The sequence below is a fragment of the Hemitrygon akajei genome, chromosome 8 (assembly GCF_048418815.1).
Source record: "Hemitrygon akajei chromosome 8, sHemAka1.3, whole genome shotgun sequence".
NCBI classification, from domain to species: Eukaryota; Metazoa; Chordata; class Chondrichthyes; order Myliobatiformes; family Dasyatidae; genus Hemitrygon; species Hemitrygon akajei.
The window spans coordinates 156697423-156758370 of NC_133131.1; the positions used below are offsets into that span (position 1 = coordinate 156697423).

At 46.1% G+C, this 60948-nt stretch overlaps 1 protein-coding gene and 1 long non-coding RNA gene across 2 annotated transcripts in view; one reads left to right on the forward strand and one right to left on the reverse strand.

Annotated features, from left to right (window-relative positions):
• shha (sonic hedgehog signaling molecule a) overlaps positions 1-14174 on the forward strand; it is a 17761-nt gene extending 3587 nt beyond the window's left edge. Inside the window, exons 2-3 of the mRNA XM_073054885.1 lie at positions 1019-1280; positions 12164-14174. Coding sequence (XP_072910986.1) covers positions 1019-1280; positions 12164-12858 — 957 coding nt within the window. The 3' untranslated portion in view covers positions 12859-14174. The remainder of the gene's footprint in view (positions 1-1018; positions 1281-12163) is intronic.
• Positions 14175-24319: 10145 nt separating this feature from the next.
• On the reverse strand, positions 24320-37605 carry LOC140731482 (uncharacterized). Its single transcript, XR_012099853.1, has 3 exons — positions 36765-37605; positions 29326-29499; positions 24320-24636 (listed from the first exon to the last, which is right to left on the reverse strand). It is a non-coding gene; the product is annotated as an uncharacterized lncRNA (long non-coding RNA).
• Between the last annotated feature and the right edge of the window lie 23343 nt (positions 37606-60948).

A 60948-nucleotide genomic window follows, 5' to 3' on the forward strand; every position in this document is an offset into this window, starting at 1 on the left:
GGCCTCAATAACCGAGGAAGGTGCAGGAATGTGCTCGGATTTTGCCCTATCTGCGCGCATAGAGCGTGGGTCTGACTAGCCCTGTTCATATGCATAATGCCTTAATCCAGAGTGCGGCTGAAAACGAGGAAATCACTCCCTCTCCTGCCCGCTGACAGAGTCGATAGTACGCTTTATTTATTGACTAATTGAGCGTTAAGGCAAAATCGGCTCCCCATACCTTCGCTAGACTCGCTGATAACAACAGCCGGAGGCTGCCTTTTGCAGGACGGCGCTGTTTCATTGCGGAACAACTGGTCGCAGCACGCGCGAGGCTGTCACGTCCCACGGAAGTACAAATGACAACAAGAGGGAGTAATGTCAGTTTCTCTACCTCGAACACCCCACCCCACATCCCCTTCTGAAGGAGCCTTTGTGGCTCGCTGCAGTGTTGTGATCTGGAGAGTTGTCCGGGGCAGAAAGACGGATCAGTTAGAGACCAGTCGGGTGGCTGAGACGCCCCGCCACTTCCCATTCCCCTGTGAGCCGGGAGTGCCGCCCGTGGGAAGATTCGGCCAGCACAAACTGGCGAAACCCGCGCTATCTGTCAGTGAAACGCCTCATCATCCCGTGTCACCTCACAATGTTAAAGAGTCTTCCAAACATTTCAGGCCTCACTCCCCTCTGCTCCCACAAGACACGAGCAGGCTACCGAATAATCCTGGACAGACAATACGCGAGATCTATCTCCCCAAAGCAGTTTATATTTTGTTCTTTACCATTTGTTTTCACTAAGATACATGGGAGAATTGGAAAGGCAGGAGGGCCCTGGCCGAGTGGCTCATTTGTGATGCTTGGATTTAGACATCAAGCTTGTCTCAATGATATTGCCCTGTGTATGCTCATCATTGGCCAACCTATAAATAAATGGGAGGCACCAGCTACCGTCATAATGAAATGCCTAATTGTCTCTCAGCGAGCCAATTCACGTTGGCGGGATCCTTAATTGAGTTCTTGTTTCTTTCTCCCTGTTTGGCAGAGGTGTAAAGATAAACTGAATTCCCTCGCGATCTCGGTGATGAACCAATGGCCCGGGGTGAAGCTAAGGGTGACGGAGGGCTGGGACGAAGACGGCCATCACTCCGAAGAGTCATTGCACTACGAGGGCAGAGCCGTAGACATTACCACCTCGGACCGAGACAGGAGCAAGTACGGTATGCTGGCCAGGCTCGCCGTCGAAGCCGGTTTCGATTGGGTCAACTACGAATCCAAAGCTCACATTCACTGCTCGGTCAAAGCAGGTGAGACAGCACTTTTAAGGGAATGTATTGTCCTTTTTTCATCTGCTATGATTAACGTGATCACATTTCATATCAGTATTACACACTTCTAATCTGAAAACACCCCAGGCGCCAGTCAAAGCTTCCTGCCACTCCTGTAGGGTGGGGACGCCGAAGAATTACAGTGCTTTTTACTGATCTTGTCATAAATAATATGGTCATCAGTTCACAGTAAGTGAGGGGGAGTGTACACGCGAGATGCAATGAAGCGGGACACTTTCCCGAAGGTGTCAGCTGGGCCTCAGTTGGGAGCAGTCCCGTCTTCTGCGTCATTTGGCTGTGAGTTCAAGGCGCACTCCAGAGACAGAGTGCGAACTAATCGCGACCGGTGATCAGTGTAGCCGCCCTATCCGAGGAGTGGTCTTTCGGATGCATCTCCCTGTTCTGTTGGGCGGTGTACCTATATTTGAAGAACGTTTGAATAGCCTATATAGAGTGGACGTTCCTATAGCGGAGGAGTCTAAGACCAGAGGGCACGGCCTCCGTATACAAGGACGTCCCTTTAGAACAGAGGTTAGGAGGAATTTCTTTAACCAGAGGGCGAATTAATTCATTTGCATCGATGGCTGTGAAAGCCAAGACATTGGGCATATTGGTTCTTGATTAGTAAGGTTGACGAAGGTTACGGAGAGAAGGTATGGGATGAGAGGGATAATAAATCAGTCATGATGGAATGGTGGGACAGACTCGATGGGTCAAATGGCCTGAATGTTCTCCTCCCCATCCCCCACTGTAGGAAACATCCTCTCCACGTCCATTCTATCGAGGCCTGAACCAGAGCATCTGGTCAGCGGGCAATCTCGGGTTCCAGTGGGTTATCGCACTGAAGGAGCACACCCCAGAAGCTCAAAGACTGCAGTAGCTTAAGCAAAACGTAGAAAGCACAAATGCTCGGGCGCTCTCTGTGCATAAGAAATGTCACCGTTTACAGACATGACCCACTGATAAACCTCCCGCCTAATTGTTATACTCAGACTATTCCCTCTGTGCAAGATACCAGGTAGCAACCTGGGTCCTAGGGAAGGAAGGGGCCACTCTGCACTAGCAGATATATTCCTGCAATACTGATTGGTCAAGGACCAGCATCATCCCGAAGTAACGGGGTTTTTGATTGGCTTTGGGTAAAAGAAAATGACAGCTTAGAGTTGGCGAATGTTGTTGATGGGACAACCCCTTTAGAGTTTCGCCTAAGAATGTTTGCTGACTAGTCTGTGGGCGGTTAATTGGGGCTCTTGCGTTACCGCGTATGGAGAAAGAGCAAAAGTACGGACTATCTATATCTCAAAACGTCTCGGCTTCTAGGCTACACTGTGCCTCAGTTATTTCAAGATATAATTCGTTAATTTACCCCTTGCCATGATATAAATCGTTGCAGGGAGTGGATATAGTATTCCACGTGCCACTGGGAGGTGTGGAGACTGCTTGATAAGTTTTCTCATTTAATCTCGAAATTCAAAGTCTGCAGCTGCAACGAAATGAAGAATCGGTCACATATGCCTTTATTCATCACTCAGTCTCCAAGGACACATAAAGAAACCGCAGCGCAGGCGGCGTACACTTAACCTGTCCCAGACCACAGATATATTTCTAATGAAAAGACTTTATAGACCTTAAGTAGAAAAGCGTGCAGTGGGTGCTGACTAAATATAGACCTGGGACTCTATAACAAAGCTTGGATGTTTTTGCTGTTCAATATTGTGCGGATAACTTGCTCTTTGTACTGCTCGGTGATCTAATTATAATTAGCGGTCCTGGATATAAATCGCTCTTCTCCCTACGAAACCCATACTTTCACAGAAACGAGTACTTCTGACTTCTTGGTAAACATTAAATTTCAGCGTGTTAAATGTGTGTTTGAGATTACACGTGGCCGGACGTATAATTTGTACATTTCTATTTTGCTCCGCAGACTTTACCTGAGTAATAATATTTTGAATAGCAATTTTCCCACTCTCCCCCACCCCCCCACCCCCCCCCCCCCCCCCCCACGCCGCCCTGTTTTTCCCGTCCCCTTTTCCAGTGCATTTCACTGTGGCCTGGATTTGGGTCAGACTTGTCATTAGCTTTTGTTGAATCATTCACCACTTTTCTGCAACATTGCCACATGTTTTTTTAATCTCCAATAGGATAACGGATCGTATTATAATCAAATAAACCCATTAATTTTTTTCCACAGTCCATTTGTCGATCTCTGTCTCCCAATCTCCATCTCTCACTCTCTGTCTCTGTCCCTGTCTCACACAGACGCACACACTGTCTCCCTCTCCCAATGCCCATAAATTTGCTCCCTTCTACGCGCAGCTGTGAAATGACAAACTCCAAGAATTCGTAAGAATAGTCATTAAAGTGATTCCGCAAACGAACTGTGAGATCTTCGCAGGAAACCGCCAAGATCCCAATCACTGGGATGCTGTTTTCAAGCTTCAGCGCCAGAACGCGGACCCCAGTTGTTTAATAACGAGGCGCAGGTCCACAATCATCGTTCTTGCAACGTCACTCACTGTCTTAATGAAGAATGAACCACGCTGTGCGGGCCAGATAAAGAATTATAGGTAAAAACTCTTAGAAGACTCGTCTAATGTCGAATATAATCTCGCCCTCCTGTTATATAGCTCTAAATAGGAGAAGGGCAAATCTAAAATTTAAAATTCTAAACACACTGGGCTATCCAGACTCATCTGAGTCCATGTCATATGGGTCGTGTGATTGTACCACAGAGATCTGCCGAACTATTAGAGGGGACTGTTAGTCCAGTCTCCGATCCGTTTGTTCCGCACTATTTCATGCCTGTGAATCATATGAGAAGATTAAATGCTGTCTGCAGAGGAGAAAAAATTCCAGCGAGGAAGATTCGTTTTCTACGTCTCTATTTGTAGAAAGAATGATCCCGGGGAGAGGAATGCAAAGCCGGGGTTGTCTCAAGCCTCGAGTCATTGTCAGCCTAACAGAGGAGAAGGGGCCATTGATGGCGGGCTATAGTCAGCCTCTAAAGCTGGGTTCGGTCATTTAAAATTCAAATACACTTCTCGAGTGTCCAGCAAAACGAACAGTGTTTCTGCTGTGTAAATACTGTTTGCAAGAGCCTTGCATTCTGGTGTGTAGTGTATGTGTGAACTGACACATAGGGGTTCCCGCACCTGAGCAAACAGTCAGAGGAGCTGGGAAAAGAAAGTGGAAGTGTCCTCTAGTTCGAGTGTCTCATCCATTAGCGGGATCAGAATGACAATGCAGCGCCTTTATTCGTTTTTAATTAGACGACACGGAGCGAGTCCTCTGAGGCAGTGTACCGCACTCGTCGGCCTCAGAGGCGACTTTACAGCAGAAGCCACCGCCAGCAGCTCGGCAGAGCCCTCTGTCCCGGGCCATGCTTTCAAGTTATCCCCAGGTGTAGCTCATCGAAGTTTCCTCCTCTCTCAGGGATGAGGTCTTTGGAGCTTCTGCGGCGTTTTTGCGGCACCGTAGCCGGGCATGTCCCTGGCGGAATTAACTTTAGACCAGCGCCCGCACAAACTTTAAGTTAGAGGTGAAGCTTTTCCAGTATAAAGCAGAGGGCATCGGCACTCCTCTACTCCGAGTGTTTGTTTGCTGTGACCAGCTCATTAAACTGAATCCCGTTCGGTTCCATTAAACAAAGGCGAGAAAGTCGTTAACAAACCAATAAAACGTAATTTGCGGCTCTTTTTCGCCAATTAAAAAGCAATTTCCAAGAAATAGACACGACTTGTTTAAGGGAAGAGAAGGTGTACTTTAAAGAAACTCCTGACCTTTAAGGTTGTAATCCTTATTTTTGACCACTTTAATCAAGGCATACATTCCCCGCTGGTGCTAACAGGCTGCTCCGCACCTGGGCGGTGTGAGCACTCAAAATAAATCCCGGCGACCATCCGACTCCGTCCCTGCTGAAATAATTCATTTCCTGCCTGGAACCAGAGGAATTCTGCATTTCAAATGGAAAGCAGAAAACAAGTTAAATGTGTTAAGTCCAGAAATAAACTGCAGTTGGTGAAGTGGAACAAGTTAAGAAGAATTGTTTTGAACTGGGAAGCTCTATAAACCAACTTTCTTCATTGCTGGTCTCATACGAATTTCTTTGACTGTTTCTGTATCTACCCCATTACCTTGTCTATCGCTCTGCCGAATCCTATAGCTGTCAATCCTATATTTTTTTAACATATCTATGTGTCCATATGATCTCTTCCTGGTGATCTCTGATGCTCCTTGCTTCTGCCTCTGTAGCCCATCCACCTCAAAGTATGACATGTTGTGCATTCAGAGATGCTCTTCTGCACACCACTGTTGTAACACGTGGTTATTTGAGTTACTGTCGCCTTCCTGTCAGCTTGAACACTTCTACTTGCATTAACAAGCTTTTTCTCTCTTCCTCCCCCCCCCCCCAGAAAACTATCACCAATTGGATGTTTTCTGTTCTTTTCAACATTCCCTGAAAACTCTAGAGACTGTTGTGCGTGAAAATCCGAGGAAATCAGCAGTTTCAGAGATACTCAAACCACCCCATCTGGCACCAACAATCATTCCACGGTCAAAGTAACATAGATCACATTTGTTCCCCATTCTGAAGTTTGGTCTGAACAGCAACAGGACCTTTTGACCACGTCTGCATGCTTTTATGCATTATGTTGCTGCCATGTGATTGGCTGATTAGATATTTGCATTAACAGGAAATATCATTAACAGAAGGTGCACAGTGTACCTGATAAAGCGGTCACTGAGTGTATGTCTCTGCAATTAGAATTGCTTTAGCAAGAGGGTGGGGAATTTGTGGAATTCAATGCCACAGATGGCTAAGAAGGCTACATCATTTGGCATATTTAAAGCAGTGGTTTATAGGTTTTTGACTCGTAAGGGCGTCAATAGTTATGAGGACAAGGCACAAGAATGGGATTGAGAAGGATAATAAATCAGCCATAATGGAATGGTGGAGAAGACCCAATGGGCTGATTGGCCTAATTCTGTTCCTATGTCTATAATCCAACCATCTTCTCTCAAATACATATATATTTTATGTATTTATCTTTCTATATTATTTGGACATGTAGTATTAGTGATGTATGACGAATAGACCAAAAATGCACATAAAATTGTCATTAGCCTTTGCTAACATTTTATTTTATGGCCTAATTCCTATTAGAGGTAATGGTTAGTGCGACACTTTGCAGTGCAGGCAGCTCAGGTTCAATTCCCACCATTACCTGCAAGGGGTTTGTACGTTTCCTCCAGGTGCTCTGGTTTCCTCCCACATTCCGGAGATGTGCCAGCTGGTAGGTTAATTGGTCAATATAAATTATCCAGTGATTGGGCCAGTATTAAATCAGCTGATTTCTAGGCAGCATGTCCAAAAGAGCCAGGAGGGCCTATTCTGTGCCGTATCTCAATGAATAAATAAATTCAGAAGGAAAATCTTTGAGGATGTAGATCCTACAACCACAGGGAGTGGGTCAAATTGATATTTGAAATTTATTTTAGTGGAACTGGATGAGAGGGGCAAGGGAATAGAGGATTATTCTGATAGGTTTAGATGAGAAAAGATGGAGGGAAATGCAGATTGTGTATTAATGTTATGGTCTGGTTGGGTTAAATGGCCTTTGACCTTCCATATGTCCATGGAATAGTACATCTGATGTCAATTCAATTGCTCCTGCACTTTGCATCCCTGGCTGACCTTGCACTGTGAATCATAGCAGTCTACAGAACAAAGTATGGACAAAATAAAAATGTTGTACTTGAATTAGCTACTATCATTAAATTCAGTGTATAATTTGTCCCTGTACTTTGACTGTGTCTGCAGTTACTTTAAAATATCTTGCCCTTTGCCTGACTCTGCTCAGTCTTGCCCAATATCTTATAATCAGAATCACATGCTCCTTTTTACATCTTGCTCTTTAGAGTTAAAATAAACTCAGTTATACCACTCCTTAACGAAGGACAACCCTTACAATGCTATGCAATGGGTGAGACTGTTAAGCCCAAGTACTGGAATTAATAAGAAGGACTAAAGTAAATAATAAAAGGCAAATGGGATGTTAGTTTTCATGCCAAACAGTCTGGGATACAAGGAAATGGAATGGTTGCTCTGTTAATTCAGAACCAATGTGAAGTATTGCATTCAACTCTTGGGCAGCCTACTCAGGAAAGATATGGTGGTGCACTTTACAGCTATCAATATTTCTACCTTCCTTTTTTTTTTTATGTTTTTGAGATAATGTTGTATCACACTAAATCCTGATTTAATGTTAGCCTAATCATGGGACAATTTAAAATGAGCAATTAACCTAAGAAACGGTGCACCTTTGGGCTGTGGGAGGAAACTGGAGCACCTGGAGGAAACCCATGTGATCACGGGGAGAATGTACAAACTCCTTACAGGCAGTGGCGGGAAGTGAACCCGGGTCGCTGGGACTGTAAAGCGTTGTGCTAACCACTACACTACCATGCCACCCAGTGTGTGGGTTTTCCTGGGTGCTCCAGTATCATCCCACAGTCCAAAGAAGAACTGGGTAGGTCATTGTACATAATCCTGTGGTTAGGTTAGGGTTAGTTGGGTTGTGGGGTTGCTGGGATGGCATGGCTCAAAGAGCTGGAAAAGCATATTCTACGCTGTATCACTAAATAAATTAAATTGATACGGTAACCAATAAGAAGCCACTACCTCTGGTGGGGAAGTTCAGGAATGGGAGTTGTGGGTACAAAACCTTAAAATTAGAGTTGCACATTTAGGGTTGATAAAGCACATCACATAAAAACAGTACAGCACGGGAAAAAGCCTTGCAGTCCAATATATCTGTGCCAATCATGAGGCTAGAGTAAACTAATCACAACTGCCTGCATATGGTCTATGTCCCTACATCCTTGCCTGTTCATGTTCCTGTCTAAATTCCTCTCAAACGTTGCTGCTGCACCACCAACTCTCATCAGTAAGCTCCAGGCACCTTCAACAATGTATTTAAAAAAAAAAACTTGACATGTACATCTTCTTTAAACTTTCCCCCTCTTGTATTAAACCTATGTCCTCTTCTATTTGACATTTACACCCTATAAAAAGAATTTGATTACATACCCTATTATACAATACTATGCACTTCTATTAGGTCACCCCTCAGCCTCTGGTGCTCCAGAGAAAATAATAAATAGGTCTATCCAACCTCCCTTTATAACTCATACACTGCAGTCCAGATGCCAGACAGAACTTCATCACATGAAAAGTCTATAGATTCACTGGTATTTCTATTGTTGAAACAAGAATGTCAAAACTAACAGACACGGTTTTTAAAGCTGATATAATAGAGATTTTAGAATAAAGACTGGTGATTCGTGTTTAGGTACAAATGAAAACTGCCTTCGGGGACTGAGCAGCCTATCCAAGCTCTCTTCTCCCTGCTGCCACCAAGGAGGTGGTACAGGAGCCTAAGGTTCCACTCCACCAAGTTCACCAACAGTTATTACCCTTCAACCATCAGGCCCCTGAACAAGCATGGATAACTTCACTCACCTCAATACTGAACTGATCACTGAGCACAACTTGAGGACTCTACACTTCTTCTTCTCAGTGTTACTTATTTCATTATTTACCTATCATTATTGTTTGTGTATTAGCACAGTTTGTCTTTTGCACATTGTCTGCTTGTCAGTCTACACTTAAGTGTAGATTTTCATTGATTCTATTGTATTTTGTCATTCTACTGCAGATGACTGCAAGAAAAATGAATTTTATGTCAGTATCTAATTAGTACTTTGATAATGAATTTTATTTGAGCTTTGAATCTCTCGGATAGCCAACGCAGATGGTGAGACAGAAACCAATGTTTTGGGACAAGGAGGGGTTTCTGACGGTGAGAGGGGTGCATAGATAAGGAAAACGGATGTGCATGCGAGGACAATATCTATGATGGCAATTGTCTTCGAAATAGAGTCTGATTTTTGGGTCTGTGGAAGAAATATCAACAGTTCCAAGGGTACTGTTTACGGATGGAAACAGGACCTTCATCTCAGCTGGTCCATGCTGACCAAGATTCCCATCTAAGTTACACTCATTGGCCCATATTCCTCTAAACATAAATCCATGTACCTGTTCAGGTACTTTTAACTGTTTTTTAATGTACATGTTTCAACCATTTTTTCTGATATCTCATTCCATATCCTGACCATGCTCTGGGTGGAAAAAGTTGCCTCTCAATTCTGAGTATATCTTTCCCCCTCACCCTAAATCTATGCCTTCTAGTTCGTGACTCTCCATCCCTGAGAAACAGAATGAATGCATTCACCCTTTCTATGACCCTGTAATTCTATACACCTGTACAAGATCACTCCTCATTCTCCTGTACTCTAATGAAAATTACCTACCTGCCCAACCTCTCACCATAACTTAGTCTCTCAACTGTAGCTGATATTCTTGCAAATATCCTCTGCACGCTTTATAACCTAATGGCATCTTTCCCATAGCAGGATGACCAAAACTGAACATATTATTCCAAACGTGGTCTCAGCAATGTCTTGCACGAATGCAGCATAACGTCCGAACTTCTATACTCAATACCCTATTGAGGGTCAACAAGCCAAAGCCATTCTTCACTACCCTGTCTACTTGCTACACCACTTTCAGGGAACCATGTGTTTGTACTCTGAGGTCCCTCTAGTCCTCAACAGTGAGTATTTCAGAATGTAAACAGCCCTGAAAATTGAAACATACAAATAACATTATCCCTGGATGCAAAGACTGAAAGGGCAATTATAGCATTTCCCATGGTCAACCATTTTAATTTCAATCCCCTCTCCCATTCTGAAATGTTGGTCCATGGCCTCCTCTGCTGCTGTGATGAGGCCAGTGTCAAGTTGGAGGAGCAACAACTCATATTCTGTCTGGGTAGCCTCAACCATATTGGCGTGAATATCGATTTCTCTAACTTTCAGTATTTTCTTCCCCTCTCCTTCCATTCCCTCCTCCGACTCACCTCTTCTCCTCATCAGCCCATTACCTCCCCTGGTGTTCCTCTTACTTCCCTTTCTCCCGTGGTATGTTCTCCTCTCCTATCAGATTCCTTCTTCAGCCCTTTATTTTTTCCAACTATCATTTCCCAGCTTCCCACTTCATCCCTCTTCCCATACCCACCTGGCTTCATCTATCACCTTCTAGCTTGTACTCCTTTCCCACCCTCACCACCTTATTCTGGCTTTTGCTCCTTTCCAGTCATTCTTACAGGTCTCTGCCCAAAGCATCAACTGCCTATTCCTCTCTATATATGCTGCCTGGCCTGAGTTCCTCCAGTATTTTGTGTGCATTATTCTGGATTTCCAGTATCTGCAGAATCTGTTGGGTTTATGCAGCAGAATGGATCCAGTTAAGAACAAAGCAAGATAATATTGGCATGGGCCATGCTCCATGCCTGAAACTTTTGTCTGGATATGAAAACTTCATGTTGTCTTTATCTACACATCCAAGAAGTCTACTTTGTTTCTGCCATCTGAAACAATGCTGAAGGTACTTGGTAGACTTCAATTAACTTCTAAATAGCCTCGTACCAGATACATTGGTGGAAGATCTGTGTTATCCTCTCACCTACATATGGTAAAGTCCAGCCACTGACAAAATTTACAGATATGTGCAAGGGTTCCTTTGAAACTTTGAATCCTACTTCTTTCTAAGAGCAGGTGTTTGAATCTTCAAAGTTCAAAGTAAATTTATTATCAAAATATGTATATGTCACCATGTGCTACCCTGAGGTTTGTTTTCCTGCAGGCATTCACAGTAAAATAAAGAAATGTACTATAATTTAGGAAAACTATAAATAACAAAGATTAACAAACAATGTACAAAATGAAACTAATTCTGCAAATAATAAAAAAAAAGTGAATAGATAATAGAGTTGCTGAGCACTTGAAAGGGAGTCTATTGGTCATAGGGTCCGTTGAGCTGAGTGAAGTTATCCATGTTGGTTCAGGAGCCCTATGGGAGTATGGATAACTTCACTCACCTCAACACTTAACAGCACTCTATAAAGAGTAGCTCCCTTTTGAGTAAATAAGAAAATGTGTTGCAATTATTCCTTCCAGAAAGGAGGAATCTTTATACATGTGCTCCAAAATCTGATTAGTTCCCATATGGTGTGATGGCAAGTGGCTAATGGCACTACTGCCAAAGCTGGATAGATGGTATATTCTTTGACCTCAAGGGAATCGAGCAACACTGAGTTAGTGCAAGAGAATTGGCACAGTGGTAAGAGGTGTCAGCCATGATCTTATTGAATGGGGCAGTAAAAGCGAGTGGCCGAATAGCCTCCTCCCATGCTACTTCTAATATTCTCCTGTAACATTACTTTAAACTGGGCACCCACTACCACTGCCTGCAAACTGACAAAAAGTGGTAATATAACAGTGCTCACTGTTTTAGAACTTTGGATAAGATATGAGCCACGAAGGAAGGTTGTTTTCTCTGAAGTGGTAGAGGCTGATAGAAATTTATAAAATTGAGGCATAGGCAGGGTAGACAGTCTGAATCTATTAAAAGTAGATCAAAGTAGGAGAGGACCTACATTTAAATTGATTGAGGGAAAGTTTAAATGTGTGCAGGCAAGGCTCTTTATACAAGGAGGGCTCGGTGCCAGGGATAGTGGGGGAAGTAAATTAATATCTTAAAGAGGCTTTCGGATAAACACCTAGATATGCAGAGAATGGAAAGACGCGGACCTGCAGATTTAATGGATCAGTTTAATTTGACATTGTGTTTGCCGAAGTGTCTGTTCTGATGCTATACCGTTTAGTATTCTGTGCTACAATTCATACTGTGTCTGTTCATTCCATCACCAATGAGGTCCTGTTGCTCTTTCCAACAGAAAACTCGGTGGCTGCGAAGTCAGGAGGTTGTTTCCCCGCCTCAGCTCGAGTCAGCCTGGAGAACGGTGATAGCAAGCAACTCAAGGACCTGAAGCCGGGAGACCGGGTGCTGGCTGCAGACGAGCTGGGCAACCTGCTCTACAGCGATTTCATCATGTTCCTGGACAGGGCCGAGGAAGTCGAGAAGGTTTTCTACGTGATCGAGACTCGAGAGCCTCGCCGGAAGCTCGCCCTCACCGCGGCGCATTTGCTTTTTGTCGGGCGCAGTTCGAGCGAGGGGCGGATCGAATTCAAGGCCACGTTCGCCAGCGACGTGAGGTCGGGCCAGCTGGTGTACGTCACCGATGGGGGCAGTCAGCAGCTCCAGCCTGCCATGGTCGACAAGGTTTACCTGGAGGAGATGACAGGTGCTTACGCCCCACTGACTGTCCAGGGCACCCTCGTGATCAACCAGGTCCTGGCCTCTTGCTATGCCGTTATAGAGGAACACACTTTGGCGCACTGGGCTTTCGCCCCTGTGCGGATGAGGCATGCAGTCACATCTTTGCTTCTGCCCAGCGACCCACTAACGGTCAACAGTACTGTCCAAGAAGCTGGTGTCCACTGGTACTGCAGTGCCTTGTATCAGATGGGCAGATGGGTTTTGGATGACGCATCTATTCATCCTTCGGGAATGACGTTGGACTCTAGCTGAAACCATTTACAGCGATTACAGACAGGCTTTTACAGCAGAACTTACTCATACACAAAGCAGAGTTTCGACAAGAAGACCCCAGGAAGTTTTCTTCTCGTGGGGATATTTATTTTGTTTTGCATTGTTTTTAATTGCCCGTTTCTCCTGTCCTTTGTTTATAACGTCGTCTTGTTTAACGGAAAAGAAACTGGAACTTTGAGAGCCTTAAAACTCCTTTGATAATTTATTCCCAGGTGACCCCACCAGAACAGAAACTATTTTGTGTGGTCAGCCAAGGAGAACAAAATATATTTTTCTATCTGTTTTTGTCCCGTGAATCATTCTACAAACGTTTGCGACGAATCCTATTGTCGATGTATTTGTAATCTCTTGTTCCCGCTCTCGCCCTGTGTTGTTTTTTTTTTAATTTCTCTAGACTTTTGAACAAAGCTACACTACATTTGGGGGGTCCATAAATTATATTTTTATACACAGAATTGTAAATTAGATTTTTGGATTACTTAACTGAATCACATTTCGTTATTTGAAATAGTGTAAAATACGAGAATATATTATTTTAATTTAAAGTCTAGGTGCGAAAAAAATATAACGTTTTGACCATCCCATTGACGATGTTTTGACGTTGAACCTGCCATTTTGTAAACCAGGTGAGCTACAGGGAAAGTGCGCATGCTCGACAAACATCCGTCCCTTCATCAATAGAGACACCCTTGACATCTCCATCTGGGACTGAATTTTATTGGAAGAAATTATTTTTTAAAAGTGACGAACCTTGATGATTAATAATCATATTCTAATGAAAGTAGTAGTTTGTACAAAGTTTTTTTGCATACGAATTAAAATTCGACAAAAAAGCTGTAAATTTACTAAACCGTATTATTTGCATATTTTGTAATAGTTTAATACAGTAGTTTTATAATATAGAAATGTGCCAAATACTCTGTCTGAATATTATTAAAATATACAGCATTTTAATTACACGCGACTTTTGATAATCGAGAGGTCAAGAAAGGCGTTGTGTATAGATACTTTAAAATATTTTGCAAACTGAAAAGAGATGTTTATGTTTTAGGGTCAATCGTTTACGCCACAACATACTGGAGTCGGAATGGATGTATTTTCAACGGCAGGGTCCAAACGACCAGTCGTGTTTTACATTCTATTTGAATCATTCATTCTGCAAACTTATAAAACAAAGTGTAAGAAACGGACGTATTGTTTGTAGCTATTATTTGGTCGCTTACGATCAACAGCAATTTCCCACTTCAATGCTGCTTTTCATAATTTTTTTTAAATAAAATTTCTCTGAAGTCTAACCACAGCTGTACTATGTCGGAGAGAAGCTTGTGTACGGGAAGTGTCTGCGTTGCGAAAATAAAAATGCCCGATATATGTATGACCGATGCTGGAGAGCTTGGGCAAGATTCACACACTCACACAATGTTGGAAGAACTCGGCACGTCAGGCAGAATCTATGGAGTGGTATACACAGACGGTGTTTCGGGCCGAGATCCTTCATCAGACCTTGAACACGAGTCCTTTTGAAGGGTCTCGGCCCCATACGCCGACCTGCCATTCCCCTCCAAGATGCTGCCTTTCTTAATGAGTTCCTCCAGCATTTTGTACGTGCACGTTTCCTTCCAAACACAAAGCATGCCGTGAGTTTAAGCCCCCTCTCCCAATGGAAACCTAAACTGAAGAGTATCGGGCCAACTGCATTCATTGCAACAGATGGCTGTGGAGGCCAAGTCATTTGGTAGATTTAAAACGGAGGTTGACAGGTCCTGGGTTAGCCGGGGCGTCAAATGTTACAGGGCAGAAAGCAAGAGAATGGGTTTGCGAGGGATTATAAATGAACCGTTGAGGAATGTCGGAGCAGACTCGATGGTTATCACTAGATCACCCAGGAGGCCATTTGGCCCACTGTGCAGACTAGCAAAACACCCCCCCCCCCCCCCCCTTGCCTTACAAATGCCTTCAATTTCGTTTCAAAGATGGTTTCTGCATCTACCGCTGGAGGTGCAAATCAACGAGTAACCCACACGCCCTTTGAGCACCAACCCCCGCTGTCCCTTTAATTGCCCCTGCGCTTGATGGATGGTTCTCGGGTACACGATACATTCTCGGATGAGAGCAGTAACTGTTTGCATTTTCGCGATAGGATGCGCTGATTGAAGCGGTATCAATATCTCGCAAAGTCAGATTAAAACTAGTGGTCTTTTCCAAACCTCGCATGCAGGCGAAGAGTTGGCTTCCTAAGAAAGCTGTCTCTTAGTTTCCTTCTGAAGTAGTTGCTATAATTAACTAGACACTGATGATTGAAGGGATTTCATACGTATTTTAAATATTCAAGTTGCCCTGACAAGTTGGCGCTAACTATATGGAGCATAATGACAGCTTTAGTTTGCATTGCGCACCACTTAACTGCTCTGGATTCTGTAATATTTACATGTGGAAAGTTGAACCAAGCTACCAAATGCAACGGTCCCTACAGGCAACCGCAGACAAATAAGATTGCCAGTATTAATAATGGAGACAGTGGTCTTGTAGGCTCGCCCTCAAATTAAATATAACACTGCTTTAGTGCGAGGCATGAAAATTAACCTGTGTAAACAGAGGTCAGGACGCTTCCCAAAAGGCTGTACAGCGATGACTTAACACTCATTTCCAGGTTCGCAACCCTACTCAAAGAGTCATCGCCTAACCTCAATTCTAATTTGTTGGTTTAAAAACAACTGAGGTTGCTGGAGCAGTTTTGCTGAAAAAAAAAAGCACTAAACAAAATTCATAGAAAGCCCTTGTATAAAATAAAATTTCCAGGCAATTATTAATTGGTGACTTTTTAACTACAGATGCAGAAATTCTGGAATAAAAGCAGAAAATAGGACTGTAAGATATAAGAGCAGTATAAGGTCATTTGGTCCATCAAGTCTGCTCTGCTATCCCATCATGATTGATAATCCAATTCTCCCATCTTCTCCCTTTGACACCCTGACCAATCAAGAACCTATCAACCTCCATTTTAAATATACCCAATGACTTGGCCTCCACAGCCATCTGTAACAATGAATTCCACAGATTCCCCACCCTCTGGCTAAAGACATTCCTCCTCATCTCTGTTCTAAAGATGGAAATATTCTGCTGGATTGGCAAAATCAGTGTAGAGGAAAATAGAGAAGCATTCTGTGTCCAGATGAAGGGTCTCCACCCAAAGCATCATTGTCCATTTCCCTCCATTGATGCTGCCTGACCCACATAGTTCCTCCCAATTAAACTAGTTCCTCAGGTATTGTGTTCAAGCATAGGGTGGCATGGTAGCGTGGTGGTCTGCACAACACTATTACAGTGCCAGCACGGGTTCAATTCCCACCACTGTCTTTAAGGGGCTTGTATATTCTCCCTGTAATCATGTAGGTGTCCTCTGGGTGTTCTCATTTCCTCCCACAATCCAAAAATGTACAGGTCAGTAGATTAGTTCCTCACATGGGTGTAATTAGGTAGTATGGGCTTGTTGGACCAAAGAGGCCTGTTACCATTACGTAACTGCACTGAATTGTTCCTCTTCCTTCTTCTGTTTTTCCCTACATTGGTGCTGCCTGCCCTGTTGATTATTTTCAGTATTTTCTTTTAACCTGTCCTTCCTCTAGAAGCCAAATTAGAGAATCACGGGAATCTGGTATCATCTCATTGCCCGATGGGATACAACATCTGAGACATGGTGGCTCAGCTAGTAGACATGCCACCTCACAGCACTAAAGACCCAGGTTCAATACTGACCTTGGGTGCTGACTGTCTAGAGTTTGCATGTTCTACCTGTGACCACATTGGCTTCCTCCTACACTCCAAAGACATCCTGCTGGGAATTTACCTTCCATTGGTCCAAGGTTGCCAACAGATGGGAATCATCTGTCCATCTTTCACGTTGCCTCCAGGTGTAGCCCATCTTCAAATAACTTTCTCCGGATGAGATCTTTGACGCTTCTGTTGGCATTTCTGTAGCTCTGGGTTTTTACAGAATGGGGTTGCTAGCCCCATGCGCAACCCTCCTCCTTTCACAGTCAGCTTGGGACTGTCCACGGCAGGGTTAATTTAACTGGCTGATGCAGAGTGTTGAGTTTATGGAAGGGGATGATAGAAATGTGGGGAGAATACAATATATGGTTGGTGTAGAATTAATAGTCAGCATAGAGAGCTGGATGGCCTACTTCCATTATCTCTTCTTTAAGGTGAATAGAGGAAAGTATAGGTGGATGATTGAGAGGAGCGGGTGCCTGCAGCACATTGCCAGGGTGGTGGTAGATGCAGCTACATTAGAGATACTTGGGAGATCACACGGCTGAAAGAAAAATTGAGGGTTATGAGCTGTGTAGGAGGGAAGGGTTAGATTAATCATGGAGTCGTTTGACCGGTTGGCACAACATCATGAGCCAAAGCGCCCATGCTGTTCAGTTCTATGTTCAATATTCCAGAACGCCCGGACTCTAACTGACCACCACATTACAAGAAGGATGTGGAGGCTTTGGAGAGGGTGCAGATGAGTTTCATCAAGATGCTGCCTGGGTTAGAGAGAATCAGCTAGGCAGAGAGGTTGGACGAACTTAGATCTTTTTTCTCAGGAACAGTAGAGGGTGAAAAGTTAAATTTTATTGAGATTACAAGAGCACAAATAGGGTAAGTGGTCAGATACTCCTTCCCAGGGTGGAAATGTCAAATACCAGAGGGGATATCTTGAAGGTACGAAGGGGAAAGTGGAAGGACATTTTTATTGCGGTTTCTTTTACACAGAATCAGGTTTAGTATCACTGACATACCGTACAGACTGGTGTGAAACGTGTTGTTTTGTGTCAGTACTGTGCCAGACTTAAAACACGCTATAAATTAGAATAAGAAATATCTTTAAAAAATTAAATTAGTGTGAAAAGGGAACAACAATGGTGAGGGAGTGTTTCAGAAATCTAGTGGTCGAGTGGAACTGAGTGAGCGTCTTCATCCTCTTTGTAATGAGAAGTGGGCCTGTCCTGGTTGGTGGGGTCCTTAATGATCATACCTTCTTTTTGAGGCAGTGCCTTTTTGAAGTAGTAGTAAGTTGGAACACACTGCCTGGGGAAGTGGGGAAGCAGACATTTAGATAAGACACATGATCAGGCAGGGAACTAAGAGATATAGACCACATCCAGGCAGACGTGCTGTTTAAATTGGCATCATAGTCGGCACATACATCATGTTTCTGTGCTCTAGCGTTCGATGCTCTGTGCTCTAGATACACTGCAGCTCAGAATTCATTCTTTTCAAGGAGTGGGCTTTGTTTTAACCAGTGTGAGGCTGTTCCAAGGAGTTTGGATCCAAGTATGTCGCTGCCGCTGATAATTGGGACCAAGTGACTCTCTCTGGGTTTTGCATGGGAGTGTGAGACTGTCCTTTCACGTTCCACGTTTATCACAGCCTCAAACAAACTTTGTCTTCTCAAAACAATCGTAGCAATCGGGCAGGGTAGATCCTGATAACAGGAGTCAAGGTCCCGTCTTTGGTTAAATGACACACAGGGTTGATGATTAATGAGTGCTGGGCTCCAACTCCTGGGAGAGATGCCTCAGAATCCAAGAGTCTCACTAAATTCTTTCCAGCTCCGGAAAAATTGCAAGATTCAAGATGGTTTATTGCCATTCTTCGGAACAGAATAAATCCGAATCTGGATACGGTGCAGCTCAATAAGCGCAAAGAACACGAACAAACAGGATAATCACAAGTACAAAAGCAATCCTATAACAACAAGTTGCCAGCTAGATCGAGCGCAAAGAATCTCGATAGATGTGGCCCAGATTTGTAAGCGCAGCTTGACATATATAGGGCAAGCGATCGGGACGGATCATATTTCAGAATTCATCGAGATATTCCATATTTCCACCAGCATGCTTCTCTGAGAATCTACGACACTAAGTTATTGTTCCCTCAAGTGCATATCCTCACACCAGACTTCATGCGGCTCACGCAAGAGGCTCCAGACTCATACGAGGTTCTCATTTCCCAGAAGGAATCGGTTCTGGAGTCAACGGGAAGTGGAGCTCTGGATTGGTGGGAATGATCCCAGATTTGTAGGGATGAGCTTCAGGTTTGGATTCGGTGAGCTGACAGGGACAAATGCGTTCCGTGCTCCCAGAATGATTGAAATGCACAGCAGAGAAAGGGGCCATTCAGTCTGTCGCCTTCCGGCAAAGATTTTATGTTGAATAAAACGACTCAGAAATGGCCAAATGATGCAGAAGCATTGAGGGAATTGAGCCAATCAGCACACAGAGAATGGTGAGGCTCTAGCTCCTCCAGACACAAGGGTTCATGGATAGCTTGTGCGAGATACTGGAGTATGAGGCCATAGCTGGGGATACCAGATGCACGCAGAAGCCCTCGTCTCACTCTAAATTAGCCCTAAAATTAAATCGGAAGATGAACGAAGCACATTTAACTGGCCTCCCCTGGATTTTCCTAAACATAGAACAGTACAGTACAGGCCCATGATGGTGTGCCATCCATTAACCTATTTTAAGGTCAATCTAACTCCTGCCTCCTACATGGACCAAAACAGCATGGATACCTTGCTGTTTAACTCAGACTGAGTCCCATCATCCCCAGTGCTGCCAACTAACACCAGCTCCCCACTAAGCAACGCCTCCACTTTAATCTTCACATCCATGCCTACAGATCCCTGGATGGACCCAGTCCGTCTTCTCTCACCCCCATCCCCTCCCTCTCGCTGTATTATCCTCCAACCCCAACCACGAATCACATATCTGTGCTTCCCGACTTCTCGTTCACCCTTTTGCATCAACTTCTGTTTCTCCGCATCAGAATTATAACATGCTCAAAGTTACTAGTGTCGTCAAAAGCCTCAAAAGTGAGCGATGCCTCCATCGTACAGCAGGGAAAGAGGCCCTTCTGCCCATCAAGTCCATACTAGCCATCAATCAGCTACCTATCAACCCCACACCCCTAATCAACCTTAACCGAATCATGGGACAGTTTTACAATAACCAATTACCCCACCTGGCACATCTTTGCTCAGTGGAAGGAAACCAGAACACCCAGAGAAACAGGCACGCTCCACACAGCGAGGTCGTACAGAGACTCCGGCACCGGAACTGAACTTCCAACCCCGGAATGCCCCGAGCTGCAATGGCATCGTGCTAGCCGCTACACTACCGACAGATTGGCTACATTTAAAGCAGAAGTTGATAGGTTCTTATCTAGTAAGGGTGTCAAAGGTTGTGGGGAGAAGGCAGGGGAATGGGGTTGAGGGAGAATAAATCAGCCCTGATGAAATGGTGGAGCAAGCTACGTGGCAGAATAGCCTAATTCTCCACCTACAACCAGCAATAAAATTAATAGGTTCCTAATTAAAAACTTCTTATTTCCAAAATCTATTGAAATATATTACTGTTTTAATTTATTTTAAGTTCACATCCAGACAGAAATTTAATCAAGAATCGTACTTGTGGCTTAAACCAAACATGAGTGTTTTGAGAGATGTTAACCAGGCCAGTCTGAAAAAGATTCACTGAGCAATTACCATCAACAGATCACTTGCAACACCAGAGGAAACGACACACTGAACCATTGCTACACCACCATCAAGAATACCTACCGTGCTATTCCACACCCTCACTTCAGGAAGTCTGATCAGCTGGCCGTACTTCTACTCCCTGAGTACAGGCAGAGATTGAAGACTGCAGCACCAATAGTGAGGAACAAGAAGGTATGGACAAGGGAAGCACAGGAGTGTCTACAGGACTGCTTTGAATCAGTGGACTGGACTGTATTCAGGGATTCATCTTCGAACCTGGATGAGTAAGCTGCAGTTGTTACCGACTTCATTAAAACCTGTGTGGATGAGTGTGTGCCTACAAAGGCTTGCTGTACATTCCCAAACCAAAAGCTGTGGATGAACCAGGAGGTACGTCGCCTACTGAAGGCTAGATCTGTGATATTCAAGTCTGGCAACCCAGGCCTAGACCAGGAAACCAGGTATGATTTAAGGAGGGCTATTTCAAGGGTGAAGAGACAATTTCAAATAAGGTTGGAGGCTTCATTGGATATACGGCAACTCTGGCAGGGTCTGCAAGACATTACTTCCTACAAAGCGAAACTCAATAGCATGAATGGCAGCGATGCTTCACTACCAGATGAACTCAACGCCTTCTATGCCCGCTTCAAAAGGGAGAACACAACTACAGCTGTGAAGATCCCTCTGTCTCAGAGGCCAATGTTAGACTGTCTTTAAAGAGGGTGAACCCTCGCAAGGCAGAAGGTCCCGACGGAGTACCTGGTAAGGCTCTGAAAACCTGTGCCAACCAACTAGCGGGTGTATTCAAGGACATTTTCAACCTCTCACTGCTACAGGTACAAGTTCCCACTTGCTTCAAAAAGGCAACAATTATACTAGTGCCTAAGAATAACGTGAGCTGCCTTAATCACTATCACCCCGTAGCGCTCACATCGACAGTAATGAAATGCTTTGAGAGGTTGGTTATGACTAGACTGAACTCCTGCCTCAGCAAGGACCTGGACCCATTGCAATTTGCCTATCGCCACAATAGGTCAGTGGCAGATGCAATCTCAATGACTCTCCACATGGCTTTAAACCACCTGGACAACACAAACACCTACATCAGGATGCCATTCATCAACTACAGCTCAGCATTTAATACCATCATTCCCACAATCCTGATTGAGAAGTTGCAGAACTTCGGCCTCTGTACCTCCCTCTGCAATTGGATCCTCGACTTCCTAACCGGAAGACCACAATCTGTGCGGATTGGTGATAGCATATCCTCCTCGCTGATGATTAACACCGGTGCACCACAGGGGTGTGTGCTTAGCCCACTGCTCTAATCTCTATATACACATGACTGTATGGCTAGGCATAGCTCAAATACCATCTATAAATTTGCTGATGATACAGCCATTGTTGGTAGAATCTCAGGTGGTGACGAGAGGGCATACAGGAGTGAGATATGCCAACTAGTGGAATGGTGCTGCAGCAACAACCTGGCACTCAACGTCAGTAAGACGAAAGAGCTGATTGTGGACTTCTGGAAGGGTAGACGAAGGAACACATACCAATCCTCATAGAGGGATCAGAAGTGGAGAGAGTGAGCAGCTTCAAGTTCCTGGGTGTCAAGATCTCTGAGGATTTAACCTGGTCCCAACATATTGATGTAATTATAAAGAAGGCAAGACAGTGGCTATACTTTATTAGGAGTTTGAAGAGATTTGGCATGTCAACAAATACACTCAAAAACTTCTATAGTTGTACTGTGGAGAGCATTCTGACAGGCTGCATCACTGTCTGGTATGGAGGGGCTACTGCACAGGACCGAAAGGAGCTGCAGAAGGTTATAAATCTAGTCAGCTCCATCTTGGGTACTAGCCTACAAAGTACCCAGGACATCTTTAGGGAGCAGTGTCTCAGAAAGGCAGATTCCATTACTAAGGACCTCCAGCATCCAGGGCATGCCCTTTTCTTGCTCTTACCATCAGGTATGAGGTACAGAAGTCTGAAGGCACACACTCAGTGATTCAGGAACAGCTTCTTCCCCTCTGCCATCCAATTCCTAAATGGACATTGAATCTTTGGACACTACCTCACTTTTTTTTAATATACAGTATTTCTGTTTTTGCACATTTTTTTAATCTATTCAATATATGTAATTGATTTACTTGTTTATTGATTATTATTATCATTTTGTTTCTCTCTGCTGGATTATGTATTTCATTGAACTGCTGCTGCTAAGTTAACAAATTTCAGGTCACATGCCGGTTATAATAAACCCAATTCTGATTCTGATTTGATTATTTGGTTTAGTGGGCTCTTGGCGCCACCTGCTGTGGAAAACGTGCAATGCAGCAGTGGCTGGCATCTGACCCCTTACTCCAAGCAGTACCAAGATACAGCTAACTTTAAAAAGACCAAACTATCCGATCAGGAGACCAATTGCTCTTCCCTGCTGCCACTCATGGTTTTTGTTATAGCCCCATGGGCAGAAATTCCACATCCAGATTGATCAAAGCAATATTTTTAGAACCAGAATCCAAATAATGTGAGGTCTTTAGCATCCAAGAGGTTCACGCAGACTGGAAGACTGAGGGCTGGTGGTCCTGGTGGACCTTATATAGACACACAAAGCTGAGCAAGCTTATACTGCACACCCTCTCGGGTTCACTCCTGACCTCTGGTGCTCTCTGTGTGGGAATGGCTCATTCTCCTTGACACTGTGCAGGTTTCCTGTGGGTGAAAAACTTGCCCCTCAGGTTCCTGTTAAATTTTTTCCCCTCACCTTAAGCTTCTTTCTTTTAGATTTTGATTACAAAACCCTGGCAAACAAACAGTGTCTATACCCTGCATGGATTTATATGCCACAGTGAGATCACCCCTCATTCTCCTACAGTCCTCTGCTCCAACCTGCTCAACATTTCTCCATAACTCAGTCCCTCAAGACTTGGGAACATCCTCCTAAATCTCCTCTGCACTTTTTCCAACTTACTAGCATCTTTAAGCCTACTGCACTTTGAGCTGTCCATGGACAGAATGGTTATTTTCCCAATTGACATAATTTCATGGGATATGGACAAAGGCAGCAGACAGCAATGACTTGATGAGGTCATGAGCTTCATTCTGCCCGCAGCCAGCTGGTCTTGCTTTCCTGTTGGTGCAGAGGACACAGATTTGAGGTTTAGAGGGAATCTGAGGAACAGGTAGGACTTGAAGGAGTGATGGAGGCAGGTACACTCACAATATTTAAGGAGCATTTAGCTGAACGCTCGAAATGCCATGGCTTTAAAATACAAGCGCTGGAAAGCAGGATTAGTATAAATGGGTTCTTGGTGGGTAAGGACGGACTTGATGGACCCATAAACTATCTACGATGCATCGCTGGCACCAACCTATTTGCCATCATGGATATACGGTGTGCACAGAAAGACAGAACAAGACAAACAATATCATGAAGGATCCCACCCACCCTGCTTACGAACTGTTTGCCCCTCTCCCATCAGGGAAGAGGCTCCACACCAGAAACACAATATTCAAAGAAAGTTTCTTCCCCCAAGCCATCAGGCTGATCAACACCCCCACCCATTAATCCACCAAAACACCTCCCACCACCACTACTTTATCAATTCCTGTCAGTCACCTTGTGTACAGACACTCCTGTACCCAGCATCACTTTATGTACATACGATCAACCTTATGGATATATGACCACATTCAAATAGTTACTCATAAATTGTGCTTATTGGATTGCTTTTATATGTATATACATTGTTCTTCTTTTCTGTGTTCTTTATGCTTATAGTGTGTTCTGTTTAGTTGACCAGGATGCAAAGTAACAACCATTTTGTTCTCCTTTACAATGTGTGCTTGATGGACCATCAATAACTCTCTCTGAGACGTAAAGGCGAGATATCGGCTTTTATTGACTGGAAGAAGGAACAAGTAGTAGTTGACCACCATACTACATCCTGGAGACTGAGAGGCCGGGCTCAGGCCTCAATCGCCTTTATACCGGGGTCTGTGGGAGGAGCCACAGGAGCAGTCAGCAGGGGGGGGGTCCAGACAGGTATATGTAGTTCACCACAGTGCTGAAGAACGACCATCTTGAACCGTGAATCTGGTATGACTCCACGGCTCCCCGACACAGAACTGCGGCACAGTGCTTGCTCCGTCCGGTGAGGCGGGCTCCGACCCACGCATGACCTGAGGTCTTTCGTTTTGGCGTGTCGTTTACCCTGTGGGGGTCAAAAAACACTTATCAACGCAGCAGATTGCCCTCTGAATCTCTAACAAGAGACTGTACCCTGCCCACTGCCCAGACACACCACCCACCCAACTGCCCGGGACACAGGGCAAAGGGGCCACTGGGTAAATGGGCCAGCGTTCCACACCTGTGGAAAGTCCTGCAAAGGCAGGGTGAGCTCCTGGCTGTGACGGATGAGGAGGAAATTATTTAGCGAGATGGTGACGAATCTGTGGAATTCATTTCCACAGACGCCGGAGGAGATATATTTAAAGCAGAGGATAATAGGTTCTGGATTAGTAAGGGCCTCAAAGATTACGGGAAGAAAGCAGGAGAATGGGATTGCAAAGCAATATAAATCAGTCATGATGGAATGGTGGAGCAGGCTCGATGGGCCGATTGGCCCAATTCAACTGGTACTTATGGTCTCATTCCTCACAGTATGGTTTGGTAGTGCAGCAGATAGCGAAATACTTAACAGCGCAAGCAATAAGATGGGTTTCAATTCCCTCCCCCCCCCCCCCACACCCCACAGACTGTGAGAAGTTTTTATATTGTCACTGTAACCGCGTGGGTTCTTCCCGGTGTTCTGGTATCGAAGACGTATGGATTAGGGTTTATATGTTGTGTGTATGCTATTTTGGCGCTGGAAAACTTCTGGGCTGCACCCAGTATATTGGGAGTGTGTTGGTCTTCGGCACAAACAACGCTTTTCACTGTATGTTTTGATGTACACTTCACAAATAAAACCATCTTTTTTCTTTCATTTCTTTAGCCAATGGTTTTGAATGCAGTATAAATGGCAATTTCTGATATGCATCACAGGACACAGTTCCAACCCATTGACCTTGGTCAGAATGCTACTGATTACTGAGTTCTGCAGAATAATTGTAAGTTACTGGATTAGATGTCTATAAATAAATCTGGAATAAAATGCTAAGATCAGTTATGATGACTATGAATTACCAGAGTGCTACAAACCTAACAGGTTCAATGTATGGTCCGAAGATAAGAAATATTCTATCCTTGTCTGGTTTGACCTGTATCTTACTCCAGACTCACTGATGCATCCTTTGTACTAATCTCACAACGTGTTTTTCTCAAGGAGCTACTAAGGATGGATATCGACATCTTCAGGTTGAATGCAAGGTATGGTTGAATTCCATTGAACTATAATTGGAGAGTCACTGACCTGAAAAGTACTTTCTTAGCAGTTCCAGAGGGAATTGCCTGTAATATTCTCTTTGCAGGCCAGTTGGTCTCTGACTTCTGCATTTGTATGTTACAACGCAGAGAGCATAGACCAGTCGGGACTGCACACTCCAGCACTGGACTCAGGACCAGAAACTAGGGACAAAGTACAAACATCTCAATTGAGAGAGGGGCTGCACTTCACACCTTGGCTCCTCAGTTTACTCTGGGGCTGGCTGGTGGCTGGCACATGAAATGCACCCCGCACATGTGGAAGAGTAACTGGTCTGGTTTCAACTGCTAATTGTAGATAAGTGCTTTACATTCTTCTTTTTACTTAAACAATGTTTAAATTACAGCACTTAAATGCATTTTAAGTAAGTTTATCACTTTATAATTTTTTAATTTTCTTTTGAACTGTTTTTAAATGTATTTGATCATCAGAGGCATTTTAAAGCATTTCAAAGGCAGTCAAACTTCTCACAAGTTGGCCATAAATGGTAGACCTCAAGACATGTAGACCATTGGGATCACAAAACGCGAGTATGGCTGCAGGATTATCTTCTGGTGAAGCATGGGATGTGGGCCATGTCATGTGTAGTTCAGCACAATATCACTTAAGGGGCACTCACTGTCATGGTCCGGTCTGTGTAATCCGCATTCCGGTTCACAGTCCAGTCCATGTTCCTTATTCCAGGTTTTCCGGGTTTCCCCAGTTTCTGTTGAGGCAGCTGATTCCCGTTTGGGCTGGCTTCATAAATAGCTTCAGGATTCCGCCTCTGGCTGCTGGATTGTTCCAGTCTGAACTCCCTGTTTGTATCCCTTCCCTTCCTGCCTGGTGCCTTGCCCTGTTTGGAACTATCTGTCTCTGTCCATGCCTTTGCTAGGTAGGTCTGGCTGTTTTGCTGCTACCTAGCGTTGGGAACAGTCTTGTTGTGTTCAGTGTTCTATGTTATGAGTCCTGGCCCTATGTCCTGTATCCAAGGAGGGGTCCCTGCTCTGTGTTCTGTGTTATGAGTCCTGGCCCTATGTCCTGTACCCAAGGAGGGGTCCCTGCTCTGTGTTCTGTATTATGAGTCCTGGCCCCATATCCTGTACCCAAGGAGGGGTCCCTGCTTGGTGTTCTGTGTTATGAGTCCTGGCCCTATGTCCTGTACCCAAGGAGGGGCCCCGGCTCGGTGTTCTGTGTTATGAGTCCTGGCCCCATGTCCTGTACCCAAGGAGGGGCCCCGGCTCGGTGTTCCATGTTCCTGTCTCTCCCTAGGCTCTGTGTTCTCGTCATGTCCATGTGCCTTGCCCAGCCCAGGAGTACCTTGCCCAGCCCGGTGCTGGGATTCCCTCATCCTGTGCTGGGGTTCCCTTGTCCCATCCAGGAGTCACTTGTCCTGTCCTGTGCCTCTCCTCGTCCTGTAACCTTGTCATGTCCTTGCCTAGTTCTAGGGTCTGAGCCCGAGTCAAGACCCAGGTTCTGGGTCCTTGTCCAGTCTCTGGCTTGGAGTCCAAGCCCAGGCTCCTAGTTCTCAGTTCCATGTCCTGGTTCCGCTATCCTCGTCAAGTCCTAGCCCAGGCCAGGAGTCCTTGTCTCGTCCGGGGCCAGTGCCGTGTCCAGTGTCCTTTCTCCTCTCTTTCCTTGCTTCCTTTTCACGCCTAGTCAAGACAAGTCAACTTTTATTGTCATTTTGACCATAACTGCTGGTACAGTGCATAGTAAAAATGAGACAATGTTTTTCAGGACCATGGTGTTACATGAAACAGTACAAAAACTAGACTGAACTACGTTTTTAAAAAAAACAACACAGTGAAAGCTACACTAGACCACAGACCTACACTGGACTGTATAAAGTGCACAAAGTCCTGTTCCAGGTAGTGCAGTGTCTGTGTCTTGCTTTTGGGTCCACTCCCAATGTCCACCTTATGACACTTACTGCATTTGGGGATATCTCCATTACTTACGCTCCAGTTATATTCCTTAGTAATTTAGTAAATAGGAATAAGAAAGGGATTCGCTCAACATAAACAGGAAGGTGAACTTTATTTGTCACATGTACATTGAAATGTTGAAGCATACAACAAAATGCATCGCTTACATCTACAACCTACACATTTCAGGGAGGTGGGATTCTCCAAGACCCCACCACCTTGTGGGTGCAACAAAGCTCATTCAGTGTCCGAACTATGTCTCATGGTGTGTCTGCCTGTGTAACAGTGGACCTGGTTTTCATCTCCATGTGTTGGACACCAGCTGTCCATCAACCTGCTCCGTCTGCCTCTCTCTGCAGGAATTCTAACAAGCAGGCAAGTGTCCTTGCGGAAAGGTAAACAACTTTCAGAGGAACCATAACATCAATCTTTCGAGCAGTTTCTCTCTCTCTCTCTCTCTCTCTCTCTCTCTCTCTCTCTCTCTCTCTCTCTCTCTCTCTCTCTCTCTCTCTCTCTCTCTCTCTCTCTCTCTCTCTCTCTCTCTCTCTCTCTCTCCCTCTCTCCCTCTCTCCCTCTCTCCCTCTCTCCCTCTCTCCCTCTCTCCCTCTCTCCCTCTCCCTCTCCCTCTCCCCACCCGCTGGATGCCTCTCTCTCTTAATAGCAGCACAGTTCATAGGGTCAATTCTGGATGCTGTTCCAAACTAGGGTTACCCATGACAGCCTGTAAGAGTCTCCATGCTTCCAGTGCCAACATAATACGCACACACACGAATCCTTCAGAATGTGGGAGGAAACCGGAAACCCGAGAGGAAGCCCTCCCAGTATGGGGAAGAACATGCAACCTTCTTACAGACGGTGGCAGGAACTGAACCCAGACCGCTGGTGGTGTGAAGTTTTACACAAACCGCTACATTACCATGTCGTCCATTCTCGTCCAGGTTTTCCTGAAATTCACATCCCTGCCTGATCTCTAGTACTCCCGATTCTGAAAGCACGTGGCGATGAACACTCAGTTACTGAGTTGCTAACGCCTCTGGTGAAGAGATTTCTTCCCAACTCAGTTTGTGACCCCCTCACCCTGACGTTATGCCCGCAGTTCTGCTCCCCTGCCATCTCACCATCTACTGCTCCTGCCTCTCAAAATTCATTGTCAGTTTTGCTGGGATTATCTTTCATTCTTCTAAACTATAGCAAATATGGACAGACTCTGGTCAAACACTTCCCAGAGTAAAGCCCTTGAGCCCCAGAATTACATAAGAAAACAGGAGGATGAGGCCGCACTGCCCTTGAAACCTGCCCTGCCTTTCAATATAATCATGCCTGATCCGCCTCAGGCCTCATGGCCTAGTCGTTAGCCTAATGAGGCGTATACACCACCTCTGCTGCAGTTGTTTCCTTGTATCCAAATCCAAAAAGGCTTTGGTAATCTAAGCAGCCCCTTGCTATTAAGAATAATGTACAATTTTCCTACTTAATTGCCTGCTAGTAACTTTGTTTCATCTTTAAGTGCACAGTAGCAGAGCGGTTAGCACAGCACTTTACAATACTAGCGACCCGGTTCGATACCCACCGCTGTCTGTAAGGAGTTTGTACGCTCTCCCCGTGAAAGCGCGAGTTTCCTCCGGGTGCTCCCACAGTCCAAACCACAGTACCGGTTGGTAGGTTAAATTGCCCTCTGGTCCCATAGTTAAATCAGGGGTCGCAGGATGACATGGCTCAGAGGGCTGGAAGGGCCTGTTCAACACTGTATCTCAATAAATAACATTTAAAACAAATAAACAAAAATCTGTAAGCACCAAAATTTAATAGTTTCTCATTGTTCAAAGCTCAATGTAAATTTATTATCGAAGTACATATCTGTCACCATATACAACCCTGAGATTTGTCTTCTCGTGGGCATTCCCAATAAGTCCATTGTAGAATAATAACCACAACAGAATCAATGGAAGTTCTTCATGCTATCAAAGTGAAAATCTTGCACTTTGCCATATCTCACTGTCACCCAGTTAACCTATCCTTACTCTTTGCAAACTCTACACCCTTCTCAGTGAGCACTTTGCCAACCAACATTATGTTTACGACAAGCTAAGTTGAAATGCCTTTAAGCCTGATTGCAGATAGTTACCACCCCAGTACTGATCCCTGCTTGCAACAGTCTGAAAATAGCATAGTTATTCACTGTGTCTGTTCCCTTTCCTTTAAGCAATTCTCTGTTTGTGCACAAATATTATCTCACACTTGTGAACTCTTCACTTGGCTAACAACTGTTTTTCGATCCCATGGTTACAGTCCGCAACACAAAATGCTGGAGGAACTCAGCAGGTCAGGCAGTGGACTTTTCTGGCAGAGGCCCTTCATTGGGACTGGTCATCCAGAGATGCTGCCTGACCCACTGAGCTCCTCCAGAATTTGTGTGTGTTGCTGTAGATTTCCAGCATCTGCAGTATCTCTTGTATTTCCTTAAAAGTCTCCAGCAGATTTATTGAAAGTTACTAGGCCCGTGGTGACTCAGCTTGATATTAGTGGGATTCTCAATGACTGTTTCTTTCTTAAGAATGCTTCCAACATTTTAAAACCATAAGATATAGGAGCAGAATTAGGCCATTTGGCCCATCGAGTCTGCACCACCATTTGATCATGGCTGATTTATTATCCTCCTCAACTCCATCCTCCTACTTACATCCCATAACTTTTCATGGCCTGACCAATCAAGAACCTATCAACGTCTGCTTTAAATGTACTTAATGACTTGGCCTCTACAGCCACCTATGGCAAGGAATTCCACAGATTTACCACCCTCAGGCTAAAGAAATTCCTCCCAATGTCTGTTCTAAGTAGACGTCCCTCTAGTCTGAGGCTGTGCCTGCTGGTCTAGACTCCACCACTATAGTAAACACCTTCTCCACATCCACTCTATCTAGGCCTCTCAGTATTCAATAGGTTCCCCCCCCCCCCCCACCTTCTAAACTCCAGTGAGCACAGGCCCAAGACATCAAACACTTCTCACATTCACCCTTTCATTCCTAGAATCATATTCGTGAACCTCCTCTGGACCCTCTCCAACTCCCTTTGCACCACTGATCTTCAAATTTTCTCCCCATTTCGAAAATAGTCCATGCTTTGATTCCTTCTACCAAAGTGCATGATCATACAGTTCCCATAACTATATTCAATCTGCCACTTTTTTGCCCGTTCTTCTAATCTTCACATCATCCGCAAACTCACAAAGCTATCAATTCCATCATCCAAATCATTAAACATTTCATGTGAAAAGAAGTGGTCCTAACAGCAACCCCTGCAGAACATCACTAGTCACCAGCAGACAACCAGAAAAGGCCCCCTTTATTGCTGCCAGTCTGCCAAACTATCTTTGCTCATATCTTTCCTGTAATACCATGGGCTCTTTTTTTGTTAAATAGCCTCAGGTGCGGCAACTTGTCAAAGGCCTTCTGAAAATCCAAGTAAACAACATCCACTGACTCTCCTTTGTCTATCCTGCCTGTTATTTCCTTAAAGAATTCCAACCAATTTGTCAGGCAAGATTTCCCTTTAAAGAAACCATGCTGACTTAGACCTATTTTATCATGTGCTGTCAAGTACTCTGAAGCTTCATCCTTAAGAAATCAAGTTAACTGGTCTATAATTTCCTTTTTCTGCATCTCTCTCTTCTTAAAGAGTAGAGTGACATTTGCAATTTTTCAGTCCTCCCGAACCATTGCAGAATCGAGTGATTTTTGGAACATCACTACCAATGCTTCCACAGTCTCTTCAGCCACCTCTTTTCAAACTGAATGGGGTGCAGTCCGTCAGGTCTAGGTGACGTATCTACTTTCAGATCTTTCAGATTCCCAAGCACTTATTTCTGCCCCCAACATGTTTGAATTTCTGGCATATAGCTAGGCGGCTAAAGAGGAATACAGGAGAGAGCTGGAGAACCGGCTTGGGCAAAGTAGCACACAGGAGGTGTGCAGAGGCATGAAGAACATCACTGGCTTCAATGGGCCTAGCAGTAAAGCCTCGGAATGCAGCCATGAATGGGCTAATGAGTTAAACCAATTCTTCAATGGGTTTGATAATTGCCCTCCTGTTCACACCTCCTCAGCACACCAGTCCAGCTGCTGAGGTACCCAGTAGATAGATAGATACTTTATTCATCCCCATGGGGAAATTCAACATTTTTTCCAATGTCCCATACACTTATTGTAGCAAAACTAATTACATACAATACTTAACTCAGTAAAAATATGATATGCATCTAAAATCACCCTCTCAAAAAGCATTAATAATAGCTTTTAAAAAGTTCTTAAGTAGTTTACTTAAATACATTGAGTCCTAACCCCGGCACTTTAACATATCTTACTCCTGGCGGTTGAATTGTAAAGCCGAATGGCATTGGGGAGTATTGATCTCTTCATCCTGTCTGAGGAGCATTGCATCGATAGCAACCTGTCGCTGAAACTGCTTCTCTGTCTCTGGATGGTGCTATGTAGAGGATGTTCAGGGTTTTCCATAATTGACCGTAGCCTACTCAGCGCCCTTCGCTCTGCTACCGACGTTATACTCTCCAGTACTTTGCCCACGACAGAGCCCGCCTTCCTTACCAGCTTATTAAGACGTGAGGCGTCCCTCTTCTTAATGCTGCCTCCCCAACACGCCACCACAAAGAAGAGGGCGCTCTCCACAACTGACCTATAGAACATCTTCAGCATCTCACTACAAACATTGAATGACGCCAACCTTCTAAGGAAGTACAGTCGACTCTGTGCCTTCCTGCACAAGGCATCTGTGTTGGCAGTCCAGTCTAGCTTCTCGTCTAACTGTGATCCCTCAGCACCAATGTCTCCCCTCCACCCTCCTCCCCCTTTCCAATTCAACATGTGGATGAACAACACAGGCTACCACAGTCTACATCCCTTCCTTGCCCTGCACCTACCATCCACACATCCACATACCAACTGTTATCATCCCAATTCCCACCTCCCCCAGCCTCCACCTTCCACCAACTCCCCACTCATCATGGACTCACCTTCACTACCGAGCAGGTGAGGTGGGCTCTGGGGAAACTCAGGCACGGCAAAGCATCGGGACCGGATCGTGTGAACCCCAAGGTCCTGAAGGACTATGTTGAGCAGCTGTGCGGGGATCTCCAGCGCATTTTCAATCTGAGTCTCAGCCGGAAAGGATCTGACTGTGTGGTTCCAGTACCCAAGAAGGCCAGTTGAAAGTCTTGAATGACTACCCTCCAGCGGCCCTGACCGCACGCATCATGAAGACCCGAGAGAGGCCAGTCTTGGCACACCTCCAGCCCCTGGTCAGATCAACTCTCGATCCCCTGCAGGTTGCCTACACACTGGAGTCAGCAATGCTATCATCTACCTGCTGAACAGAGCCTGCTCCCATTTGAATAAACAGGAAACACTGAGGATCATGTTTTTTTTTAAATTTCACCTGCTATTTCTCTTTCCCCCATTACTACCTCCCCAGCATGGCTTTTTAGTTGCCTTCTGCTGTTTTTAAAAGCTTCTCCATCCCTTAAGTCCCCACTAATTGTTACTCCATTATATACCCCCTCTTGTTTTTCTTGCTATCTTCCCTTGTCAGCCCAGTTTGTGTCATCCTCCTTTTAGAATACTTCCTTGGGATGTATTTATCTGGTGCCTTCTGAATTCCTTCCAGAATCTCCATTCATAACTGTTATGCCATCATCCCTGCTAGTGTCCCCTTAAATCAGGTTTGGTCAGGTCCTCTCCCATGACTCTAAAATTCCCTTTACTCTACTATAATACTGATATATCTGACATTATCTTCTCCCTCTCAAACTGCAGGGTGAATTCTGTTATTATGATCACAGCCTCCTAAGGGGCACTTTATTTTAAGATCCCTAATCAAATCTGGTTCATTAAACAACACCCAGTCCAGAATTGCCTTTTCGCTAGAGGGATAAACCACAAGCTGCTCTGAAGGGCATCTCATAGGCATTCTACAAGTTCCCTCTTTTCAGATCCAGTACCAACCCAATTTTCCCAACCTACCTGTATATTGAAATCCCCCATGACAATTGCAACATCGTCCTTTCTACATGCCTTTTCTATCTGTTGCACGGGGCGACTGAGGAGAACCCAAGTGCAGGACACTGGCATGTCAACTGAGTTGGGAATGCTGGCATAGACGTGAACGTAAAATAACAAACAGGAGGAATCTTGTCAAGGAGACGGGATTTACAGGGACTATCTTGAAACTGGAGCTGAACTTTGAACTAACGATTCTAATTGGACAAGAGAATGAAGTATCGCATGAGAATAACGGGTTTTTTCAGAATGGCAGGCAGCGACTAGTGGGGTACTGCAAGGCTCGGTGCTGGGACCGCAGCTATTTACAATATACATTAATGATTTAGATCAAGGGATTAAAAGTAACATTAGCAAATTTGCAGATGACACAAAGCTGGTTGGCAGTGTGAAATATGAGGAGGATGTTAGGAGAATGCAGGGTGATTCGGACAGGTTGGGTGAGTGGGCAGATGCATGGCAGATGCAGTTTAATGTGGATAAATGTGAGGTTATCCACTTTGGTGGCAAGAACAGGAAGGCAGATTACTATCTGAATAGTGTCAAGTTAGGAAAAGGGGAGTTACAATGAGATCTAGGTCTCCTTGTTCATCAGTCACTGAAAGTAAGTATGCAGGTACAGCAGGCAGTGAAGAAAGCTAATGGCATGTTGGCCTTCATAACAAGGGGAGTTGAGTACAGGAGCAAAGAGGTCCTTCTGCAGTTTTACAGGGCCCTGGTGAGACTACACCTGGAGTATTGTGAGCAGTTTCGGTCTCCAAATTTGAGGAAGGACATTCTTGCTACCGAGGGAGTGCAGTGTAGGTTCACGAGGTTAATTCCTGGGATGGCAGGACTGTCATATGTTGAAAGATTGGAGCGACTGGGCTTGTATACACTGGAATTTAGAAGGGTGAGAGGGGATCTGATTGAAACATATAAGATTATTAAGGGATTGGACACGCTTGAGACAGGAAACATGTTCCCGATGTTGGGGGAGTCCAGAACCAGAGGCCACAGTTTAAGAATAAGGGGTAGGCCATTTAGAACAGAGTTCAGGAAAAACTTTTTCACCCAGAGAGTTGTGGACCTATGGAATGCTCTGCCTCAGAAGGCAGTGGAGGACAATTCTCTGGATGCTTTCAAGAGAGAGTTAGATAGAGCTCTTAAAGTTAGCGGAGTCAAGGGCTATGGGGAGAAGGCAGGAACGGGGTACTGATTGTGGATGATCAGCCATGATCACAGTGAATGGCGGTGCTGGCTCAAAGGGCTGAATGGCCTACTCCTGCACCTACTGTCTATTGTCTAATAGACCAACAAACTGACAACCTGTGATAGTGATGCCAGCATACTTACTTCACAGACTCTGATGAAACCCAGGTGTACTGTAATTAAGTAAACTAGCAGCAATTGGAAATCTAATAACTGAAATTAGGGTATAATCAGAGAGAAAGGAGCGTTAAAGGGGAACAGTCAACCAGAACCATGACACTATCTCTTGGTATAATTTATATCTACATTGTGGCTACTGTTCAGAGGCCTGTATATAAAGCCTGTTAGGTCTTTTTACCTTTGCAATTCCTTAACTCAACCCAGAATGATTCTACACCTTCTGATCCTATGTCACCACTTTCTAAGGGTTTGATTTCATTTTTTTATCAACAGAGCCACGCCACCCCCTCTGCCTACCTGCTGGTCCTTTCAATGCAAGTTGTACCCTTGGATGTTAAGCACCCAATTATGATCTTTTTTCCAGCTATGGCTCAGTGATGCCCACAATGTCATACCTGCTCATCTCTAACTGTGCTACAAGATCATTATTCCATACACTGTGCGCAGTTAAATATAACACCTTCAGTCCTGTATTCATCACCCTTTTCAATTTTGCCCCCTCGATACACCTTAACTCATCCCACTGCCCGATCTTCTGCCTGACCATCCTCACAGTGCATCCAACTGTTCCATGCCGGTTTCCAACCCACTGCAGAATTAGTTTAAACCCTGCCCACAAGGAGTTTGGTCCCCCTCCGATTCAGGTGTAACCCATCCTTCTTGTTCGGGTCGTACCTTCCCCAGAAGAGATCAGGATGATCCAGAATCTGAACCTGTGCCCCCTGCACCGAATCTTCAGCCATGCACTCACCCGCCAGCCCATCATGTTCTTCCCCTCTCTGGCGCGTGGTACAGGCAGCACTCCAGAGACTGGTACCCTTGAAGTCCTGCTTTTTAGCTTTCGAACTAACCTCCTATATTCGCTCTTCTGGACCCCATCCATTGGCATTGGTACCAATATGTACCGGGACTTCCGGCTTTAGAATGCCGTTGACCCGATCCAAGACATCCCCGACTTCGGCACGTGGGAGGCAACGTACCATCCCGGTGTCTCTTCCACGTTCACAAAATCTCCTGTTCGCTCCTCTCTCTATGGAATCCCCCTTCGCTTCTGAGCACAACGCCGCATGTTCCCCCTGGAATGTGGTCCCCCCCACCCCACAACTGTATCTAAAGCGGTATACCTATTATTGAGGGGAACGGCCACAAGGGTTCTCTGCACTGGCTGCCCATTCCCTTTCCCTCTACCTGGCAGCCACCCAGGTACCTGCCTCCCGCATCTACCTCCTTTACGAGGTGGCTCCTATCACCTCATTTTCCCTTAAGAGCTGAAGGTCATCCAGCTGCCAATCCAGTTCCTTAACACGGTCTCTAAGGAGCTGCAGCTCGATGCTCTGTGCCGATGTAGTTACACGGGAGAGTGGAGGTCTCCCAGAGTTCCCACATCTCACACAAGAACATACCACTAACCCTGGGCCCATTCTCAATGCACCAGCTATGAAGATTAAAAGCTTACTGGAAACTCGCTGCATTTTCTGGCAAGCGATGCCGGAATGTGATCTGTTTTGCTTTCCCCTTTTACCTCCTGAACAAGTTCACAGGTCACTAATATGTGCAAGTTTCTCCTCACCTCGTTGCTGACGGCAATGAAGAGGAAATCATTCCGCTTGCGTAGCGCCCGTAGCAAAGTTAAAACATCCCACCTATCCGAAATGCAGTTAGCGTTGTTTACTCTGCTGTGTCTGGGGTACGAGTCTGGAGACTCTAAACTCTCGATTATCTGTCAGTCTCGGCTGCGGAAGATGGAGTTTCCTCTAAGGAAAACACGGATTAAGTGGGGTAAAGAAAGGCTGCCCTTGGGGTCCAAAAGCAATTTAATCCTGTAGCCAGACTAACAATTCGGAATGGACCTGAATATTTTTAAAAATGTAGGAATATTTTCACTTGCAGTTAAATTTGCGTTGTTGAACACAGGCAGCCCGTAGTTGGCGGTTTTGAAGAGGTAATGCTACAGTGAGGTTGTCTGAATATTACCGCGTAGCGTTTCTATTTTACTGCTGTCATACGATGGTTCACAGTAGTGTTTGTTCGGAGCCTGTCGGAGGAAGCTGTCTTCTCTTCCACGTTATCTGCCCATTCCCGAGGGGATTTAAAAGAGCCTCCTTGGGGGCAAAGCGGCATCACTTCCTCAGGTGGCTGGATCGCCTTTTGGAAACGGACAATGGGCAGGGAGAGGGGCAGAGAAGACGGGGCGGGTGGGTGATGGCGGAAGATCAGGATCTGCCGCCGCCAAACCACGAGAGGTGGAGGAGAAGAGGATGTCATATCCTTTCTGAAATCGCAAAGGTTCCGTTAAGTGTGGACATCCGCTGCAGAGGTAGTGCTGGCAAATTGCAGCATTCGGGTGAGACCACCAGGAACAAGGGTTCCCAATCTGGGGTTCGGGGACCCTTCATTAATGGTAGCGGCCCATGACATTCATAAAGTTCAGGAATCACTGACTGGCAACTTGTCCGGGAGTTGTGGCCTGATTTTGGAGCATCTCCAATCAAAACAACTTTTATAGATGAGCTGTCACTGCCGATTTAACTTCTGTTGTTTATTTCAAGATTAAACTTGATAAAAAGAATTAACATGCCGCAGAGCTCTTAATGTTCTTAATGTCATTGGTCAATACATTCAGTAGTGCTAGCTCATAGCACCATGGTTACATACACAACTTAATGTTTAATTTGTGGGGGGGGGGGGTTCGCGAATGCTGCTTATACGATGTTATATGCCTGTGATGTTGCTATAAGTTTGATTTAATTGTGCCTGCGCACACACATATACTGTACGTCAGATGCATGACGGCAACTCATAAACACGAGTGTTTCTGCCGATGCTGGAAATCCCGAGAAACAGACACAGAATGCCGCACTCGTGATGGGTCTCAGCCGGAAACATCGGCTGTTTATTATTCTCCGCAGAGGCTGCCTGACCCGCTGAGTTCCACCAGCACGTTGCGTGTGCGTTATTCTGGCCTGGCAACTACTCTGCCCGGGACAAGGACCTGCAGAGGGTTGTGGACACGGCTCAGCACACCGCAGAAATCAGCCTCCCTCCGTGGACTCAACACTTCTCGTTGCCTTGGTAACATTGGCAGCATAATGAAAAATCCCACCTATCCCAGGCATTTTCTCTTCTCCCCTCTTCCATTGGGCAAAAGCCTGAAAACATGTTGGGCAGCTTCTACCGCACAGTGATAGAAGCTGAGTGATTCCCTAGTACAATCAGGTGGGTTCTGCACCTCACAATCTGCCTCATTGTGACCCTGCTCCTTACTGTCTACCTGCACTGCACTCTCCGTACTGTAACACTCTAATCTGTACTTGGTTATGTTTCATGTTGCACTACCTCAACGTACTGTTGTAATGTATTGATCTATACGGATGGCAGGGAAGTTTCTCACTGTGCCTCCGTACACATACCAGTAATAAACCAATTTGCCATTTTCCTTTTGTATATGACATAAACTCATTTTTCACTTTTGGCATTGGCTGCTTTTCCTATCAGAAACAGTAAGGCCAGATCAAGGGCAGTTTAGTGTCGATAAGCCTGAAATGTGCAATATAAAGATACTCCGACAGGTAGCATCTATGGAAAAGAGTACAGTCAACGTTTCAGGCAGAGACTCTTCAGCAGGACTGGAGAAAGGAAGATGAAGAGTGTTATGCCGTTGGCCCCCTCCTTTGTGAAGAACTCTAGTTAAGGGGGGGGTCAGCTGACCCAAAAGAGAAAGACGTGCGGAAGACCACGTTCTCCCAAGAAGCAGAATAACGGTGACTTTGACTATTGTCTCATGGAGACCACGTGAAAAACCCTCGGGCAAAGTGGGCTGGTTGAGAGAAAGATCGCATTACCTACAACTTGATTGATACCTGCGATCCCGTGAAGAAGTATAAAGGCGGGTCTGAGGGGAGCACCCAGCAGACACGAGATCGATTCCCGTGGGAGCGGGACGCCATTTTGAAGGAAGCCACGTACGCTAGATTCCGACTTTGAATCTGTGGCTAAAACCAACGAAAGACTGCTTTTAAAATAACAACGGGGAAGTCTGCTCCCCTGATTCCAAGGATTTGCTCTGCCAAGACGACGGGCAAGTGTGCATCTTTTCTAAATTATAAAGGAAAAAGCCTGCAAACTTCTGAGTGACTCTTAAGACTTCCGTTGGACTCAGTATTACCCCCTAGACAACTGTAGAGCTTATTTCTGATTGATTATGGTTACACCGGTGTTTTAGATTGAGTTTTGACGATCTGAATGTTTTGTATTAACCATACGTTTGTGCCCTTGTTGAATAAAACGTTTGAAAATAGTAGCATCCGACTCAGCTGATCCATCTATCTCTGCTGGTAAGTTACCTGGTTACGGGGTTTTCGTAACAAGAGTCAGAGCTAGAAGGTGGGGGAGGGGAGAGAGGACACAACTTGCTAGGTGAAACTGGGAGGTGGGGGGTGAAGTGAAGGTGTGGAAGTTGATTGGTGAAAGAGATACAGGGCTGGAGAGGGGGGAGTCTGATATGAGAGGACAGAAGGCCATGGAAGAAAGAAAAGGGGGAGGAGCACCAGTGGGAGGCGATGGGTGGGGAAGGAGACAAGCTGAGAGAGGGAAAAGGGGAATAGAGAAGGAGGGGTAGAGGTATTACCGGAAGTTTGAGAAATTGGTGTTCATGCCATCAGGTTGGAGGCTACCCAGACAGAATATAAGATGTTGCTCCTCCAACCTAAGCGTGGCCTCTTCCCTCTCTCACTTTATCTTTTTGCCTGTCTATCACCTCACATTACTTTTAAATTCAGTCTTTTCACATAGAACATACCCCAGAACAGTATCTTTGGGAGATCACACACCAGTTCTCATTGAGGTGTCAGCAGAGGATTCAAGTTCCTGGATGCCACTATCTGAGAGGGTCTATCCTCAGCCCAACACATTAATACGATCGTGAAGAAGGCTGCTTCAGTGGGACTATGAGGAGATTTGGTGCGTCACCAAACACTGCTGCAAATTTGCAAATTACTGTAAGTGTATGACGGCAAGCATTCTGATTGGTTGCATCACCATCTGGTATGGCGGCTCGAAAGTGCAGGATTGAAAGAGGCTGCAAAGGATTGTAGAGTCAGCCAGCACAACCCCCCCCCCCCCCAACCAACGAGCACATCTTCAGAAGGTGGCGCCTCAACAAGGTGGTATTAGGGACCCTCATCATCTGCGACATGGCTTCTTCTCATTTCAACCATCAGAGAGGAGGTACAGGAGCCTGAAGACCCGTACAATGTGTTGGGAACTGCTTCTTACACTCTCATCAGATTTCTGAATGGTCCATGGCACTACCCCACTATTTCTCTTGTGCATTATTTATTTATTTTTAACTTACAGTGATTTTTATGCCTTGCATTATACTGCTGCCATAAAACAACACATTTCATGACATGTCAGTGATAATAAATGTGATTCTGATACTGAGTACAGGATGAGGCCCATCTGAAGACATCATGGCTCGGTATAGCAACTACTCTGCATGTGACTGCAAGAAACTGCAGAGAACTGTTGTTCGGTACATCTAGAAGGCAGCTTCCCCTGCCTGGACACTGTCCATGCTACTTGCTGCTTCAGTTAAAGCAGTCAGCATAATCAAATATCCCGCCCATCCTAAACATTCTCCTTTCCCCTCTTCTGTCGGGCAGGAGATACAAAAGCCAAGGTGCACGTACCACCAGGCTCAAGGACAGCTTCTAAGCACTGTTGTAAGAGGATTGAATTTTTCGATGGTACCATAAGATGGATTCTGAATCTCACTCTAACTTGTGATGATCTTGCACCATATTGTTTACCTGAACTGCACTTTCCAATATGTTGGTCCATGGCCTCCTCTGCTGGAATGATGAGACCATTCTCAGGGTGGAGGAGCAATATCTCGTATTTCATCTGGGTAGCCTCCAACCTGATGGCCATGAACATTAATTCCTCTAACTTCCAGTAATTTCTTCTCTTGCTCCTTCCCTCTTCTTCAATTCCCCTCTCTCACCCTGCTCTTATTTTATCTCTTCTCGTCACCTGCCTATCACCTCCCCTCCCCCCCCACCTCCCGGTGTTCATTCTCCTTCCCTTTCTCCCAGGACCCACTCTCCTCTCCTATCAGATTCCTTCTTTTCCAGCCTTTTGCCTTTTCTACCTATCACCTCGCAGCTTCTTACTTCATCCCCCTCCACCACCTGGCTCCACCTATCACCATCTAGCTTGTACTCCTTCCCCTCCCCACCTTCTCTGCCGGTCCTGAAGAAGGGTCTCGACCCCTCTCCATAGATGCTGCCTGACCTGCAGAGCTCCTCCAGCGTTTTGTATCTGTTGCTGAGGGTTTCCAGCATCTGCAAGATTTCTTGTGTTTATGATTTGCTGCATTTTGTGGTAGCTTTTGCACTCTATTCGGTGTTGCTATTGTTTTACCTTATTCTATCTCAATGCACTGTGTAATGATCTCATCTGTATGAACAGTACGCAAGACAAGGTCATTGCTGTACTTCAGTGCATGTGACAATAATGAACCAATTCTATTTCCTTTGGCCCAACTCGTCCATGTTGGACCAAATGTCTATGTGAACTAGTTTAGATCTCCCTAAATGTTCTCTATCTGTGTACCTATCTAAATGTAATTGTACCTGCCTCCACCACTTCCTCCGGCAGCTCATTCAATATACCCGCCAGCATCCACGTGGAAAAACCTACCCATCAAGTTTCCTTTAAATTGTTTCCCTAATATTCTAAGCTCATGCTCTCATTTTAGGCTCCCTATCCCTGGAAAAAGATGATCCCATCCACATCCTTCATAATTTTATAGATCCCTACAAGGTCACCCCTCAGCCTTCTATGAACATAGAAGATAGAACATTACAACACAACACAGGCCCTTTGGCCCACAATATCGTGCCAACCCTTTAATGTACTCTAAGATCAATCTAACATTTCTGTCCTATATAACCCTCTATTTTTCTCCCATGCATCTAAGTACAAGGTCTATTTGGGAAGATCGGATATGGGGTGAAATGTGGCAGTGGGGTCCAGGCCCAGAACATATCAAAGCAACAAGACCCAGGTCCTAGAACAAGGAATGACCCAATGTTTGGACAATTTAAACACCAGGCCAGATTGAATGGCAGGGTTTCGAGGCCAGAGGCGAGGGTTGGGTCGGTTCTGCTTGCTGCTCCGTGATGTTTATGAAATTACAGTAATTACAGAGGCATGAGAGAGGAGCTGGCCAGAAGTGATTGGAAAAGAACACTGGCAGGGATGATGGCAGAGCAGCAATGGCTGAAATTTCTGAAGCAATTTGAAAGGCACAGGATATACATCTTAAACAGGAAGAACTATTCTAAAGACAAGATGACACAACCATGGCTAACAAGGGAAGTCAAAGGAACATAAAAGCCAAAGAGAGGGGATATAATAGAGCAAAAATTAGTTGGGAAGCTTTTAAATACCAACAGAAGGCAACTAAAAAGTCATTAAAAAGGGAAAGATGGAATATGAAAGTAAGTTAGCCAATAATATTAAAGAGGATACCAAAAGTTTCTTCAGATATATGAAGTGTAAAAGAGAGGCACGAGTGGATATTGGACAGCTGGAAAATAGTGCTGGAGAGGTAGTAACAGGGGATGAGGAAATGGCAGAAGAGCTGAATGAGTATTTTGCATCAGCCTTCACTGTTGAAGGCTCTAGCAGTATGGTGGAAATTCTAGGTGCCAGGGGCTATGAAGTGTGTGAAATTACCATTACTAGGGAGAAGGTTCTTGGGAATCCCAAAAGGTCTGAAGCTAGATAAGTTACCTGGACCAGATCGTCTATACCTCATGGTTCTGAAAGTGGGAGCTAAAGGGATTGTGGAGGCATTAGTAATGATCTTTCAAGAATCGCTAGATTCTGGAATGGTTCCAGAAGACTGGGAAATTTGCAAATGTCACTCCACTCTTCAAGAAGGGAGAGAGGCAGAAGAAAGGAAACTATAAGCCAGTCAGTCTGACCTTAGTGTTTGGGAAGGTGTTGAAGTCGACTCAACACACACAAAATGCCGGAGGAACTCAGCAGGCCAGGCACCATCTATGGAAGAAAGTACAGTCGACATTTCGGGCCAAAACCCTTCGGCAGGCCTGGAGGAAAAGAAGCTGAGGAGCAAATTTAAAAGGTGGGGGGAGGGGAGTGAGAACCACGAGGTGATAGGTGAAACCGGAGTGGAGAGGGAATGAAGTAAAGAGCTCGGAAGTAAATTGGTAAAAAGAGACAGAAGGCCATGGAAGAAAGAAAATTGTGGGAGGAGTACCAGAAGGAGACGATGGACAGGCAAGAAGATAAGGTGAGAGAGGGAAAAGGGGGTGGGAAATGGTGAAATGGAGGGGGATGGGGGGAATTACCAGATGGTCGAGAAACTGATGTAAACCACGTGGTATAAGCTGGTGGCAAAGACGTTCCCAGAAAGGATACATGGCTGTAGCAGCGGGTCTGGGTAAGGACATGGTTGAAGGGTCGGAGAGCAGCAGGGATCACAGAGAGGGGGCAGTGAGAGAGGGTTTCACTGAGCTCCCATGAAAGGGAAGATTTAAAACTTTCTCAGGGTAGGCATCCCTGGAAGAGATTTCGCAGTTTAGTAATCCGATCACAAACAAGAGAAAATCTGCAGCTGCTGGAAATCCAAGCAACGCACACAAAATGTACGGAAGAAATGTGGCAAATGTTCAGGGATATTTGCGTGGGGTTCTGCGTAGATATGCTCCAATGAGACAGGGAAAGGATGGTAGGGTACAGGAACTGTGGTGTACAAAGGCTGTTGTAAATCTAGTTAAGCAGAGAAGAAAAGCTTACGAAAGGTTCAAAAAACTAGGTAATGATAGAGATTAATAATGATAGAAGATTATAAGGCTAGCAGGAAGGAACTTAAGAATAAAATTAGGAGAGCCAGAAGGGGCCACGAAGAGGCCTTAGCCGGCAGGTTTAAGGAAAACCCCAAGGCATTCTACAAATACCTGTATGTGAAGAGCAAGAGGATAAGACGTGAGAGAATAGGACCAATCAAGTGTGACAGTGGAAAAGTGTGTATGGAACTGAAGGAGTTGACAGTGGTACTTAATGAATACTTTGCTTCAGTATTCACTGCAGAAAAGGATCTTGGCGATTGTAGGGATGACTTATAGCGGACTGAAAAACTTCAGCATGTAGATATTAAGGAAGAAGACGTGCTGGAGCTTTTGGAAAGCATCAAGTTGGATAAGTCACTGAAACTGGATGGGATGTACCCCAGGCTACTGTGGGAAGCGAGCGTGGAGATTGCTGAGCCTCTGGTGATGAGCTTTGCATCATCAATAAGGATGAAAGAGGTTCCAGAGGATTGGAGGGTTGCAGATGTTGTTCCCTTATCCAAGAAAGGCAGTAGGGATAGCCCAGGAAATCATAGATCAGTGAGTCTTACTTCAGTTGTTGCAATGAGTGGTGGGAAGCGGACCCAAGTGCAGGACACAGGGACGGAGACTCGACACAGAGCCTGGACTCGGACTTGACTGGAACTAGACAAGGAGCCTGGAACTGGCCACAGACACTGAGCGACAAAACCAAACAATGACAGACAATTTGTATCGCAGCTTGAAGCAGTGGCAAACGACCAGCAATACTCAGTCAGACACAAGACAACAAAAACAAATGAAGACAGTCCATTCGTATCTCGACTCCGGGTAGCACATGATGTGACAAACGGCCGACAAAACTCAGCTGGACGGCAGGCTCTCGACTTGACCCAAGAACTGCAAATGGCAGGCTCTCAACTTGACCCAGGAACTGCAGACGGCAGGTTCTCAACTCAACCCGGGAACTGCAAATGGCAGGCTCTCGACTCGACCCAGGAACTGCAGACAGCAGGCTCTCAACTCAACCCAGGAACTGCAGACGGCAGGCTCTCGACTCGACCCAGGAACTGCAGACGGCAGGCTCTCGACTCGACCCAGGAACTGCGGATGACAGGCTCTGAAGAAGGTCCCTTATTGTTGGCAACTCGGAAGATACATTACCACCCCGGCTATAGTGACAGACCAGCCCCGAGTAGCTGTAAGCCAGGATTTTTATGCTGTCGGTTCGGATGAAGATCAGGTGCCCTAATCAAGGAGCCCGGTGGAACACAGGGAAAAGAAAATTAACTGAAATGAGGAGTCAATGGACCATACAGTGACATCAGTGGTTGTTAAGTTGATGGAATGATGGAAATGATCCTGAGAGGCAGGATTTATGAACATTTGGAGAGGCATAATATGATTAGGAATAGTCAGCATGGCTTTGTCAAGGGCAGGTTGTGCCTTACGAGCCTGATCGATATTTTTGAGGATGCCACTAAACACATTGATGAAGGTAGAGCAGTAGATGTAGTGTATATGGATTTCAGCAAGGCATTTGACAAGGTACCCCATGCAAGGCTTATTGAGAAAGTAAGGAGGCATGGGATCCAAGGGGACATTGCTTTGTGGATCGAAAACTGGCTTGCCCACAGAAGGCAAGGAGTAGTTGTAGATGGGTCAGATTCTGCATGGAGGTCAGTCACCAGTGGAGTGCCACAGGGATCCGTTCTGGGACCCCTACGCTCCGTGGTTTTTATAAATGACCTGGATAAAGAAGTGGAGGGATGGGTTAGTAAATTTGCTGATGACACAAAGGTTGGGGGTGTTGTGAATAGTATGTAGGGCTGTCAGAGGTTACAGTGGGACATTGATAGAGACATAGAAACACAGAAAACATAGGGTGCAAAACTGGGCTGAGAAGTGGCAGGTGGAGTTCAACCCAGATAAGTGTGAAATAGTTTATTTTGGTAAGTCAAATATGATGACAGAATATAGTATTAATGGCAAGACTCTTGGCAGTGTGGAGGATCAGAGGGATTTTGGGGTCCATAAGACACAAAGCTGCTATGCAGGTTCTCTCTGTGGTTAAGAAGGCATATGGTGCATTGGCCTTCATCAATCATGGGATTGAGTAAGAGCCGAGAGGTAATGTTGCAGCTACATAGGACTTTGGTCAGACCCCACTTGGAGTACTGTGCTCAATTCTGGTCGCCTTACTACAGGAAGGATGTGGAAACCATAGAAAGGGTGCAAAGGACATTTACAAGAATGTTGCCAGATTGGGGAGCATGCCTTATGAGAATAGGTTGAGTGAACTCGGCCTTTTCTCCTTGGAGTGACGGAGGATGAGAGGTGACCTGATAGAGGCATGCAAGATAATGAGAGGCATTGATTGTGTGGATCGTCAAAGGCTTTTTCCCAGCGCAGAAATGGTTAGCACGAGAGGGCACAGTTTTAAGGTGCTTGGAAGTAGGTACAGAGATGTCAGGGTAAGTTTTTTACGCAGAGAGTGGTGACTGCGTGGAATGGGCTGCTGGCGGCGGTGGTGGAGTCAGAAACGATAGGGTCTTTTAAGAGACCTCCGGATGGATACATGGAGCTTAGAACAATAGAGGGCTATGGGGAAGCCTAGGTAGTTCTAAGGTAAGTACATGTTTGGCACAGCTTTGTGGGCTGAAGGGCCTGTATTGTGCTGGGAAAAGACGTTTTGGGCCGAAACAGATGTGGTTTTGATGTACTTGGAGGCACCTGATAAAATAGGCTGTATGTAGTCAACATGGTTTCCTCAAGGGAAAATTGGAATTCTTTGAAGAAATAACAAGCAGGAGATTCCGTTAATGTTGTGTACTTGGATTTTCAGACGGCCTTTGACAAGGTGCCACACACGAGGCTGCTTAACAAGCTATATGGTTTTACAGGAAAGATCCTAGCATAGATATAACAGTGGCTGATTGGCAGGAGGCAAACAGTGGGGATAAGGGGACCCTTTTCTGGTTGGCTGCCGGTAACTAGTGGAGTTCCACAGGCATCTGTGTTGGACCGATACTATTTACGTTAGATGTCAATGGTTTGGATGATGGAATTGATGGCTTTTGTTGCAAAGTTTGCAGATGATACAAGGGTAGATGGAAGGGTCAGTAGTTTTGAGGAAATAGAGAGGCTACAGAAGGACTTGGACAGATTAGGAGAATGGGCAATGAAGTGGCAGATGGAATACAGTGTGGGAAGTGTATTGTCATGCACTTCGATAGAAGAAATGAAAGGGTTGACTATTTTCTAAATGGAGAGAAAATACAAAAAAAAACTGAGGTGCAAAGGGATTTGGGAGTCCGTGTGCAGGATTCCTTGAAGGTTAATTTGCAGGTTGAATCTTTGGTGAGGAAGGCAAATGTGATGTCAGCATTCATTTCAAGAGGACTAGAATATAAAAGCAAGGATGTAATATTGAGACTTTATAAAGCACTGGAGAGGCCTCACTTGGAGTATTGTGAGCAGTTCTGGGTCCCTTATCTTAGAAAGCTGTGCTGAAACTGGAGAGGGTTCAAAAGAGGTTCACAAAAATTACTCCAGGGTTAAATGGTTTCTCATATGAAGATTGTATTCATTGCAATTCAGAAGAGTGAGAGGTGACCTAATTGAAACCTATCGAATGGTGAAAGGCCTTGATCGAGTGGATGTGAAGAGGATGTTTCACATGGTGGGAGAGTCTAATACCAGAGGACACAGCCTCAGAAAGAAAGGCATCCTTTTAGAACATTGATGAGGAGGAATTTCTTTAGCCAGAGAGTAGTGAATCTGTGGAATTTGTTATCACAGGCAGCTGTGGAGGCCAAGTCTCTATGTATATTAGTCAGGGCATGAAGGGATAAGGGGGAGAAGGCAGGAGAGGAAAAATGGATCGGCTGTGATGAAGTTCTGGAGCAGACTCTAAGGGCCAAATGGCCTAATTCTGCTCCTATATCTTATGGTTTACTCTGCACTGAACTGAGGCTGTGGGCTGCTCCAGGCTTCATGTCTGTGGACTCACTTTCATTCCGAATGCTTACTTCTATTGTTTGCACAATTTGTTTTCTTTTTTCTCTCTCTACATATTGGGTATTTGATGGTCCTTTTTTATGGGTTCCATTTGGTTTCTTTGTTTGGGGGCTGCCTGTAAGGAGATGAATCTCAAGGTTTTGTAATATATACATACGTTGATAATAAATGTCCTTTGAACCATGTGCCTCTCTGTGTGTGTAAAAAAAATAAATAAATTCTCTCTGACATCCCCTCTATACATACCTCCAACCACTTTAAAATTATGTCACCTTGTTTCAGCCATTTCTGCCCTGAGAAAAAGTCTCCGGTTATCCACTTGATCTATGCCTCTTATCATCTTGAGCACCTCGATCAATTCACCTCTCACCCTCCCTTGCTCCAGGAAGAGCAGGCAGACTTATGCAGTCTTCCTCACTCTCCACCTGCAGAGTTCCTCCAGCAGGCTGAGTGTCACTCCAGGTTTATCCCTCCTGCTGGTTCACTCATTAATCAGTCCAGTCTGGCAGTGACCTCCTCCGAGACCAGGCCGGGACAGGCTGTGCTGGTGCTCTCAGCCCACCCGAGCTGACGGGCACTGAGTATTTTCAGAGCTCTTGCTCCTTCCAAGTGCTGTTCAACGTGGCAGAGCACTGACTCGTTCAATCGAGGGAGGAGAGTAGGAATGACTTGGGTGGCTTCTTTGCCGTGTTTGTCTGACACCATGAGAACTGATGGGTCCAGGGGTCTACTTTAAAGGTGCTCAGGCTGCTCCATCTGTCCTGTACAACAGCATGACGCCCCCTCCAAGTGAGATAGGGTAGGCCTGTGGGGTGATGTAATGGGTGACAGAAAAACCAGATTGTTCATAATAGAGACACTTCTACATAATTCACAACACCATCATTGAGTTGTGTTCACTTTAAGAGACGGTGTCTGGTGTAATGATGCTAGTGCAAGGCGACTGCTTCTGGTTTTGTTCGTAATAGAAGTAAAGGCCTGCGGTTTTTGTCAAGCACATAAAACCACACTTGTGTGTTTTATTCACAAAGCCCTGCAGGCCCAAGGTCTGGGGACTTTTGCCTTCAAATTTGTTTGCTGCCCCTGCGCATCAGCTTTAGGTGAACTGTACACAAAGAACCCCCAGGTCCCTCTGAGCAACAACACCTTTCGCTAGATAGTGGTGAGTATCGGAAGCTCGGGCTGAGGCGTTTGATGTTGTAATGTTCTCTGAGCTTGCAGATATCTCATCACCATTCGTGTGGCATCCTCAGTGCGCAGTCGCTGGTGTTTCACTCCGGGAGCGCTCGTGTTTATATAGGCCCCCGTTCACTTGCCCTGTTCCTGATCGGCCACCCCTTCAGCTGACCTTTGGATGGACAGTCAGGTCTGAGAGATACAGACAGGTGGCGTCGACAGTGGGCGACTCCCCACCCCCTCGCAGTCATCAAGCAAGTGAGGATATACTATATTAATGAAAGTTAAGTTACTGCACTTGCCTTTGTCAATGAGATAAGTACATAAAGTGCCAGGAGACACATCTGCCAACACAAGGACACTTTCTACAGTTGGTAGATCTGAAATAAGATATAGGAGCAAAGGTAGGCCATTCAGCCCTGCTCTTCATTAGGATCACGGGTGATCTTCGACCTCAACTCCATCGTCCCCATAACCATTCTTCTTGACTGAGGTTCCTCTAACCTCCAGAAGCTTTCAAGTTTTCCTTGCGTTTTCCTGACCTCTGGAATTCCCATTTAAAAACGCAAACATGAGGAAATCTGCAGATGCTGGAAATTCAAGCAACACACACAAAATGCTGGTGGAACGCAGCAGGCCAGGCAGCATCTATAGGAAGAAGCACAGTCGACGTTTTGGGCCGAGACCCTTCGTCAGGACTGACTGAAAGAAGATAAAGTAAGAGATTTGAAAGTTGCAGGGGGAGCGGGAAATCTGAAATGATAGGAGAAGACAGGGGGGGGGAGGGATGAAGCTAAGAGCTGGAAAGTTGATTGGCAAAAGGGATACAAAGCTGGAGAAGGAAGAGGGACCAGGAAGCCGAGGGAGAAAGAAAGGGGGAGGGGAGCACCAGAGGGAGATGAAGAGTAGGCAAGGAGTGATTGTGAGAGGGACAGAAAGAGAAAAAAGAGAGAGAAAAGAATAAAAAGTGGGGGGGGGAGGAGAGATAAATAAATAAATAAGGGATGGGGTAAGAAGGGGAGGGGCCATTAAGAGAAGTTAGAGAAGTCAATGTTCATGCCGTCAGGTTGGAGGCTACCCAGGCAGAATATAAGGTGTTGTTCCTCCAACCTGAGTGTGGTTTCATCTTGACAGTAGAGGAGGCCATGGATAGACATATCAGAATGGGAATGGGACATGGAACTAAAACGTGCGGCCACTGGGAATCTAAAAAGAACTTGGAAACCCAGACAGCCAGACTCAAGCATAGCTTTTTCCCAGCTGCTGTCAGACTTCTGAACCAATCAGCTCTCTCACATTCCCCTTCCTAGCAGTGCTGGAACGTTCTCTCTCTCTCTCTCTCTCTCTCTCTCTCTCTCTCACTCTTATTCAGTTATTGGCACTTCAGCATTTCTTGTTGCACGACTGCTAATTGGATTGTTACCTTCCCGTCTGGGGTTTTATCAAACTGCGAAGCTTGTTGGCCAGAAGAGTTCCCTCCACCCACCATTGAGCGCACTGACAAGGAGCACTGCCACAAGAAAGCAGCATCCATCATCAAGGACCCTCACCATCCAGGCCGTGTTCTCTTCTCACCGCTGCCATTGGGAAGGAGGTAAAGGAGCCAAAGGTCCCACACAACCAGGTCCAGGAACAGCTATTCAACTTTAATCATCAGGCTCCTGCACCAGTGTGGAATTGAAGAATTTTAGAGTTACGTAATTTGATAATAAATATTTTCAAAAGTGTTGCTTCCTCAGAATTTTTTTTGTTTATGATAGACTGCTTGAAGATCAACACAAATATAATTTCTGAATGCTTGTATCATGTAGGAATTTGGAGAAACAACAAATTAACTTTTATTGAATATAATGTGTTTAATTGCATATTGCTTTGCAATAGTTCAACTAAGTTAAAAATATTTTGTTAATGATTTTCATTTGTACTCAGTGTCTGAGGCTTGTCGCTTAATTGTCCAACAATAATTCGTCAGCATTGATGGATTCCAGTTGCCCTGGTATCTTTTCTCCATGACCACAATGTCCTGGTGAAACCTTTCACCATGCTCGTCACTAACAGCACCAAGATTTGCAGGGAAGAAGTCTAAATGGGAATGCAGAAAATGAATCTTTAATGACATGTTGCATTTCATGGTTTTATATGCTTGAAGCATGTAGTTTGGTGCTCTGAGAAAAATTTCAACAACTTCCTGGAATGCCTTCCACGTGATTTTCTTCGGTCCCACTAGAAATTCTTCAAATTGCCTGTCATTGATGACCTGTTTGATGTGTGGGGACCAACAAAAATGCTTTCCTTAATCTTGGCATCAGTTATTCTGGGAAGCATCTGTCTCAAATATCAAAACCCTTCATAGAAATTTTTGTGCTTGGTGATAGCAAATTCCATCCTTACAGTCCTGAACCCAATAATTATTACTAAAACCTGTCCTGCCATGCAGCAACCGTGCCACCTAAGCATGTCCAAGCATGCCTGGACAAGAGAGGAAACTTTCCAGCTTACATCGTAGGCAACATTTTAATTGACTTGAATTATGAATTGAAATAATAAATTTTAATGTTTATTAAAAAATGGTGCGTGATAAGGAAATTTCATGGTGATTTTCATGATCAGTGGCCCAAGATTCATAAGATACACCTAAAGGTATTCAGGAAGCAAAATCTTTCTTGTCCAGTGTAATAAAATCAACCTTTGAACTTTTGAACGTCACTCACCACAACACCGAACTGATCACTGAACACAACCCATGGAGTCATTTTCAAGGACTCTACAACTCATGTTCCCGGTATTATTTATTTTCTTGTTTGTTTGTTACTATTACCGTTTTCATTATTTCAGATTGGATTGCTATCTTTCTATTGTAGCGATGTACTACATACAGAGCTAAAGACGACACAGTCGGTAAGTCATTTCGAGACTAGTTTATTCAAACTTCACGGCGCTAGCCTCTCCGGGCGGAAATGACGTCAGAGGTGCATTACCAAAGTCTCCCCCCGTGCGCTGGCTATTTGTGAGCCGGTTCGCCTGCGCAGAAAGTAGGTTGCCACATAACTCCCCCCAGAACCGGCGATACACCCCCCAATGTCCACAGTCTGGATCAGCCTCTGTTTGGGAGGTCTGCCTCTGCACCGCGGTGCCTGAACCTCGACCGGCTGCGCCAAGTCCACATGGGCTGGTTTGAGTCGGTCCACCGTGAAAACCTCCTCTTTCCCCCCAATGTCCAGAATGTACATGAACCCGTTGTTGTTGATCACCTTGAACGGCCCCTCGTACGGCCGCTATAGCGGTGCCCAGTGTTCGCCCCTTCGTACAAACACAAACTTACAGTTCTGCAGGTCTTTGGGTATATGGGTCGGGGTCAGTCCGTGCTGTGAAGTTGGTACAGGGGCCAGGTTGCCGAGCCTTTCACGTAGTCTGTCCAGGACTGCTGCGGGTTCTTCCTCTTGCCCCCCTGGGGCTGGTATGAACTCTCCTGGGACGGCCAGGGGTGCGCCGTACACCAACTCGGCCGACGAGGCGTGCAGATCCTCTTTGGGCGCCGTGCGAATTCCAAGCAGGACCCAGGGAAGCTCGTCCACCCAGTTAGGTCCTCTCAAGCAGGCCATGAGAGCCGAGTTCAAGTGACGGTGGAAGCGTTCCACTAGTCCGTTCGACTGTGGGTGGTAGGCAGTAGTGTGGTGTAGCTGCGTTCCCAACAGGCTGGCTACAGCCGACCACAGGCTGGAGATGAACTGGGCGCCTCTGTCGGAGGTAATGTGGGCCGGTACCCCGAAGTGTGCTACCCAGGTTGCGATTAGTGCTCGGGCGCAGGAATCGGCAGATGTGTCGGTGAACGGGACCGCCTCTGGCCACCTAGTGAACCGGTCTACCATAGTTAGGAGGTACTGTGCTCCTCGGGACACTGGTAGGGGGCCCACGATATCCACATGAATGTGGTCGAACCTCCGGTGGGTGGGTTCGAACTGCTGCAGCGGGGCTTTAATGTGCCGCTGCACCTTGGCTGTTTGGCACTGTGCGCACGTTCTGGCCCATTCACAGACCTGCTTGCGAAGTCCGTGCCACGCGAACTTGCTGGAGACCAGCCAGACGGTTGTCCTGATAGATGGGTGCGCCAAACCGTGTATGGATCGAAAACTTGCCGCCTCCAGGCTGCCGGGACGATGGGGCGAGGTTGGCCGGTAGCCACGTTGCACAGGAGGGTCCTCTCACCTGGGCCTACGAGAAAGTCCTGCAGCTGCAAACCCGAGACTGCAGTCCTGTAGCTGGGCATCTCGTTGTCTGCCTGCTGCGCCTCCGCCAGTGCTGCATAATCCACCCCCAGGGACAGGGCCTGGACAGCTGGTCTGGAGAGTGCGTCCGCCACGACATTGTCCTTTCCCGAGACGTGCTGGATGTCTGTCGTGTACTTGGAGATGTAGGACAGATGTCGCTGCTGGCAAGCCGACCAGGGATCGGACACCTTCGTGAACGTGAAGGTCAACGGTTTGTGGTCCGTGAACGCAGTGAACGGCCTGCCTTCCAAGAAGTACCTGAAATGCTGGATTACCAGATACAGTGCCAACAGCTCCCAGTCGAAAGCACTGTACTTGAGTTCGGGTGGTCATAGGTGCTCGCTGAAGAACGCCAGGGGTTGCCAGCGCCCCTCGATGAGCTGCTCCAGCACCCTACCAACTGCTGTGTCGGCTGCGTCCACCGTGAGTGTGGTCGGAACGTCCATTCTGGGGTGCACCAGCATCGCGGCATCTGCAAAGGCTTCCTTGGCTTTAACGAAAGCGGCCGCGGCCTCCTCGTCCCAAGTAATGTCCTTGCCTTTACCCGACATCAGGGTGTACAAAAGGGTGCATGATACGGGCTGCTGAGGGGAGGAAACGGTGGTAGAAGTTCACCATACCAACGAACTCCTGTAGGCCTTTAACCGTGTTGGGCCGGGCAAAGTGGCGGATCGCGTCTACCTTTGTGGGCCCGTCTTTGGTAATCCTGTGGCCCAGGAAGTCGATGGTATCGAGACCGAACTGGCATTTGGCTGGGTTGATCGTGAGGCCAAAATCACTCAACCGGGAAGTAGAGCTGGCGGAGGTGGGACAGATGCTCCTGACGACAACAGCTGGCTATAAGGATGTCGTCCAAATAGATGAACGCAAAGTCCAGGTCGCGTCCCACTGCATCCATTAGCTGCTGGAACGTCTGTGCGGCATTCTTCAGGCCGAACGGCATTCGGAAGAACTCGAACTGGCTGAACGGGGTGATCAGTGCTGTTTTGGGGATGTCTTCAGGGTGCATCAGGATTTGATGGTATCCCCGGACAAGGTCTACTTTGGAAAAGTTTCTTGCCCCGTGCAGGTTTGCTGCAAAGTCCTGTATGTGCGGCACGGGGGAGCGGTCTGGAGTTGTAGCCTCGTTCAGTCTGCGGTAGTCGCCGCATGGTCTCCAACCCCCGGCTGCTTTGGGCACCATGTGCAGGGGGGAGGCCCATGGGCTGTCGGACCTCCATACGATCCCCAATTCCTCCATCCTCTTGAACTCCTCCTTCGCCAGGCGGAGCTTTTCTGGGGGGAGCCTTCGTGCGCGGGTGTGGAGGGGTGGTCCCTGTGTCGGGATGTGGTGCTGTACCCCATGTCTGGGCATGGCTGCCGTGAACTGCGGTGCCAGAATCGATGGAAAGTCTGCTAGGATTCTGGTGAATTCGTTGTCCGACAGCGTGATGGAGTCCAGGTGTGGGGCCGGCAACTTGGCTTCGCCCAGGGAGAACGTCTGGAAAGTCTCGGCATGTACCAGTCTTTTCCCTTGCAAGTCGACCAGCAGGCTGTGAGCTCGCCAGAAGTCCGCCCCCAGGAGTGGTTGGGCCATGGCAGCCAGTGTGAAGTCCCACGTGAACCGGCTGGCGCCGAACTGCAGCTGCACTGTGCGGGTGCCGTAGGTCCGTATCGTGCTGCCGTTTGCGGCCCTCAGGGTGGGTCCAGGCTTCCCCGTCGGGGGCAAGACGCTGATCTCTGCTCCAGTGTCGACCAAGAAGCGGAGTCCCGACTGTTTGTCCCAGACCTACAAGAGGCTGTCCTGGTGGCCAGCCGCCATAGTCGTTAGCGGCAGCTGGCCCTGGCCCTTGCAGGGCGGGCGACAACGGCGGGCTTTTGTGCCCCACCACTGGTGGTAGAAACACCACTGTTCACTGGCCTCCTCACTCCTGCCTCTGTGTTGTGTGCGCCCCCCTGCCGGGCCTGGTCTGGTCTGCTGTTGGGCGCGTGGCCTGGTAATCCGACCGACGGACGCCACGCTCTCTCTGTTGGCTTTCCACAGCACGTCTGCCCGGGCCACCACCTTCCGGGGGTCGCTGAAATCTGCGTCGGCCAGCAGCAGATGTATGTCCTCGGGCAGCTGCTCTAGGAACGCTTGCTCGAACATGAGGCAGGGCTTGTGTCCGTCAGCCGGGGACAGCATCTCATTCATCAATGCTGATGGCAGCCTGTCTCCCAAACCGTCCAGGTGAAGCAGGCGGGCACCCCGCTCACGCCGTGAGAGGCCAAAATTCCCAATGAGCAGCGCTTTGAATGCTTCATATTTGCCTCCTTCCGGGGGCAACTGTATGAAATCCGCAACCTGGGCGGCCGTCTCCTGGTCAAGGGCACTCACCACGTGGTAGTAACGCGTGGAATCAGAAGATATCTGCCGAATTTGGAACTGGGCTTCTGCTTGGCTAAACCACACGCATGGTCGCAGCGTCCAGAAAGTTGGCAGTTTCAGCGAAACTGTGTGAACAGGTGAAGAGTCGGTCATCTTTGGTCCAAATCCCGTTTGGACCGTCGGGGTCAGCGATACACACGGCGCTGAAATAACGACACGCAGTCGGTAAGCCGTTTCCAGATTAGTTTATTCAAACTTCGCGGCGCTAGCGCCCGCCCTCTCTGGGTGGAAATGACGTCAGAGGGGTATTACCAAAGCCTTCCCCCCCGCGCGCTGGCTATTTGTGAGCCGGGTCGCCTGCGCAGAAACTGGGTCGCCACACTATCATTCTATTGTTCCTGTGCTTGTTTCTGTAATTACTATTAGCGTATTTTCTGTTTAATCTGTGAGCTCCAGGTTTAACAAGGAATTCCATTGCACCATACAACAATAAACTAATTAGAATCTGGCCAAGATTATAATGTGACATTAGAAAGGTGCGTAGATTTATTTACTGTTTGGTATCTCGGGTTTCAGACTCATACCGCAGTCAGCCACTAGGTGGCACATGGTATTACTCAATCAAGACCTTTCCACAGATACCTTGCAGGCTCATTCATAATTTTTCTACCAAATTTAACACATTTCTCCTTAATTAATTCATTCCATTAATAAAACACTGCGTCTTCTCTTCAGAATTTCCCACAGAAGGACGTAGATTATGACATTCACAATAAACTGCCAGCAAGAAAAATGCCCATTATTTTCTCTGTAAGTTGTTGCAAGTAGATCAATGATGTATTACAGTCGATCAGAGATCAGCATCTGCCATGCAGAGAGTTTGGAGCCTTCATCACCAACAGGGCTTTGATGCCCAACTCACTGAGCTGACTCTCATCCCTTGGCCCTGACCACCAAGTCTGCCCTGCGGCGTGGTATTTTCCCTGGGGCTTGTGAACACCCGATTGACACCTGGAGGTGATGTGAGCCGTGGAGTCATAAAGAACTGAAACAGAACCTTCAGCCCAAATGGTCCATGCCAGCCAACATTCCCATCCGACCTGGTAGCATTTCCATGTACTTCTACGAGATCCCTCTAAACTTCTCCTATCTACGTCCATGTTCAGAGTCCAAAGTAGATTTACTATCCAAGTACATCTACGTCACCATATACTACCCTGAGATTCGTTTTCTAGCAGGCATTCACAAATAGAACAAAACTTACAATCTAATCAATGAAAAATTACACACAGAGACTGACAAACAGCCCGTGTGCAAATAAGCACAACAGTGCAAATACAGATAAAACAAATAAATGCAAAATACTGAGAAAATGAATTGCAGAGTCCTTGAAAGTGAGAGTATAGGTTATGGAACCAATTCAGAGTTCAGGTTATCCATGCTAGTGCAGGAGACTGATGGTTGTAGAGTAATAACTGCTCAAGTATCTTTCCAAATGTTGTTTATGTACCTGCCTCGAGCACTTCCTCGAGTGGCTCATTCCACATGCAGACCACCCTCTGGATGAAAAAGTTGCCCTCAGATTCTTTATGAAATCTCTCCTCTCTCACCCTATGCTCGCTTGTCTTGATACAGTAGCCCTGACTGTGTGCATTTACCCTGCCTCTGCCACTCGTGGTTTTATACGCCTCTTTAAGACCACCACCCATTCTCGTCTGATCTCAGTAAAATCCCACTGTCTCTCCATAACTCAATCCCTTGAATACCGGCAACATCTTGGTAAATCTCCTCTGCGCTCTTTCCAGAGTAGCGGCATCTATCCCATAGCAGGGTGATCAATAACCATCTCATCAATTAGAACTGAGATCTAGTGGTCCCTGTACGTAGGCACCAGTTTCAAAGTCCAAAGATCAAAGTACATTTATTATCAGAGCATGTATACACCAGCTCATCCCTCGCTGCCGGCCTCGACCCCCCAACATTTTCAATCTGACCCTGTGCTTCAATCAGCCACACATCAGCTTGCTCTTCACTGTTGGGCCTGGGCCCTGCTGCTTCAGTCCGCCCCAGCAACTGCCAAACATCAGCTTGTTCCTCAGTTTTGGGCCCGGGTCCCACCGCCTCATTTCAGCCCATACCTGACCTTTTCCACCTGGCCCAGTGCTTAACGTGGCCAAGCATCTTGCCCTCAGGCCCAGGCCCCAAGTCTGCCCCAGCAGTGGCCAAACATCAGCTTGTTCCTCGCTATTGGCCTATACCTGCTACACCGCTGCAACGGCACTGTACCTTTGAGACTCCAGTTCATTAAGTCCCCCAGACTTCTACAAACGCGCTAGTATGGCACTTGGTGTCCAGTCTCCTGTCTCTGTCCAATTCTTGTATTTTTATTTGCCAGTCCATGCAGGTCACTGACAAGGCCACCCTGAATTGCCCTTGAGTCATGTTAAATGCCCTAAACGTGAGTGTACTTAAACACATGACAGAGTCTCCTCATCAATATTGAAGATTCAGATACCCTTTGCTTAGTGATTCAAGATTACTTAAACAGGGATAGCCCCCCAAAGGGGCTTCATCAATGTCCAAGGCAAAGTATGAAGTGATTACACGGTAAATGGTGGCAACCTTGAGGTAGAACCATCTCACGTGTGTGGGATTTGAGATATTGTCCAACTACTGATCTCAAACCTACTATTCTGCATATTGAGCATTGAAGTACATCAAAAAAACAGTTTGCACTGGCATGAACTTACCAAGGAACGGCAAGAGACTTCGGACGCTGGAATGGAGAGCAGCTGGAGGAACTCAGCAGTCGAGCAGCACCTGTGAGATATTTGTCAGTGTTTTGGCTTAAAACTCTGCAGAGTCCTGATAATCAGCGCTGGTCAAGATGGCGTCGAGCTGCAGTCTCCATTGAGGTCGAGGCTCAGGCAACTGTTCTTTTCAAGGTCCACCATGGTGTAGGGACACAGAGAGGAGTTAGGGGTCATGTTAAGGTTTGTGGGGGTGTTGGAGATCAGCCCAAGAGTGCTCAGTGCTCAAAACCAGACACATGCAAGGAAGGACATCCATGGACTGATGTCGGGCTGGCAAGCTCTGCGGACAAAGAGCAGTGAAGGTGAGAGCTGGTGGCCTCACAGGTGTGTTATATTGGGACCGGAAGGCGTGGCAATATTTGCGCACTGTCCCCCAGTCACCCTTACTTTGTATTGGTTGTTAACGCAAATGACGCATTTCACTGCACACTTCCATGTACAGGTGATAAATAAATGAATCTAAATCTGAGAAACCTCGATGCAGGGTCTCAACACGAACTCAGAGAACCCTCTTCCCCCAGGCCCCTCCCTGAGGTACCACTGCGTTACTTCAGAAGATCGTTCGCTGCGTAAAGTTCCGAAAAGCTTTCGAGCAAAATAAGAAAATGCCGGGAACACTCGGCACGCCAGGCAGCGTCTGTGGAGAGATAAAAAAGTAGAGCATGGATTTTGAAATGTTCCAGGGCATTTAATAAGAGCATCACGGTGCAAGGACGGTACTCTGCTACGGAGAGAGAATCCAGGATGCACGACCAAAGGCTTGTTGGCAGGAGCATCCTCAGGGAGCAGATCTAAGGATATTGCAGTAGAGTGGCAGAGAGGTCTGGGGAGGAATCCTCAGGTCTTTGGGCCCGGAAGATGACCACGCAGTGGCCCCTGCAGTTTATTTGTTGGCAGGCACTGCATGTTCTCTGTAACCGAAACACTCGAGGAACTCTGTCTACACTTCTCACTGCCCCGGTGAAACAGCCAATATAATCAAAGACCCCTCTCACTCTGGGCATTCTATCTCCTCCCCTCCCAATAGGCAGAAGATACAAAGTGCCTGAAAGCATGCACCAGCTTCTACCCCACTGTTATAGGACTATCGAGTGATTCCCTGGATGGACTCTTGACCTCACAGTCTATCTGTCATGGCCTTGCACGTTATTGTCTGTCTGCACTGCAATTCCTCTGTAACATCTTATAGTAATTGCTTCCCTCATGCTACCTCAATGTACTGATGTAGTAAGAATGGATGACTTCACTTTATCTTGTTACACATGACAACAATAAACCAATCTTAGTGTTGGCGCGTGGCCTAGTGGATAAGGCATTGGTCTAGTGATCTGAAGGTCACTGGTTCGAGCCTCAGCTGAGGCAGTGTGTTGTGTCCTTGAGCAAGGCACTTAACAACACATTGCTCTGCGACAACACCGGTGCCAAGCTGCTTGGGTCCTAGTGCCCTTCCCTTGGGCAACATTGGTGGCGTGGAGAGGGGAAGGCTTGCAGCTTGGGCAACTGCTGGTCTCCCATCCAACCGTGCCCAGGCCTGAGCCCTGGAAAACCTTCCAAGGCGCAAATCCATGGTCTCACGAACCAATTTAATTTACCATTTTCTGCATTTTGCTTTACTTTTTACAACCTCAGCGTAACGATGATCTATCTATCGGGACCATCGTCTATTGTCATGTACAGCAAGGCACACTGAAAAGGCTTTTCACTGTATCTTGGTACAGGTGACAATAATCAACCAATTGCAAAGCCCAAAGCCACAGGAAGAGTTCTCTATCATGTCGTATAATTGTCACATATCATGCTACATTCAGTATAGCGTGACCTGGACTCTGTGCAAATGCCATGTCGTTCTCTGAACCCACACCTTCGCACTCCATTTCCTTTTCAGGCATTGGCCCGATTCCTCTTGGAAAGCTTCCATTCAATCCAATCCAACTGCCTGAACAAATCGTGTCAAAAAAGGATCTCGTGCTTTCCCGGCATGTATGACAAATAAACTCATCTCGGACTTCCAGCCGGGTACTGGTATCCGTGGCAGAGTTTGTCATCAAAACTTCAGTTGACATCGATACCTGTACCTGGCCGGAAGCCCCGGAAAAGTTTATAAGTCAAGTTTATTGTCATGTAACGATATATGTGTATACTATCAAACGAGACAGCGTTTCTCCTGACCAGGGTGTAAAGCAGAGTAGTACAGTAGGAAAGCAAGAATTAAATCGACTAATGAATTGAGCATAGATAGACAAACTAAAGTGCATAAATTAATATTGTA